The sequence below is a fragment of the Eucalyptus grandis genome, chromosome 6 (genome assembly GCF_016545825.1).
Source record: "Eucalyptus grandis isolate ANBG69807.140 chromosome 6, ASM1654582v1, whole genome shotgun sequence".
NCBI lineage: Eukaryota > Viridiplantae > Streptophyta > Magnoliopsida > Myrtales > Myrtaceae > Eucalyptus > Eucalyptus grandis.
Genome location: NC_052617.1, coordinates 21,776,471 through 21,845,460, shown reverse-complemented (window position 1 = coordinate 21,845,460; position 68,990 = coordinate 21,776,471). Strand labels below are relative to the sequence as shown.

At 40.0% G+C, this 68,990-nt stretch overlaps 5 protein-coding genes, 1 long non-coding RNA gene and 1 pseudogene across 6 annotated transcripts; 6 read left to right on the top strand and 1 right to left on the bottom strand.

Annotated features, from left to right (window-relative positions):
• The first annotated feature begins 4,109 nt into the window (after positions 1–4,109).
• On the top strand, positions 4,110–4,967 carry LOC104451687. The gene has a single exon (XM_010066287.3). The coding sequence runs from the start codon at positions 4,110–4,112 to the stop codon at positions 4,965–4,967; it is 858 nt and encodes a 285-aa protein (XP_010064589.2).
• A 3,587-nt stretch (positions 4,968–8,554) lies between these two features.
• Positions 8,555–9,412, top strand: LOC120294371. The gene has a single exon (XM_039314427.1). The coding sequence runs from the start codon at positions 8,555–8,557 to the stop codon at positions 9,410–9,412; it is 858 nt and encodes a 285-aa protein (XP_039170361.1).
• A 13,282-nt stretch (positions 9,413–22,694) lies between these two features.
• LOC120294370 lies at positions 22,695–24,209 on the top strand. Its single transcript, XM_039314426.1, has 3 exons — positions 22,695–23,085; positions 23,251–23,507; positions 24,078–24,209. Exons 1-3 carry the CDS (start codon positions 22,695–22,697, stop codon positions 24,207–24,209), a joined length of 780 nt encoding a protein of 259 aa, XP_039170360.1.
• Positions 24,210–26,791: 2,582 nt separating this feature from the next.
• LOC104451683 lies at positions 26,792–27,811 on the top strand. The gene is made up of 2 exons (XM_010066284.3): positions 26,792–26,989; positions 27,221–27,811. Exons 1-2 carry the CDS (start codon positions 26,792–26,794, stop codon positions 27,809–27,811), a joined length of 789 nt encoding a protein of 262 aa, XP_010064586.3.
• A 12,704-nt stretch (positions 27,812–40,515) lies between these two features.
• Positions 40,516–41,144, top strand: LOC120294583. The gene is made up of 2 exons (XR_005551785.1): positions 40,516–40,711; positions 40,792–41,144. It is a non-coding gene; the product is annotated as an uncharacterized LOC120294583 (long non-coding RNA).
• Positions 41,145–49,537: 8,393 nt separating this feature from the next.
• LOC104451682 lies at positions 49,538–50,395 on the top strand. The gene has a single exon (XM_010066283.3). It carries the CDS (start codon positions 49,538–49,540, stop codon positions 50,393–50,395), a length of 858 nt encoding a protein of 285 aa, XP_010064585.2.
• An 11,408-nt stretch (positions 50,396–61,803) lies between these two features.
• On the bottom strand, positions 61,804–64,194 carry LOC104419168 (annotated as a pseudogene).
• Between the last annotated feature and the right edge of the window lie 4,796 nt (positions 64,195–68,990).

The window sequence follows — 68,990 nt, the reverse complement described above, 5'->3', positions numbered from 1 at the left end:
ACCACTCACGGTCCTTTCCATTCGATCAATCATTTCATAGCATCAAATCAAAGTAATGATCAATGAACCTAGTCAATTACATGTCAGTCGGACCATTTCTAGGTCATCTCACTCCACACTATATAATCTCCAATAGTATACTTAGTCATAGAGCTACATTAATGCTCTCAGGTGTTGTTTTCGCCAACGTGATGTACAATAAGCACTTTATGTGCATGCTCTTAGGCATTCCAATTACTTTTAGCCACACAGGCACGATATTCGACACATAGAAGTACGGCCACGCAGGCACGATCTACGCCACACAGGCATGATTAATTATCGCCACACAAGCTTGATCAATTATCGCCACACATGCATGATCAATATTCAACAATTTACGTGCATTCTCTAAGGCATCCTACATGCCAAAGCGATGTAATAGTCGCCGAGCCATGTCACACAGCATTTCTTTTTCTCTTTTATCATACTCAATAAAATATCGTGTGTGGGCACACAATTGGCCTTAGCCAAAATATAATAATTTCGTTTCCACAAATCCCACCATTGTTTACGTCCAGCAAAACACTTTTGGTGCTGTCAACCGACACCCGGTTATTTTCCAATTAATTATTCAAATTAATTAATCCAGGAAAATAATCTTATAATCACAATTAATTCATTTCAGCACAAAATAAAGCCCAATTAAATAAATGGACTGCACCACGATGATCATCACAAAATTTCGATCTTCGGCTAACCTAGCCTTAATTTCCGAAAAATAAATAAATAAATAAATAATTTTGAAAATTAATCATTAATTACAATAAATCCAATTTAGCTCAAAATAAAGCCCAATTAAATAAATGGGCTGCACCACAATTATCAGCATAAAATTCCAGTCATCGATCACCTCGGTTGAATTTTCGGAAAATAAATATTTAATTAAATTAATTTCGAAAAATAATATTTAATTACTAAAAATTCCACTTAGGCCCGAATTGCCAAATTGAAGCCCAATAAGGATTGGGAAAAATCCCGAGCTACCTTCAATAAATAGTATACCATGTCTACTTGCTAAATGCACACTCAATTCGTCTAATTCGCATCACAATTGACTAATAAACACTAATTCATACTAATCTAACCACCTAAACCAAATTAATTAAAACTAATCAACCCTTAAGCATCATTAGTCTACTACGTAAGGATTAGTGAGATTACTCACCGGAATTGCGCACAAATCGGATCAATTTGACTGGGACGGCGCGAGGGTTGATACTTCCCAAAGCACAACTCGGGTTCGAGGCCTGGAAACGGCCCAAAGCAGGCCTTGAACAGGGTTGGAATCCCACTTTTCCAGCCACTGTTCTTGGCTGGACGAAGCTCGTCCAGTGGCTGAGCTGGCAAGGCGAGGCCGGTGGAGGGTGAGGGGAGCTTCGGTGAGGCCAGACGGTGGCCGAAGGGGTTCGGGCTGCGGCTTGTGGTGGTCGAACAAGGCTGGGCAGAGGCGGCAGCTCAGCTGGACAGGGCAGACAGCACACGAGCGGGCGAGCTGGAGATGAACGGCGGTAGGCGGCAATGTGCTGGTGGAGCGGACGCCGGCCCGGCGTGGCTGTGACGGCGACAACAGCTCCAGTCTTCAGGTGACGATGGCCGCTTTCGTTTCGTTGTCTTTTGTCTTCGCACAAATAGAGAGGAAGAGAAGGGGTGGCGACGACGGCCCGGGGATGAGGAAGAGACAAAGGCAAGTGGTGAGTGGCGGAGCGTGGGCAGCGCGGCGGCTACTTCGATCTTCAAACGACGGTGGCTGCTGCTTCTATTTTGTTGTCTTCGCTTCAGCTTCTACCTCACATGAACGGAGAGGGAGAGGGGAAGGAGAGAGAAGAGAGAAGAGAGAAGAGAGAGAAGAAGAGATAAGAGTTAAGAAGTTTGAAAAGTCAAAGTGAAAAGCAAAGTGGAAGACAACGGGGGCGAGTTAGTGGAGGGGTTTACACACGAGGGAAAAGGGGAAAAAGAGAGAGAGAGAGAGAGAGAGAGAACGAAAAGAAAGATGGAGAGAGAAAGGGGGAAAAAGAAAGGTGAGAGAGAGAGAGAGAGAGAGAGAGAGATAGAGAGAGAGAAAGAAAGAAAGATGGGAGAGAAAGGGGGAAAAGAAAAGGTGTTTGGCTCAAAAAAGGAAAAGAAATGGGAAATGGGAAGAAAGCTAAGAGAATTTCTTAAAATAGAATATTCTCATCCCAATTTCTTTTCAATAAGCTCTATGATTTCCAAAGAAAATTCAACTTAGAGCACTTGATCCACTTGCGATTCTACATCCAATTTCCTTCTTAATTTCTCTCAAATAACTTTCCCAAAGATCAATTGATGTCTTGAATATCAAATTGATTATTTTCCTCATTCAAGAATCCCTCATGCTTCTCAACTTCACAATCAGAATTAATCCCCGGCTTCAATTGAACGAAAACGCCCTAACCTAACTTTTTCCCAAAAAGTTTCAGTTGACAAAGAAAAATCTTCGAGACTGAGTCGGGGATCCTAGAATTTATTGTGACATGAGAACCTGCAATTTGAAATCGGACTTAAATCAACGGTTAATTTCCATTTGGCACGTTTTTAGCGTAACCTAGGCTACCGGGTTGTTTTCAAAACTTTTTAAGGCAAATGACCCATGGTCGATTTTCTTCGAACCACTATAAACCCATTTGACTCGATGGTGACTCTCGATTGTAGTGAAAATCTCAAGAATTCAATTACGGACACAGGGTACCAAAACGACAATAAAATTAGATTAGTGTTGGTCGACGAGAATTTTCCAATTTAGTGGAGTCATCCATGATCGGCTATACATCTTAGTCGAATAAACCTATCTCTGATCTTAAATCGATTTTTAACTGTGCCACAATGGCCTCTAAAAATGAGCACAGTCGAGAAGTCGATTCTTGATCGAATTCTCAAGTTTATTGCCTTAAAATTTCTTAATTACCTACCCAGACAGTCTAGTTATTTCAAGAATGATCGGCTTTGAGAATAGCGTTATAAACGCATCAACGAAATGCCCGATTAATTCAGTAGAAAACAGGTTGAGAAATTCAGGATATCACACTGCAGGCCCTGCTTTCGTGCTGCAGCCTTCTCGACCAAGTCTCAGAAAATTGCTGGATTAGGCAATATATGCATTCTGGCTAATTTAATTTTAGTGTCCATGAAATATCAGCATATAACCCATTCTTCATTTGTCGATAGTGATCGAATGATATTTGATTTCTAAGATGATTGAGGTCCTGTAACTAGCGGTCCTCAAAAGCCTTCGGAGTGCACATCAACAATTGAGAACCGCAGCTTCTTACTGACTGTCCTTCTCGGAGTCCTCCTAAACTAGTCCTTATTGTCACTCCTGAAGAGATGCCAACAATTAGTCAGCCTCATGAATAGAGATGATGATAAGAGACGACTTCTAGTTTATCAGAAGCTGCGATGCTGTAAAGATTCCGTTTGTCCCCAAGCTCCATTATCACATGAATTGTCGCCATCCACATGCTCAACTTCAACTTTAAAACATGCATGATCTTCCATTGCCATCCTCCTGTCTGAGATCCTGGAAGCAAGCTGCACGTATGTGTGATTGTTGAAAGCATAAAAAATTTCATTTTTTAGAGACCGGGAACCCGGAGGAGACACTGAGGAGGGGTTTTTGGATGAACTGTAACATGTGCAATGCATAGACTCCACGATGTAAAGATTCCACTTGTCTCCAGGCTCTGCCATCAGATGAATATTTTTCGAGCCCACAGCTCAGGTTCAGCATTTAATGATGCACTATAGCATGGTCGCCCCTCTGTCTGAGAATCCTCAAGACACGCTACACTCGTGTACGAGTTTCTTTTAAACCATTACATCTCTACTATTGATTCTCGTTTCGTATAGATTGGAAAGCCAGCGGAGGCATTGTCGGGAGGCTGTCGGAAGATGCATGACATGACAGGTAATGCGAGGCCGCAAGAATGGGATAGTGGACTGCGTCTTGCTCGGTATAAATATACAAGGGTGTGGGAGGCCTGCCTGGAACAACTCTTTCTCATAGAAAAAAATTACATCCAGAGAAGTTAACGAGCCTCCTTCTCTCAAAGATGGCTTCATCAATTGAGACCTTGAAAATTAGTGGCCATTTCCGATCTGTCAGCTTGCCTTCTAGGAGCCACCCTCTCGCGACAACTACAGAGGAGCATTTGTCTAGGCTCAGATCATCAGAAGCCGCGTCCTCATCCTCATTGGCATCCCAAAGCTTGGGAGAACTCAAGGGCTTGTATGACTGCATCGATGACTTGCTTCAGTTGCCTCTCACTCAACAGGTTCTTTCCCACCTGAGAAGTCCCGCCGAAGAGTCGTTGGACCTTTCTCTCATGCACTTAGACGTTTGCGGGAACGTGAGGGAAGCTTTCTCACAGACGAAGGAACGTATCCAGGAGCTCAAATCATCTTTGAGAAGAAGAAAAGGAGGAGATTCCAGCTTCGCCGTAGAGGTAGAAGCATACATCAACTCTAGAAAAAAGTTGAACAAAGTAATCAGCAAGTACTTGAGAAATTTGAAGAAGGAAGGGTCTAAGAAGGCCTCTCACAATGAAGCTACCCTCAGCATACTAACTGAAGCTGGAGAGATCAGCGTTTCCGTATTCGGGTCCCTCTTAGGTTTCCTTGCTCTGACAAGTGCAAGCACCAAGCCTAGAGGCTGGTCCCGAGTGTCGAAACTGCTGGGACCTAAACGCGTATCACGTGACGGAGGAAAGGAAACCAATGAAGTGCAAGGCTTGGATGCCCTCGTGCTCTCCCTCAGATCGAGCAAAGACATCAATAATCAAGTAGGCGATCTGTCAAAGCGATTGGAGGAACTAGAGGCGAGCATTCAAGAAATTGAGGATGAATTGGAATGCATTTTCAGGCGCCTGGTGAAATTGAGGGTTTCCCTTCTCAACATTGTTAACCACTAGAAAACAATAGTCTCTAGGGATGCCACTTTGACAACCGCATCCATAGTACGATTTTTGTAACATGTACAGCACGGCATTGTGTCATTCGAGATCGACAATCAATATATACATCAAAACCTGCAGATTAATGATCTATCCCATGTCTCTCTCCTGGTATTCGCATAATGATTCTGTTTCTATACAGGAGTTTTCGACTTCATATCTAAATTATCCATGTGAATCAGGAAAAGGAAAATGAATTACTATCGTCATCTGTGGAGTTTGGAGGGTAAGAAAAATCCAATTGCCTTGCTACCGTAATGTTGGGATTTCATGAATTAAAATTAACAAAAAGAATGCAGCGGAAACAAAAATGATATATTTTATACATAATTCTCCGAAGGCATTGTTTGTGCGTTTTAATTAAAAGTCTAAATATAAAAGGGAGCTAAACAAATTGCTTCTCGAAGCGCGCTTTAAAACAAATCAGTTCAGATGATCTTCAGTTCGAGCCCCACAAATGTTGGACCTCTAGTGCAGACACTCCAACAATGGACGTCGGACGGAAGAGAAAACTTTCGGATAATCACCACTATAATCGTGCTAGCAATCTCATGGAAACAATCCGTCGTATCTTTGATGTATAATAGTCACGGCCCAAACGAGAGAATACTATTTTTTCTTGCGTCTTGAAAAAACACACACACGGTTTTTCTTTCTTTTCCGGGACAAGCACTTATCCCCTTTCGCAACCTTTTGCGGCAATTCATTTCTATTTTAAAGCTTCTCACAAATCAGCAACGGTTGCTCATTGTGAGATCAGCAACCGTTGCTGATCCTCAATTTTCATGCACGATCGAACACGATCGTGCATGAATGGAACGGTCAACGGTTGCTGACCGTTCATGCACGAATTCATCGTGCATGTGCACTATTTTTATTTTTTATTTTTTATTCAAAATAATCACTTTGCACACGTGCACCTTAATTAATTAATTGATTAAATGAAAAATAATTAATCAAACCCCTTTTATTTATATATAAAAATAAGAATAAAAATGACTTATTCTTTACGTGTGCATTTAGAATACATTAACATATATCCACTTTGGGCATGTATGTGCATCATATGCAAATAGGCTCGTGACTATAATACAAATTAAATTAAATTTTATTTAATTTAATTTCAAATCGACTCAATTCGATTGCAGTTATATTTCTCTCTTGTTCCACGTTATCTTTATTTATGGCGTGCGACATCCTTAGGTTTATCACCAAGCTAGGAGTAAGACTTATACTAATACATTAGTACTCTCAAAAGAATTAATTGTCCTGATTAATCTTTAGGTCTGACAAGCCATGATTGACATCTGATAATATGTCATGGCTACCTAGATAGTGTGAATGCTTTAAGAACATAATGAGCATGTCAGCTTTGGTTACAGTGTAATTCAAACCCTCTGTCTTACTATGTCCCGATCAAACAAAGACCATGGAATATTTGTCAAGTCATTATTCGATCATATGCACAAATCTAATTGACATGCATTTTATTCGAGACATAAACAATTTATTCTCGGTTACAACCCCGGCCAAGGATTTCAATACAGTGTCATAATTAGATCGCATAGGACATCATTATTATACCTTGCATGCAATAAGGAGACAGATTCCATATTGCGCACACGTGCAACCTCGTATATGAACAAAATATGACCATCAAGTACAAAGACGGATCAACTACCCGGCATTACGTGAACTTGTGAAGCATAGTTGTTCGACACACAAGTTAACACTGTACCTTAGGTTTAAGGATTATTTACACAAGACTAAAGCATAAATAATTAGACATTGACCACGCTAAAAGCTTCCATGTCACTAATCGTTCCATATGTGTCACGTTCAGTGAACTTGTCTAATACAAATACTCGTGTTCTTAACTCAAGCATCATGATACCCAATGACTTGTGACTCATCATTCCCTTAAGTATCCAATACTTAATGGTGAAGTTAAGAACACACCGGTCTCAACAGGATTATTAATATCCACTCAATAATCCATCGATTGGGAACGATTTAAAGATTCAGTCTAACTATGAACCCGTTACATATATTCTTGACATCTCACGAATAGGTCTAGTTGCAACTGATCTTATGGCATCATTCATAAATATAAAATAATTGGACAAATGAATGAATATGTCATTGCCATTAATTAAATAATAATAATAAAAGTACAATTGAAATCCCTAATATGTAACAATTATATATTAGCTTTAGGGTATACATCCAACATGTACGAGCTACAGCATGACAGACTGACATGGCAGAACTTTCTTTTACTCTGGAGCTTAAACGTGTCTTGTGGACTAGAATTAGATTCTTCCTTCCAAGCTTGTGCAATCTAAATTTTATATGTAGAGGCGAGACTTACCATCCTTAACAACGAAATGGAAACGGCAACAAAAATTAGACTTTTTGGTTTTTTTAATATTTGGCCCCGGATCTTTTCAAGCAGGTCATGTGCTTTGGAAAATGCTTTAATGGAAGCATAGAATGCGAAAATCTGATTGTGAGCCATGCTCATGCTGCAGGCCCTGCTTTCGTGCAGCAGCCTTCTCGACCAAGTCTCAGAAAATTGCTGGATTAGGCAATATATGCAACTCTGGCTAATTTAATTTTAGTGTCCAGGAAATATAAGCATATAACCCATTCTTTGTCTGTGGATAGTCATCGGATGATATTTGATTTCTAGGATGATTGAGGTCCGGTAACTAGCGGCCCTCAAAAGCGAAAGGAGTGCACATCAACAATTGAGAACCGCAGCTTCTTACTGACTGTCCTTCTCAGAGTCCTAAACTAATCCTTATTATCACCCCTGAAGAGATGCCAACAATTAGTTAGCCTCATGAATAGAGATGATGATAAGAGACGACTTCTAGTTTATCAGAAGCTGCGATGCTGTAAAGATTCCGTTTGTCCCCAAGCTCCATTATCACATGAATTGTCGCCATCCACATGCTCAACTTCAACTTTAAAGCATGCATGATCTTCCATTGCCATCCTCCTGTCAGAGATCCTGGAAGCAAGCTGCACGTATGTGTGATTGTTGAAAGCATAAAAAATTTCATTTTTTAGAGACCGGGAACCCGAAGGAGACACTGAGGAGGGGTTTTTGGATGAACTCTAACATGTGCAATGCATAGACTCCACGATGTAAAGATTCCACTTGTCTCCAGGCTCTGCCATCAGATGAATATTTTTCGAACCCACAGCTCAGGTTCAGCATTTAATGATGCACTATAGCATGGTCGCCCCTCTGTCTGAGAATCCTCAAGACACGCTACACTCGTGTACGAGTTTCTTTTAAACCATTACATCTCTACTATTGATTCTCGTTTCGTATAGATTGGAAAGCCAGCGGAGGCATTGTCGGGAGGCTGTCGGAAGATGCATGACATGACGGGTAATGCGAGGCCGCAAGAATGGGATAGTGGACTGCGTCTTGCTCGGTATAAATATACAAGGGTGTGGGAGGCCTGCCTGGAACAACTCTCTCGTAGAAAAAATTACATCCAGAGAAGTTAACGAAACTCCTTCTCTCAAAGATGGCTTCATCAATTGAGACCTCGAAAATTAGTGGCCATTTCCGATCAATCAGCTTGCCTTCTAGGAGCCACCCTCTCCCAACAACCGCAGAGGAGCATTTGTCTAGGCTCAGATCATCAGAAGCGGCGTCCTCGTCCTCATTGGCATCCCAAAGCTTGGGAGAACTCAAGAGCTTGTATGACTGCATCGATGACTTGCTTCAGTTGCCTCTCACTCAACAGGTTCTTTCCCACCTGAGAAGTCCCGCCGAAGAGTCGTTGGACCTTTCTCTCATGCACTTAGACGTTTGCGGGAACGTGAGGGAAGCTTTCTCACAGACGAAGGAATGTATCCAGGAGCTCAAATCATCTTTGAGAAGAAGGAAAGGAGGAGATTCCAGCTTCGCCGTAGAGGTAGAAGAATACATCAACTCTAGAAAAAAGTTGAACAAAGTAATCGGTAAGTACTTGAGAAATTTGAAGAAGGAAGGGTCTAAGAAGGCCTCTCACAATGAAGCTACCCTCAGCATACTAACTGAAGCTGGAGAGATCAGCGTTTCCGTATTCGGGTCCCTCTTAGGTTTCCTTGCTCTGACAAGTGCAAGCACCAAGCCTAGAGGCTGGTCCCGAGTGTCGAAACTGCTGGGACCTAAACGCGTATCATGTGACGGAGGAAAGGAAACCAATGAAGTGCAAGGCTTGGATGCCCTCGTGCTCTCCCTCAGATCGAGCAAAGACATCAATAATCAAGTAGGCGATCTGTCAAAGCGATTGGAGGAACTAGAGGCGAGCATTCAAGAAATTGAGGATGAGTTGGAATGCATTTTCAGGCGCCTGGTGAAATTGAGGGTTTCCCTTCTCAACATTGTTAACCACTAGAAAACAATAGTCTCTAGGGATGCCACTTTTACAACCGCATCTATAGTACCATTTTTGTAACATGTATGGCACGTTATTGTGTCATTCGAGATCGACAATCAATATATACATCAAAACCTTCAGATTAATGATCTATCCCGTGTCTCTCTCCCCGTATTCATATAATGATTCTGTTTCTATACACGAGTTTTTGGCTTGACAGAGTTGATCTAAATTATCTATTTGACTCTGGAAAAGGAAAATGAATCACTATTGTCATCTGTGGAGTTTGGAGGAAAACAAAAATCTGATTGCCTCGCTACAATTTACGAGCTACAGCATGACAGACTGACGTGGCAGAACTTTCTTTTACTCCGGAGCTTAAATGTGTATTGTGGACTGGAATTAGATTCTTCCTTCCAAGCTTTTGCAATCTAAATGTTATATGTAGAGGCGAGACTTACCATCCTTAACAACGAAATGGAAACGGCAACAAAAATTAAACTTTTGGTTTTTTTAATATTCGGTTCGGATCTTTTTCAAGCAGGTCATGTGCTTTGGAAAATGCTTGAATGGAAGCATAGCATGCGACTATCTGATTGTGAGCCATGCTCATGCTGCAGGTCCTGCTTTCGTGCTGCAGCCTTCTCGACCAAGTCTCAGAAAATTGCTGGATTAGGCAATATATGCATCTCTGGCTAATTTAATTTTAGTGTCCAGGAAATATAAGAATATAACCCATTCTTTGTCTGTGGATAGTCATCGGATGATATTTGATATCTAGGATGATTGACGTCTGATAACTAGCGGTCCTCAAATGCCAAAGGAGTGCACATCTACAATTGAGAACCGCAGCTTCTTACTGAGTGTCCTTGGAGTTGTCGGAGAAAACTCTTTTATTGTTTTGAAATTGACAAAACGTTTTCATCAGTCTTGTCTGAAGATTTCTAGACTCAAGTGTTAAAGTCTAAAGAATTCCAGACTCTGTTGTCAAAGTCTGAAGACCGCAAGACTCAATACTCAAAGTTTACCCTTACTGACAATTTCCAGACCGACGAAGAGAAGACTTATCCTAATGCGAGTTTATCTTCAAGCATTCATTATACGGTTTGTAGAAGATCTTACGGCTGGAGATAGCACCTTGAGATCAATTATTCTTATTGGAATCAATTCGGATAATCAGATTTGTTGAAAGGCGAAGTATACTTGGAAGGTTCTACTTATGGAGACCTAGATCCTGATTGTATGGGCGAGCATGATTGGTGAACTATCATCACATTCCTTAAATGGCTCGAGATCTCCTTGATTGATTCTGTCAAACGGGTAGATTGGAAGAATTCATTTGGAAAGTGCCAACGGTCGTGAAGGCATGAAGAGTATATAAGGAAGACTATCAAATTATTCAAGTGTGTGTGTAAAAAAAGAATTCTAAAGTCTGAAACTCTTAGTTCTTTGCTATTTCAATCGTAGAGCTTTAGTTGTACTCAAAAAAGAGAGCAAACACTTGTGAGACTTTGAGGAATTGTAGTAGTCTCTACACTGTAAAGTCAAGGACGTAAGACTGTAACATCTCTTTTGATCCTTCGTGAAGTCCATCCAGTAGGCTGTCAGCGCGGGAGAGTGGACGTAGGCTTGATTTATGCCAAACCACTGTAAACTGTGTGCTTCTATTATCTTTTCCCTAAACTCCTTATTTCAATTTACGTCTTTATATAATTGTTTTTTACTAATTACGTCACTAGCAAATTATTTTGAAGTTTCATACAAATATCTTTATCACCTATTCACCCCCCCTCTAAGTGTGCATACTAGCACTTTCAATTGGTAACAGAGCTTGTGTGCTCGTTTTATTGAAGTGTTTTTACCTCTGAGCTAAAGATCTATGGCTAGTATTTTGGCTCCAGATTTGGTTGAAGGCCAAAGCAACACCAGACCTTCTTACTTTGATGGAAATGAATACAATGTTTGGAAAAACAAGATGAATGCATTCCTAAGATCGAAAGATCCCTTGAAATTGGATGTGGTAGAAAAGAAAATCATTCCTAAAGCTACATCAGTCTTAGAAAGAGGAAAAAAAACCAAGAGACAAGCTCTCGATGCTAAAGTAATAACCAAGAGACAAGCTCTCGATGCTAAAGTAATCTACTCTTTATATTATGCTTTATCTCCTACTGAATATAACAGAATTCATCTTGTGAAACAGCCAAAGAAGTCTGGGATAGGTTGCATGTTACCTATGAAAGAACTGATCGAGCTAAAGAAACAAAAATCAATATCTTACTTGGACAGTATGAAGCCTTCAAGATGAAACCAACAAAATCCATTACTGACATGTTTAGTCATTTTACAGAAATTGTAAACGGTCTATCATATTAGGGACATCCAATTTCAGGACCAATGAAGGTCAATAAAGTGCTGCATGGACTATCCAAAGATTAGAATCACGTGAAGACTTTAATAAGAGAAACCCAAAGAATCATGCCTCTTACAGTTGATGAACTGGTAGGCACACTTCAGTCATACGAAGTGGAGCAACTCAGTAAGGAAGAAGATCCTAAAGGTAAGAAGTCAATTGCTTTAAAATCTAACGATGATTTTGATAATACAGATTTTGAAGATGACATGGATGATGAAGAGCTAGCACTCATGATAAGGAGATTCAAGGAAACTGAACAGAAATGGAAGAAGATTTAACGAAAGAAGCAATGCTCTAAAAAATTCCAGAACAAATCAGCTGAGGATGACGAGGTTAACAAAGATGTGGTTTGTTTTGAATGTAAGAAAAAAAGGACACATCAGACCCAACTGTCTTCTGTTGAAGAAAAAGAAAGCAAGAACTGAAAAGTTCAAGAAGGCTCTCAAAGCAAATACATGAAGTGATGCAGAATGTGAGGAAAGTGATGAAGAGTATGTCAACATATGTTTAATGGCAAACTCAGAATCAGACTTAGATTTTAGAATAGATTCGGACTCAGACTCAGAAAGTGAAATTGATGTTAGTAATTTAAATATTCCTGCTAAAGTCTCGAAGTACATAGATGAACTTTGTCTTAGTCTCAAAACCTCTCTTAAAGGATCTCTAAACTAAAAAAGGGAGAATTCCAAACTGAAGCAACAAGAAATCTCTTGGAAAGAAAAGTTTGAAAATCTAGACAAAAGTTTTGTTGTTTTAAAAGAAAATGTAGACTTTATTTCAAAGGAAAACACATTCTTGAAAGAGGATATTTCAAATATTACACAAATGTTTTCAATAGGATTCGAGAAGTTGGAAAATATTCTTTCAATATAGAAACCATATTTCAACAAATCCGGTTTGGGTATGACATCAGGAACTATTCATTTAATTGATTTTCCAAAAGTAAAGGAAAGAATCAAACAAAGACCTACAAAAACATTTTACAAAAATCATTTTCAAAAAGTTTTTGTAAAACCTGTTGGCCGAAGTGCTCTCAAAAGTTCAAAATGTAATAGCTCAGAACATTTTGAGAAAGAATGTCATATGGTTTGGAGACCTATTAAGAAGGAATGGGCAAAGATTGTATATTGCAGTAACTACCCTATGTTAGAGAAAACTTCATTATTTATTTTGAAGTTGACAAAACATTTCCATCAATCTAGTCTGAAGACATGCAAACTCTATCTTCAAAGTCTGAAGACCTCCAGACTCAAGATTGAAAGTCTATCCTCACCGATAGCTTCCAAATCGATGAAGAAAAGTTTTATCCAATGAAGAAGACTTATCCAATGTGAATATATCTTTAAGAAATTGGTTCGTACGGCTGAAGAAGATCTCACAGCTGGAGATAGCATCTCGTGATTAATTATTCTTATCAATAAGGATAATTAGATATGTTGATTAGCGAAGTATACTTGGAAGGTTCTACTTATGGAAACCTAGATCCTGATTGTATGGACAAGCATAATTGGTGGGCTATCATCACATTCCTTAAATAACTTGAGATCTCCCTAATTGATTATGTCCAATGGGTAGATTGGGAGAATTCCTTTGGAAGGTGCCAACGATTATGATGGCATGGAGGAGTATATAAGGAAGACGCTTAAGTTATTCGAGTATGTGCGCGAAAGAAAAATTTCAGAGTTTGAAGCTCTTAGTTCTTTGTTGATTCAATCGCTGAGCTTAAGTTGTACTCAAAAGATAGATTAAATACTTGTGAGACCTTGAGGAAGTGAAGTAGAGTCTTTACACTGTGGAATCAAAGACGTGAGACTATATAGATCTCCTTTTTATTCATAGTGAAATCCAGCTAGTGGGCTGTCAGTGCGGAATAGTGGACGTAGGCTTGGTCTAAGCCGAATCACTATAAACCTTGCATTTTAATTCTCTTTCCTTAAACTCTTTACTTTAATTCGTAGTCTTATATAACCGTTTACAATCTTTTACATCTTTAGTTTATTATTCTCAAAAGTCGAATTAAGTTGTTAAGTCTTGCAAAAACTTCTTGAACACCTATTCACCCCCCTCTAGGTGCTCTTACTAGCCCTATCACCCTAGACTCAAGAAAATGTAGGTACCAAAGAAAGCTTGAATTTTTTTTTTTATAATTGCATGTCACTATCAAGAAAAGATAAAGTGATATTTGGATAGTGGCTGCTCGAGACACATGACAGGAGATCCAAGTTGTTTTGTAAAGCTTATGCAAATAAAAGAAGGAAAAGTTTCTTTTGGTGGAAATAGCAAAAGAAGAATTGTTGGATGTGGAACTGTAAAAATTGGAAGTCTCACAATCAACAATATCTCCCTGGTGGAAGGTATGAATTACAATCTACTTAGCATCAATTAATTGTGTGACATTGGATTCGAGATTAACTTCCAAAAAGACATTTGTCCAGGAACTAGTAAGGATTTATCTCAATCTTTAACTGGATGAAGACATGAAAATATCTATCTTCTGGATATAAAAATAGAAAGCTCTCAGTGTCTAATATCCATTCAAGATGAAGCAAACATTTGGCATAGAAAACTTAGCCATGTCAACATGAAGCAAATTGCCAAGATCTCATCCAAGAAGCAAACATTTGGTTGATGAAAGTTGGATTGAAGTTATGTAAGAAGAGCTTAGACAGTTCAGCATTAATGATATTTGGGAACTTATTCCTAAACCTAAAGGTAAGTTTATTACTGGAACTAAATGGGTTTTTAGGAACAAGTTGGACGAGAAATGAAAAGTGGTTAGGAACAAAGAAAAATTCGTAGTCAAAGGATATACACAAGAAGAAATGATAGACTATGATGAGACATATGCACCAATAGCAAGGTTAGAAGCAATTAGATTATTACTTGCTTTTGCTTGCTAAAATGAACGTAAAAAGTGCATTCTTAAATGGATTTATCCAAGAAGAAGTCTATGTGGAACAACTACCTGGTTTTGAAGATCTAAGAAAGCCAGACTCAGTCTTTAGACTGAAAAAGGCTCTTTATGGATTAAAGCAGGCACCTCGGGCTTGGTATGACAAGTTACGTAAATTTATAACTCAAAATTATTTTGATAAAGGTAAAGTAGATACTACCTTGTTCATTAATAGAGAAGGTAAATATTTTCTACTCGCTCAAATCAATGTTGATGATATCATTTTCGGATCACTTAATGAAAATCTGTGCAAGAAGTTTTATGAGTCTATGCAGGATGAATTTGAGATGAGCAAGATGGGTGAATTAACATTCTTTCTCGGATTACAAGTCAAACAATTGAAGAAGAGAATTTTCATTCACCAAGAGAAATATGCGAAAGATCTCATCAAAAAGTTCGGTTTGGAAAATTGCAAAAAGACTAAGATACCTATGTCAAGTTCTTCAAAAATGGATAAAGATGAAGAATGAAAGAGTGTAGACCAGAAGCTATACAGAAGCATAATTGGTTCACTTCTTTACCTTACTGCATTTAGACCTGATATTTTGTTTAGTGTTTGCATTTGTGCTAGGTTCCGATCAAATCCCAAAGAATCTCACTTAACTGCTGCAAAGCGCATCATCAAATACATTGCAACAACTCCAAAGCTAGGACTGTGGTATCCAAAAGAATGAGACCTTACTCTCCTTGGATATTCGGACACAGACTTAGCAGGTTGCAAAATGGACAGAAAGAGTACTTCCGGTACATGTCAATTGCTTGGAAACAAGCTGGTATTATAGTTTTCAAGAAAACAAAGTACTATAACTTTTTCAATAGCTGAAGTATAATATGTAGCTCTTGGAAGTTGCTGCTCTCAATTTTTTTTTGGATTCGACAATAGCTAAGAGACTTTGGAATTGAAGAATAATGCACCGAGATCAAATGTGACAACACCAGCGTTATAAATCTCACAAAGAATCCAATTATGCATTCGAGGGCAAAGCATATAGAGATTCGACATCACTTTATTAGAGATCATGTTCAAAATGGAGAAGTTATGATCAGTTCATTGACTCAAAGAATCAACCAGCGAGACATATTTACAAAGCCATTGGAGAAAAGCCTATTTGAGTCTATTCGCATCAGACTGAACATCATATCTTTTATCGAGTAAAGTTTGGAAGTGTTCAAGACTCAGAGGTAAAGTTTGAAGGTATTCAGACTCAGAATGACTAAGAGTTACGACTATAAGTTATTTCAGTACTAGCAATGTAGTTTTTAGATATAAATTTTAAAATGTACGATTATTTTTTAAATCGCTACTTTCTTATTTTGCTTTTAGCAATTATCTTTTTGTTTCTAAAATTATGGCAGTTTTTCATTTTCAAAAGGCGTTATTCATTTTCAAAAGACAGTTTTAATTTTCCTTTATGACAATTCGTTTACCTCGCTTTATATACAGTTGAGATTCTTCTTCTCCGTTTTCACTCTCAAACCCTATAATACAAAAATTGCACCCGCTCTCACTTTCTCTATAGTTTATTCCAAAAAGTTTTCACATTTTCGAGCAAGTTTGAGAATTTCTCCCTTAAAGGGACAATGTTTTCAAAAAAGTCTTCGAGAATTGCAAGCGGGGACCACGACACATGCACGAGGGTCCTACACATTTTGATTTGACTGAGGAAGAAGGCTCTTCTCAACCGCAGTGACTAAGGGCGTGCATGTTTTCGTTTCTTTTTTCTATTTAAGAACAGATTTTTTGTTTTTTTGTTCTCGGGAACAAAAAAAAAGAACAGAGACGCGATTGTTTGCGTTTCCGTTCAAAACTGTTTTTTTGTTCTCGGAACAAAATTGGAACAAAAAAAGAAACAAAAAAAACTTACTTCTCCATTCCGAAACACTTCTTGAAGGGCTAAAAGAACAAAAATGAAAAGAACAAAAACGAAACACTTCTCTTTAGTTCGTGCCCTTTCTCTTTCGTCCGTGCCCTACCCAAAACAACGCTCTCCCTTTTTTCGGCGTCTCTCACAAGTTCACCACCAGTGACTCTTCGGTGCCTCCCACTCGGCTGACTCTCCGGCGACTCCCCACTCCGCTAACTCTCTGGTGCCTCTCCACTCGGCTGACTCTCCGGCGCCAACAGCTGATGCTCCTTCACTGGCTGAAGCTTCTGAATCGAGGTAAGTTTCTACTGCTCCTCCTTCTCCGCTCGAGTGAGCCCTCGTGCTCGAGCCTGAAGCGAGCGTTGCTCGCCCATATATGCAGCGGATGCGGGCGATGGCTGCTCGGCGGAGCCGCTCTACCGAGCTCTGCTGCCGTGGTCGCGGGCGGCGTCTCTACCAGCTCGAGCGAGCGTAGCAAGCACCAGCGGCGTTAGTCACCGGATCTATGGCAGATCTGGGTGACTAACGCTTCGCTTGGTGCTCACCCAGATCTGCGGCAGATCTGGGTGACGGCTGCTCGCAGGAGCTGCTCTGCCAAGCTCGAGCTGCTCTAGTCGCTCAGTAGAGCAGCGACGCTCGCTCGAGCTGCTCTGCTCGCTTGAGTGAGCGTCGCTGCTCGCTTGCTTGAGTTGCTGCCGAGCTCGAGCAGCTCTCGCTAGTCGCGAGCGGCGACGCTCGCTCGAGCGATTGAGCAATGACGCTCGCTCGAGCTGCTCTGCCGAGCTCAGTGAATATAGAGGGAGTGGGAGACGGCCAAGAACATCAAAATAGTTATTCAACTATAAGCACTCTTCACTAAGAAATGTAATTGAGAGGTCATTTGGGGCATTAAAGAATCGCTTCACCATTTTGAGACATATGCCTCCATTTACAATTTGGAAGCAAGCACTTGTTGTAATTGCATGTTGTGTTCTTCATAATTACATTCGTGATCAAGATAGGATGGACATAAATTTTTCCATATATGGAGATCCAGAGTATCCATTTGGACCTACAGAAGTGGAGGTTGCAGATGATATATCGGATGAGTAGGCATCTGGGATAAACATACTTATGATAAGTATTACAAATAAAATGGCAAGGGATCACAATATGCATGAGATTTATTGACTTTTGTAATATTGTTTTTAAGTATTCACTGTGATGAAGTTGAACAATGAACTATATTGCTTCATTATTATGATGTCATGTATGGAAGGGTTCATGTTGAGATGTATAAGATACTCTTCTTTTGCTAGTTCTTATTGTACGAACTTTACTTATAAAATTTTCTTTTTTTAAGTATGCACATATGACCATGTTGAAAATATTTTCCTCACTCACCATTATCAAAATTAAATTGATGAGCATTTCATGAGAATGAGAATTCAATATCAAGTTTATATGTTATAAAAATAAAAAATAAAAAAGTACTTGAAAAAATTTGATACAAACTTTACTTACAAAATTTTCTACCAAGTATGCCATATGATCATGTTCAAAATGTTTGTCTTCACTCACCATGAACAAAATAAAATTAATGAGCATTTCATGAGAATGAGAATTCAATATCAAGTTTAAACTTTATTAAAAGAAAGCATTTTTTTTGAAACATTTAAAACATAAATTTTGTACAGTTTACTAAACGTGTTTCTGTTTTTTTTTTCTATTCTAGGAACAGAAATTGAGTGCAGTTACCAAACGTGTTTCTATTCTTTTTTTTTCAAGAACAATTTTTTTACACTTACCAAACGCGTTCTTTTGTTCAAAAATTGTTCCCGGAACATAAACACTTTTTTTTTTTTTAATTTCTGTTCCTTGGAACAATTTTTGAACAGAAACATTACCAAACGCGCCCTAAGTCAGCAATAACTTTCTCAACGGTGTCAGTCTCCTCCACCGACTCAACTAGAAGAAGAAATAATTGAAGAAATTGAACTGTAAGAACGCCGACACCTAAAGTTGCTTTCAAGCTTTATTCTAAGTTGAAAGAATGAGGAACTACTATGTCTTTGATCGATGAGTATCTGAGAGAGGGAGGCTATAAGAATAAAATTCTATTCTTTCGCAATATGGAAAAGATAGGCATTGCAGAAAAAGGGTCGGCTGAAAAGGCTTTTGCTAACTTTCCTAGTGACCTGAATTATGGCACGTTTAATCAGCCTGAAGGAAAGGACGATGACAAATGGATGTTTACACATTTCCAGCCTCGGATGGGAGTGGCTGCAAATTGGTGGTAATGGAGCAAATTTATTCCGGTTTAAGGACCACAAGAAGATTTATTCAAAACTGATGAAGAGAGGGGTTATGAACTCTAGAAGTGCTGATTTTGATTTTCTTGATTTTGTGCAAGTAATTCGAGGGAGAAGTTTGCACTTCTTTAATTGAAGCATTTTTGTTCTAAGTTTACAATTGCTTATCCAGAACTCTTAGCCTACTTCTATTCAAATTTATCCTTTTTGGATGCAAATAGATTTTCTTTCACAATTAGGGATAAGGAGTTTTTGGTGGATATGGATACTTTAGCTAACTTGATTTGGTTGGAAATAATGTGTTTTCAACCAATCAGTGTGTCCGTTGCTCACGCTACACTGGCATTGGTAAAAGACAGGTTTGTTGAAGGCAATATATCCTACTCTAGGATGAATACCTCCAACATCTTGCTGCATAAAATCGTGATCAACTGCATCCGTCCAAAATCAACATCCAAGACCGATGTGTCTCATTCGAAGCAAAGTTGATGTATGCCATCAATGCCGACTACAAATTCTCTCTACCTCACACCATCATATTTCACATGTACAGACGGTGGTGAAAGACAAGGGACAACTTTCTTATTCTGCTCTTTTCATGCGCATTTTCATACATTTCAAGATTCACATTTTTGCACCTTTGTGTTTGACAAGCATTACTCCAATAGTGATTGGATTTGAAATGGTCACCAAGATCCGTATGAAAGAGCTTAACAAGGTGTTAGAGCGCATGAAGGCGAAGTCTCCCGTCAAGGAGAAACGGGACTCTACATCAGCCAAAAGGAAAGGCAAGGAGCCCATGGGTGCTCCAGCAAAAAGGAAGAGAACTCTCATCTTGCATGATGAAGAAGATGAGGACGAGATGACTCTTTCAGCCTTAAGGAACTTGAAGAGTTTTGTCAGCTTTCAAGAGAAAGATGAACGAGAGACCAGAGAAGAGACAGAGAAAAGAGATGAAGGAAGAAGAGAAGAAGAGTAAGAGGAAGGAAGAAGAAAAGAAGAGGAAGAGGATGAAAGAAGAGATAAAGAGGAAGAAGAGATTCAAGATGATTCCTTTGAGCCTACCTTAGTTGTATCCTTGTCAAGCAACTCATAATGCATAAGGAGTGGAACTGCTGGAGCAAAAGGAAAAAGAAAAACATCACTCCCTTGCTGAAGCAAAATAGAAAGAAGATTTCACTTCTCCACCAAGGCACACAAACAGGGGAGCTGCTGAAAATCGAGGTATTTCTTCACCTGTTATAACTAATGATGTTAGTCGATCTGCAGTAGATCCAGAGGATGTGTATGCCTCTCTCCATCCGAAACCAGACCTTGAGGCATTCACTCCTAGTCATAGTAGACGAACTACTGAAGATCCCACCAATCTCAAGACTCCATGAACAGATTCAGCTAAACCTAGTGATGCACTAGCACATTCAGCGGACTTTTCTTGAATAATGGATATCCTGTTGGATTTAAAGAAGGGTCAATATGGTTTGGAGTATGAGATCAAAGATCTTAAAAGGCTTTCTTGGCTACTTCAATTTCATTGCAAGAACAGTTACTCGCCCTGAAGAATCAAGTGTAAGATACTATGAATGGTGAATATTTACAGCAACTGAAGGAGACTATTGGAAAGCTTGAGAAGATAGTGAGTTCTATAGGAGAATTCCAGCTTGTTCGCTTGCCAAAACAACCATGATTTTTACACCACTCTTTTCATTCAACTCTTTTGCTTATTCTCCACCTTTTGCTGTTGACAAAAAGGGGGAGAAGCTACGCATATTTGTCTTTACTAATGACTTTTAGACTTTGGTATTTCTGTTTGGTTGTGAACTTTTGACTTTGGATCTTGACGCTTGATTTTCGTTATTGTGATTTGAATCTTTGATGCTTGCAATAACTTAGCCTAAGATACTAATTGTGGATGGATAGTTTTCTTGCAGGATTAACATGTTTTATGTGGTTGCAGAATTGATACTATCCAAGTCTCTTATTTTTATAAGTTATTATGTATTGCTTAAGCTTTGTTTTGCAGGACAAAAGTTTTCAAATCTGTAGGAAAGTTTTGTCACCATTAAAAATGGAGAGATTATTGAAGAAAACTCTCTTATTGTTTTAAATTTAACAAAACATTTCCATCAATCTAGTTTGAAGACTTCCAGACTCAAGTGTTAAAGTCTGAAGAATTCAAGACTCTGTCGTCAAAGTCTAAAGACCGCAAGACTCAAGACTCAAAGTTTACCCTCATTGACAGTTACCAGACCGACGAAGAGAAGACTTATCCAGATGCGAGTTTATCTTCAAGGATTCGTTCGTACGGTTTGTAGAAGATCTTACGGTCGGAGATAACACCTTGAGATCAATTATTCTTATTGGAATCAATTCCGATAATAAGATCTGTTGAAATGCGAAGTATACTTGGAAGGTTCTACTTATGGAAACCTAAATCCTAATTGTATGGGCGAGCAGCATTAGTGGGCTATCATCACATTCCTTAAATGACTCGATATCTTCTTGTTTGATTCTGTCTAATGGGATGATTGGAAGAATTCCTTCGGAAAGTGCCAACGGTCGTGAAGGCATGAAGGAGTATATAAGGAAGACTCTCAAGTTATTCAAGTGTGTGCGTGAAAAAACAATTCCACAATCTAAAGCTCTTAGTTCTTTGCTATTTCAATCGTAGACCTTTACTTGTACTCAAAAGATAGAGCAAACACTTGTGAGAATTTGAAGAAGTATAGTAGAATCTCTACACTTTGTAAAGTCAAGGACATAAGATTGTAACATCTCGTTTGATCCTTAGTGAAATCTAGCCAGTGGGTTCTTAGCGCGGGAAAGTGGAAGTAGGTTTGATCTAAGCCGAACCACTATAAATTTTGTGTTTCTATTCTCTTTTCCCTAAACTCCTTATTTCAATTTACAACTTCATATAATTGTTTATTACTGATTACGTCGCTAGCAAATTATTTTGAAGTTTCGTAAAATTTCTTTATCACCTATTCCTTTAGGTGTTCATACTAGCCCATTCAGGAGTCTCCTAAACTAGTCCTTATTATCACTCCTGAAGAGATGCCAACAATTAGTCAGCCCCATGAATAGAGATGATGATAAGAGACGACTTCTAGCTTGTCAGAAGCTGCGATGCTGTAAAGATTCCTTTTGTTCCCAAGCTTCACTATTACATTAAAAGTCGCCATCCACATGCTCAACTTCAACATTAAAGCATGCATTATCTTCCATTGCCATCCTCCTGTCTGAGATCCTGGAAGCAAGATGCACGTATGTGTGATTATTGAAAGCATATAAAATTTCATTTTTTAGAGACCGAGAACCCGAAGAAGACACTGATGAGGGGTTTATGGATGAACTCTAACATGTGCAATGCATCGACTCCACGATGTAAAGATTCCACTTGTCTCCAGGCTCTGCCGTCAGATGAATATTTTTCGAACCCGCAGCTCAGGTTCAGCATTTAATGATGCACTATAGCATGGTCGCCCCTCTGTCTGAGAATCCTCAAGACACGCTACACTCGTGTACGAGTTTCTTTTAAACCATTACATCGCTACTATTGATTCTCGTTTCGTATAGATTGGAAAGCCAGCGGAGGCATTGTCGGGAGGCTGTCGGAAGATGCATGACATGACAGGTAATGCGAGGCCGCAAGAATGGGATAGTGGACTGCGTCTTGCTCGGTATAAATATACAAGGGTGTGGGAGGCCTGCCTGGAACAACTCTCTCTCGTTGAAAAAATTACATCCAGAGAAGTTAACGAAACTCCTACTCTCAAAGATGGCTTCATCAATTGAGACCTCGAAAATTAGTGGCCATTTCCGATCAATCAGCTTGCCTTCTAGGAGCCACCCTCTCACAACAACCGCAGAGGAGCATTTGTCTAGGCTCAGATCATCAGAAGCGGCGTCCTCGTCCTCATCGGCATCCCAAATTTTGGGAGAACTCAAGAGCTTGTATGACTGCATCGATGACTTGCTTCAGTTGCCTCTCACTCAACAGGTTCTTTCCCACCTGAAGTCCCGCCGAAGAGTCGTTGGACTTTTCTCTCATGCACTTAGACGTTTGCGAGAACGTGAGGGAAGCTTTCTCACAGACGAAGGAATGTATCCAGGAGCTCAAATCAACTTTGAGAAGAAGGAAAGGAGGGGATTCCAGCTTCGCCGTAGAGGTAGAAGCATACATCAACTCTAGAAAAAAGTTGAACAAAGTAATCAGCAAGTACTTGAGAAATTTGAAGAAGGAAGGGTCTAGAAGGCCTCTCACAATGAAGCTACCCGCAGCATACTAACTGAAGCTGGAGAGATCAGCGTTTCCGTATTCGGGTCCCTCTTAGGTTTCCTTGCTCTGACAAGTGCAAGCACCAAGCCTAGAGGCTGGTCCCGAGTGTCGAAACTGCTGGGACCTAAACGCGTATCATGTGACGGAGGAAAGGAAACCAATGAAGTGCAAGGCTTGGATGCCCTCGTGCTCTCCCTCAGATCGAGCAAAGACATCAATAATCAAGTAGGCGATCTGTCAAAGCGATTGGAGGAACTAGAGGCGAGCATTCAAGAAATTGAGGATGAGTTGGAATGCATTTTCAGGCGCCTGGTGAAATTGAGGGTTTCCCTTCTCAACATTGTTAACCACTAGAAAACAATAGTCTCTAGGGATGCCACTTTGACAACCGCATCTATAGTACCATTTTTGTAACATGTATGGCACGTTATTGTGTCATTCGAGATCGACAATCAATATATACATCAAAACCTTCAGATTAATGATCTATCCGTGTCTCTCTCCCCGTATTCATATAATGATTCTGTTTCTATACACGAGTTTTTGGCTTGACAGAGTTGATCTAAATTATCTATTTGACTCAGGAAAAGGAAAATGAATCACTATTGTCATCTGTGGAGTTTGGAGGAAAACAAAAATCTGATTGCCTCGCTACCATTTACGAGCTACAGCATGATAGACTGACGTGGCAGAACTTTCTTTTACTCCGGAGCTTAAATGTGTATTGTGGACTGGAATTAGATTCTTCCTTCCAAGCTTTTGCAATCTAAATGTTATATGTAGAGGCGAGACTTACCATCCTTAACAACGAAATGGAAACGGCAACAAAAATTAAACTTTTTGGTTTTTTTAATATTCGGTTCCGGATCTTTTTTCAAGCAGGTCATGTGCTTTGGAAAATGCTTTAATGGAAGCATAGCATGCGACTATCTGATTGTGAGCCATGCTCATGCTGCAGGTCCTGCTTTGGTGCTGCAGCCTTCTCGACCAAGTCTCAGAAAATTGCTGGATTAGGCAATATATGCATCTCTGGCTAATTTAATTTTAGTGTCCAGGAAATATAAGAATATAACCCATTCTTTGTCTGTGGATAGTCATCGGATGATATTAAATTTCTAGGATGATTGAGGGTTTCCCTTCTCAACATTGTTAACCACTAGAAAAAAATAGTATGTAGGGATGCCACTTTGACAACCGCATCTATAGTACAATTTTTGTAACATGTACAGCACGGCATTGTGTCATTCGAAATTGACAATCAATATATAGATCAAAACCTGCAGATTAATGATCTATCCCATGTCTCTCTCCTGGAGTTTTGCTTTTAGCAATTATCTTTTTGTTTTTAAAATTATGGCAGTTTTTCATTTTCAAAAAGGCAGTTATTCATTTTCAAAAAGACAGTTTTAATTTTCCTTTATCACGATTCATTTACCTCGCTTTATATACAGTTGAGATTCTTCTTCTCCGTTTCACTCTCAAACCCTACAATACAAAAATTGCACCTACTCTCACTTTCTCTATAGCTTATTCCAAAAAGTTTTCACATTTTCGAGCAAGTTTGAGAATTTCTCCCTTAAAGGGACAATGTTTTCAAGAAAGTCTTCGAGAATTGCAAGCAGGGGACCACGGCACATGCCTGAGGGTCCTACGCATTTTGATTTGACTAAGGAAGAAGGCTCTTCTCAACCGCAGCGACTAAGGGCGTGCATGTTTTCGTTTCTTTTTTTCTATTTAAGAACAGATTTTTTTGTTTTTTGTTCCTAGGAACAAAATTGGAACAAAAAAAAAGAAACAAAAAACTTACTTCTCCGTTCGAAACACTTCGGAAGGGCTAAAAAGAACAAAAATGAAAAGAACAAAACGAAACACTTCTCTTTCGTTCGTGCCCTTTCTCTTTCGTTCATGCCCTACCCGAAACACCGCTCTCCCTTTTCTGGCGTCTCTCACAAGTTCACCACCAGCTGACTCTTCGGTGCCTCCCACTCGGCTGACTCTCCGGTGCCTCCCCACTCAGCTAACTCTCTGGCGCCAACAGCTGCTACTCCTTCACCGGCTGAAGCTTTTGAATCGAGGTAAGTTTCTACTGCTCCTCTTTCTCCGCTCGAGCGAGCCCTCGTGCTCGAGCCCAGGCGAGTGTTGCTCGCCCGGATCTGCGGCAGACCCGGGGGTGACGGCTGCTCACGGAGCTACTCTGTCACACTTGAGCTGCGTGGTCGCTCGGCAGCAGCGTCTCTGCCAGCTCGAGCGAGCAGAACGAGCACCAAGCGAGCGTTGGTCGCCCAGACCTACGGCAGATTTGGGTGACGGCTGCTCACTGGAGCTGCTTTGCCGAGCTCGAGCTGCTCTGGTCACTCGGTAGAGCAACGACGCTCACTTGAGCTGCTCGCTCGCTCGAGCGAGCGTCGCCGCTCGCTCGCTCGAGTTGCTCCGCCGAGCTCGAGCTGCTCGCTTTCGCTCGGAGAGCGGTGATGCTCACTCGAGCGGGCCGAGCAACGACGCTCGCCGGAGCTGCTCATGTTGAGCTTGAGCAGCTCTACTTGCTTGGCGAGTAGCGATGCTCACTCGAGTGGCTGAGCAATGACGCTCGCTCGAGCTGCTCCGCCAGCTTGCTCAAGCGGCGGAGCAACGATGCTCGTTCGAGCCGCTCGCGCCTCGAGCGAGCGGCCCTGCTCGCTCGCTCAGCAGAGCGGCGGGAGCGACGCCGAGTGAGCGTCGCCGCTCGTTTGCTCGGTAGAGCAGCGAGCGATGCCGAGTGAGCGTCCCGCTCTACTCATTTGGAGTTGCTCGCCGAGGTCGAGCCGCTCGCTCGCTGCGGAGCGGCGACACTGCTGGAGTTGCTCGCTTGCTTAAGCGAGCATCGCTCCTTTGATCGCTCGAGTGAGCATCACGAGCGGAGCGTGAACACTCGCTCGCTCGAGTGACCCGGCGGTAAATTTCTTTTGTAATATGCTGAGTGACTATGAGCTCATCAAAATCACCATGAGAACTATATTTTTTATAGAGAGGAACTCTAGTTGAGAAACTTATAGAGGAAAGACTGAAGGACAGGAGTCACTCTCACGAACTTCTTTTTGTGTTTGAAGGTAAGAACCAAGGGTAATGTTGCCTTGTGTTGGATGAATTTCATGGTTGCATATTATATCTAGCATTACAATGAAATGCTCAGGCTGATCATTTGAATTTCACAGCTTAAAAACAGGTTGGAGAGAGTAGTTGTTTAGGTTCATTTGGAGCAAGATTGAACTTTTCACATTTCCTTTTATGGGTAGTGTTTGAAAAATGACCTATATTTTGACATGATAGCTCAAAAACAGGTTGGAGAGAGTAGTTGTTTAGGTTTCTCACAATACTCTTTATTTTATTTTGAGCATTCTATTTGATTGATCATTGCTAGTCATAGTACTATGTAGTTCTTGTACCTCAAAATGCAACTTATGATATGTTTTATACAAGTTAGTTCAAGAATTGTCAATTTTGTCATTATAGTCTTCTCCGCTTGCATCTCTTGAGAATGATTTTGTGTATGGCATATATAGTATTATGTTATTGATTTAACTCATAACTCATATGCTGCTCAACCGATCAAAGATTAAATGGCATCTGAGAGACAGACATTCAGTGCAAAGTGGACCAAGTCTGTAACCAACCTATTTATTGGTTTGTTGGTGGATGAGGTCAAAAAGGGGAATCGGACCTCTTCTACTTTCAACAAAGCAGGGTGGAGGAATATACATATTGAATTCATTAGACAAACAGGATGCCAATATAGCATGGTCCAGCTGAGGAACAAGGTAAACAAATTGAGAAAATAGTATAGCAGTTTTCGGAAACTTATGTCTCAGTCTGGATTTGGTTAGGATAATATTAATAAAAAATTTGTTGTCGACGATCCAAGTATATGGGAATCTCACATCAATGTATCTTTTTTTTTTTAACTTTTTGGTCATTTTGATGTCATTATATATGTAAATGTTAAAATGTATGATTATATTGCTAAAATGTCATTCTTGTGAAAATTGTAGGAGAATGTAGAGTGGGCAAAATTCAGGAAGGATGGATTTCCCCAGTATCCCGAGCTATGTATTGTATTTGGTGGTACATATGCTACTGGGGAATATGGCTTTGAAAATGCTCAAGATTTGACAGTGTCGGAGGAAGATCACAATGGTGATGGCAATGTAGGCGGTGACAACAGTGGTTGCAATGCATATGGTGACAACAGTGGTGGCAATGCCTATGGTGATGCTGGTGGTGACCATACAGATGACTTCAGTGATCACCACACTGATGAGAGAGTGTTTACATCAGACAATGCTGCAACTTCAACTCGTGGAAAGCACAAATTGGATAGGACTCCAAATACTAAGAGGAGAAGGAAGAGTACCCAAAACAGTATTTATGACACTTGCAAAGCCATACAAGACTTTTTGACAGTTAGGTCAAGTCAATTTGGTAGTGGCTCTGCGGCCTCTGGGGTTATGCCATCACCTGTGGACCCTTTCTCCGTAGCTGCTGTGATGGATATTCTAATTAGTATTGTAGCACCCCGAACCCTTCGAAGGTCGCCACAAGCACCGATGTTACATCTTATTACCCTTTTGATCTACCCTTAGAAAAGCGTCGTTATTCACAGGCATTTTTTTAAAAGCAGTCCCAGCGTGACTCACTAGCGGAAGCTACATAAAGCATCATCATCTCTCCCTTACCAACCATGATACCAATACACACCACTAATCACCATAATTTTTATAGACGAGCCACGACACTTTATTTACATATATTTCCAAGATGGGACTTCTTTTGGGTCGGTACATCAAAAATGAAAAGCTAGGACTCATCCATGTCCAGCCTAAAACCTCAAAAAGAACCCTCGACCCTCTACATCACATGTGCATAAAGCCCATCATAAGTGTCGGCGAACTATCCAAAAAGAAACAGCCCCTACTCGTCACGCACAAGCCTCACACCCAGTCCGGTGCGTCAGGCGGCGACAGTGGCAACATCCCTCTCATCACCCCATCGCGGCGAACGTGGACGGAGACAAACTCCTGGACAATCGGGCCCCCAGCCAGGCCTATGTCGTACGAGAAAAAACAGCGCACACGTATGTATGTCAGTCCAGGCACAAAAGGACAGCTGTACTCGTCACACTCTACCTCGACGTCGGACGGTAACCCGTAAAATGCACCCCGCGCGACGGTAGGAAGCGGCATACTGCTAATCTGAAATGTTGGTCCCTAAAGGGGTGAGTACAACCACTCAGCAGATAAGGAATCCAACAACCACTCAATGCATCATACAAATCATACATGCATTGCATGCGTTACTTACCTCGAAACCATGTGCATACTATCATGCATCATCATCACAAATTATAACACATACATGTGTATCATCATCATGTCATACATGTCATCATCATTATGACATCACCACACCACACATGTCATCATCATCATCATGGCATCATCATAACATCATTGTCATGCATATCATCATGCCATATCTTATATCATCATCATCATCATTGTTATGCATATCATCATGCCATATCTTATATCATCATCATCATTATGCATATCATCATTGCCATGGGTGATCATCATCATGTCACATCACATATTATCATCATCATCATGCATATCATCATGCCATGGTTTAATTTCCACTTTTAACTTTCAATTTGATCACCACATCACCCATTTCTCAAATCATCAATTTTATCATCCCCTCGAGCAAAGACCTCCGAGGCTTTCGGCATTCAGCCATCCGGGCCACCGGGCATCGCCCCCACATTCCGGCATCTCGCATCCCAACTGGCATCACGAGGCATTCCCTCGGCGAAACCTCCGACGGGGCTTCCGGCATTTACACTCCCTGGCCGGGCATCCCGCACCCCAATCCTGGCATCGCGAGGTATTCCCTTCGAGTAGAAACCTCCGACAGGGCTTCCGGCACCCTCACGTTCCGGGCATCCTGAATCTCCCAGGGCCATCCGGCAATGCATCTCTATACATTACGGGCATCATCCTCCACCACAACCACCTCCTCACTTATCATTATCCACATTTACCAATTTCAATCTTAATTTAGCATGGCATATGGCATGACATCAAACGAGTCATTCTTGGCATAGAATTCACACATGCATCTCAATTCAATGTCATGCACACACCAAGACCTTATCATACATGCAACAATGTATAATTATTTATTAATAAGTTTAATGGAATTTATGGCCAATAAAATAATCCATTTTATTTTATTTATTTATTTTTAAATTCCAACTTTTGCCATTTTCATAAATATTAAATTTAATATCTATAAATTCCCAAAAAAAAAATTAAAGCAATCGTCAAACAAGCCAACAGGATGATAATTACATGCAAAATACATAGCCAAATAGAATTTTACACAATCTCACAATTTTCACAAAACATCATATGATTTTCGGATGCAACCAGAATGCACGGTTTCCGAAGAAATTCGATTAAAACATCCATACAGCCTCCAAAAATTACGAAAGTTTACTGAGTTATAGCCAAGACATTTTCGTACAACTTTCATGAAGACTTCCAAGCCAGATTATTTTTGGATTATTTTATACAGTCTCACGAAGCTTCTGGATCCATTACCGCATCGTCCAGTGCAAACTTCTCCGAAATGTTGAGTTTTAACCTACCTATTCTCTTTCGTTTCCTCTGAAATTTTGATATGTTATACATCAAGATGTCCTCTACAATTTTCATGAAGATATCTAAGTCAAATAACCAGATTATGGTCGTCATTTAGGTCCATGAATTCTCGGGTTTCCCAAAATACATCTCCAGAATTACCGTCTTCAAGATCTAGTCGATTTACTAGGCTATACTTGTTCATTTCACTTCAAATTTGAGTATTTTATAGTTTAAGATGTCCCCTACAACTTTCATGAAGAAATCAAAGAGATATTCGTAACACAAACCAACATGCAACCACAAATCCAACAAAAGGTCAGTAAAATCTTTCCAGATCTGAAGTCTCCGTAGGATGAGACTTTAACCCCTCAAATATCCATCATTTTCCACGAAAGTTTATTATGTTATAGTTCAAGATGTTAGCTACAACTTTCATGAAGAAATCGAAGCCAAAATCGGACTCTAAACATGCATGCAAGCTCACACAACATCCTGACTCACATGGTTCGAGCGAAAACAGCCAAACCATTCAAACACAAACCATCCATACATCGGTTTTTCTCACCTAAACACCCAAAATTCAACATGCAAGTAACATACACACATGCAAGAGCAGCTAGAGGACTCCCACTTGCCTCTAGACCGGACGGACGATGGCACACGGCGGCGAGCACAGCGGACGGCGGTTCCTCCTCCTCTCTCTCTCGGCCACTCTCCCTCTCTCTCGAAACCCTCTCTCTCTCACTCTCTCTCTCGGCCGAATGGGGAAAAACCGGCCACCCCTCTCTCTCTTCCCTTTTATCCCCCCTAATTCCCATCATTAGCAATCATCACATGCCTTTAAACTAGCCAATGCATGGCATTCTCCTTTGTGCCACTTGTCCTATTGCATGCATAATGGGCCTTGAATTTGGGCTTGGGCTTGGGCCTCCTTTGTGGCCGGTTGACCACTCCCTCTTGGGCCTCCATTGGGCCGGCCAACTTGGCCCATTAAAAGCTTAGGCCAATGGGCCTAAGGCCCAATCCAAAAAAAAATTACTTTTCCCTCTTTTTTTTTTTTTAAATTTCTTCTATAAATATTTTTAAATTTTTAATATTAAATATGGCCAAAGTCTTGTGACATTTTGTTTTTTGAAATTTAATTTATAAAGTGCATGGCCAAGCATAGATTATTATCATTAATCTATCAAATTTAAATTCTCACAAACATATGCACACATCATGTATTCTAAAAAAAAACTAATGGCTAAAGCATAAACCTTAGGAAATTTTATCATCTAATTAGAGACTTTAACACACCTTATGATTTGACTTTGAATTTTGGGATGCCACAATTCTCTCCTCCTTAGAGAATTTCGTCCTCGAAATTTAAACACCACTCGTGCCTTCTTGAAACAAATAGGGATACTTTTCCTTCATCTGATCCTCACTTTCCCATGTGGCTTCCTCCATATCATGATGTCGCCATAATACCTTAACCAATGGGATCTTCTTGGTCCTAAGAATTTGCTCCTTTCGGTCCAATATCTGCACAGGCTCTTCAATGTACCTTACTCTCTCATCCATTTTGATGGCTTCATGATCGAGCATGTGACCAGGATCCGGCTGGTACTTCCTCAACATCGATACATGAAACACATCGTGCAGATTTTCTAACTTAGGAGGTAACGCTAAACGATAAGCTACATCCCCTATCCTCTCGAGTATTTCAAAAGGTCCAACAAATCTAGGGCTTAATTTACCCTTCATCCCGAATTGAGATATTCCTTTCACTGGAGATACCTTAAGGAATACATGGTCTCCTACACTAAATTCCAAAGGCCTTCTACGCCTATCTGCATAGCCTTTCTGCTTACTTTGAGCTGTTTTAAGCCTTTCTCTGATAATTTCAACAGCCTCAGTGGTAACTTGTACCAGTTCGGAGTCTGTCAATTTCCTCTCACCTACTTCGCTCCAACGAGACGGGAGTCCTACATCTCCTTCCATATAATGCCTCATAGGGAGCCATGCCTATACTCTTCTGAAAGCTATTATTATAGGCAAACTCTACCAAATGCAATCTTTCATCCCAATTTCCTTTGAAATCAATTACACAAGCCCTTAACATATCCTCCACTATATGGACTACTCTTTCTATTTGTCCATCGGTCTGGGGATGAAAAGTAGTACTAAATTGAAGCTTAGTCCCTAATGCAATTTGAAGACTTCTCCAAAAATTCGAAGTAAACCTCGAATCCCGATCTGAAGTAATGGTCATTGGAACACCATGTAAGCGTACCACTTGACTTACATACATGTCCGCATACTTGTCCATTGAGTAGTCCATGCGAATTGCTAAGAAATGAGCCGATTTAGTCAAACGGTCCACTATAACCCAAATTGAGTCATGATTGCTTAATGTCCTTGGCAATCCTTGCACAAAGTCCATCGTTATATGTTCCCATTTCCATTCTGGAATGTCTAATGGTCTCAAGAGTCCTGCGGGTTTTCGATGTTCCGCTTTCACTTGCTGGCACGTCAAACATTGAGAAACGTACTTAGCCGTATCTGCCTTCATACCATTCCACCAAAATTGCTGACACAAATTTCTATACATCTTTGTACTACCTGGGTGGATACTATAATTACTCTTATGTGCCTCCGACAAAATTTCCTTCTTTAACTCTTCATTGTCGGGAACACAAAGTCGTCCTTGACATCTTCCTATTCAATCATCAGAGACTTGAAATTCCGATCTTTTTCCTAAAGATATAGCATCTTTCATTTTCAAAATCTCTGGGTCAGATTTTTGCAGGATTTTAATTTTCTGGATAATTTCAGGCTCAATCCTTAATGCACTAAGCATGCCAGTAAGACAATTCATTTCCAATTTAAATTCTGAATTTGCTACAGATTCTAACAATTCCCATTCTGCCATCCTCAAACTAGCCATTTCCATAGCCGACTTACGACTAAGAGCATCCGCTACTCTATTCGCTTTCCCTGGATGATATCTTATTTCACAATCATAGTCCTTCAACAGTTCCATCCACCTCCTTTGTCTCATGTTCAACTCCTTTTGTGAGAACAGATACTTCAAACTCTTATGATCCGTATAAATCTCAAACTTTTCCCCATACAAATAGTGTCTCCATATCTTCAAGGCAAACACTATAGCTGCTAGTTCTAAATCATGCGTCGGGTAATTCAGCTCATGGGGTTTCAATTGTCTAGATGCATAGGCGACAACCTTGCCATCTTTGCATCAACACACATCCTAGTCCTTTGTGAGATACATCACTATACACCGTGAAACCATCGTGTCCAAGAGGTATAGTCAGAATTGGAGCTGAAGTCAATTTCCTTTTGAGCTCTTGGAAACTCCTTTCACATTCCCCATTCCATTCAAATTTCACATTCTTTCGGGTCAATTTAGTTAAAGATCCTGCCAGTCGTGAAAATCCTTCAATGAACCTCCTATAATAACCAGCCAGTCCTAAGAAACTTCGTATCTCAATAGGTGTCGTTGGTCTCGGCCAATTTACTACAATTTCAACTTTTTTGGGTCTCGCAATTTCTTTTCCCGACACCACATGTCCTAGAAATATTATCCGGTCCAACCGAACTCACATTTACTAAACTTAGCATACAACTTATGCTCTCTTAGAGTCTGCAAAACTATTCTCAAATATTACTCATGCTCTTTAGGCCCTTTTGAATATACCAGAATATCATCAATAAAAACAATCACAAACTGGTCTAAATAAGGCTGAAATATTCTATTCATCAGATCCATGAATGCAGCCGGCGCGTTAGTCAATCCAAATGGCATAACAAGGAACTCGTAGTGTCCACAACTAGTCCTGAACGCAGTCTTAGGAATGTCCTCCTTCTTAATTCTTAACTGATGGTATCCCGACCTCAAGTCAATCTTAGAGAAGACCGAACTTCCCTGGAGTTGGTTACACAAGTCATCAATTCTAGGCACAAGATACTTATTTATAATGGTCACATGGTTCAACTGCCTATAGTCAATGCACAAGCACATCGATCCAATTTTCTTTTTCACAAACAAGACCGGTGCACCCCAAGGTGAAGCACTTGGTCTAATGAATCCTTTGTCAAGCAACTCCTGCAGTTGCACTTTCAACTCCTTCAATTCAACTAAGGCCATCCTATATGGGGCTTTTGATATTGGTCCATTGCCGTGCATTAATTCAATTTCAAATTCAATCTCCCGCTCCGCGGCAATCCGTGCAATTCCTCAGAAATACATCTTGAAATTCGTTAACTACACGAACTTCCTCAAGTTTAGGCTCCTCCCCGCATAATCTCTAACTATGGCTAGGTACCCTTGACATCCTTTGTCAAGTAACTTACAGGCTTCTACGTCGAAATAAGTGCTACAGAAAATGGGTCGACCTCCTAAAATTCACAACTAGACTAATCAGGTAAAACGAATTGAACCACTCTTCTATAGCAATCCATTCTAGCCCGATACTTACGAAAGCCAGTCCATTCCTATAATAACGTCAAAATCATACATAGCCATTACAACCAAGTCTATTTCCATATCCTTTCCTCCCATTGATATCTTACAATTTCCACACACCAGCGTAGACAATACCATATCCTTTAAAGGCGTGGAAACACAAAGAGGCGTCTCAAGAGGCATAACTTCTATCTTATTCAAACGTCTATATCTTTCAGACACAAACGAATGCGTTGCACCCATATCAAACAATGCATATGCCTTTTCACCATTAATAAGGATCGTACCTGAGATAACATTTTTGGAAGCTTTCGCTCCTCCTGAGTGATCGCATACACCCTTCCTTGTGCAGGTGGTCTCTGAGGATTTCCTTGTGGGTTTGACCTAACGGCACTCTGATATCCCTGTCGCACTGAGCCAACACTCACTTGCGACCTCTCTTGTGGGCAATTTCTCCTAAGATGACCCACTTGTCCACAACCAAAACATTTCAATTGTCCAGTACAAGGTCCTGGGCCATGGCGTCCATTACACTTTTGACAATTACCAGGCTGATAGGGTGCTTTCCCTATATTCGGACCACTCCTTGCCCCTCCAAAATTCCCAAAGTTACTTTTCTTCTTCACATTCCAGGTCTGACCTTGACCAGAATAAGGTCTCTTACCCTTTTTCACATCATTAAAATTCAACGGTTTCTTAAACTTCGACCGCTCTCTCAACAGCTCCTGCTCCACTAACTGTGCCCTTTCGCAAATCTCATTATAATCTCTTATGTTCAAAGGCACCAGTTGCTTTCTAATGTTAGTCATCAATCCTTTCAGGAATCTCTTAGCCTTCTCTTCCTGATCCTCAATCAATCTAGGAGCATATCTAGACAATTCAGAAAATCTAGCCTTATATTGATCTACTGTCAACCCCCTTTGTTCTAGCTGAACAAATTCTGTAATCTTCCTATCCTTAGCACAATCAGAGAAATGCTTCCTATTGAAAGCTCTAACAAACTCCTCCCAGTTAACATCAGTACCTGGTGGAAAGATTATGTCCTTCGAAGCTCTCCACCAAAACTTCGCATTTCCCTCCAACTGGTACTCCGCTAAAACTATTTTCTCAGCATCAGTGCAGTCCAACAGCGGTAGGGAAAATTCGTTCCATCCCATCAATCCATTGCTCCGCCTCCTCGGGACTTCCCATTCCATTGAACTTAGGTGGCTTCAACTTCAAAAATTGCTCCAGTCCGCCCTGAGTACGGCGTTCGCTCCGGCTGTTCTTTGTGCCAGCCTTTCCATCATATTTCCAATATTGGCTAATGCCTGCAGGATGTCTTCCATCCGGGGTTCAGCCCTTGCAGCAGAGGCTTCAGCCTTCGATGGATGAGCACTTCCAGCTCGCACCATGACTTTCCTGCAATTTCCAAGCATTGCCTCAGGAATAATCTGAGACTCAATGCCTCTATTCAAAGCAATTACTATCACTACATAAGTAACATATACATGTTACTGATACCTAAAGGCAACTCAAAATGAACTACTAGGGATCTACAAGTGAATACTCATCACCCGTTATTCAATTATTTCATTTTATATCCTATGGTGTGCATTGTCATCATGTTTCTCAATTTCCAAATGAGGCTCCTTATCACTCCATCTATAACCATTCGCTCTGATACCAAAAAGGGGCGTTGTAGCACCCCGAACCCTTCGAAGGTCACCACAAGCACTGATGTTACATTTTATTACCTTTTGATCTACCCTTAGAAGAAGCGTCGTTATTCACGGGCATTTTTTTTAAAAGCGGTCCCAGCGCGACTCACTAACGGAAGCTACATAAAGCATCATCATCTCTCCCCCTACCAACCATGATACCAATACACACCACTAATCACAATAATTTTTATAGACGAGCCACGACACTTTATTTATATATATATTTCCAAGATGGGACTTCTTTTGGGTCGGTACATCAAAAATGAAAAGCTAGGACTCAGCCATGTTGAGCCTAAAACCTCAAAAAGAACTCTCGACCCTCTACATCACATGTGCACAACCCCCATCATAAGTGTCGGCTAACTATCCAAAAAGAAACAGCCCCTACTCGTCACGCACAAGCCTCACACCCAATCCGGTGCGTCAGGCGGCGGCGGTGGCAGCATCCCTCTCATCACCCCATCGCGGCGAATGTGGACGGAGACAAACTCTTGGACAATCGGGCCCCTAGCCAGGCCTATGTCGTACGAGACAAAACAGCGCACACGTATGTATGTCAGTCCAGGCACAGAAGGACAGCTGTACTCCTCACACTCTACCTCGACATCGAACGGTAACCCGTAAAATGCACCTCGCGCGACGGCAGAAAGCGGCATACTGCTAATCTGAAATGTTGGTCCCCAAAGCGGTGAGTACAACCACTCAGCAGATAAGGAATCCAACAACCACTCAATGCATCATACAAATCATACATGCATTGCAGGCGTTACTTACCTCGAAACCATGCGCATACTATCATGCATCATCATCACAAATTATAACACATACATGTGTATCATCATCATGTCATACATGCCATCATCATTATGACATCACCACACCACACATGTCATCATCATCATGGCATCATCATAACATCATTGTCATGCATATCATCATGCCATATCTTATATCATCATCATCATCATTGTTATGCATATCATCATGCATATCATCATGCCATATCTTATATCATCATCATCATTATGCATATCATCATTGCCATGGGTGATCATCATCATGTCACATCACATATTATCATCATCATCATGCATATCATCATGCCATGGTTTAATTTCCACTTTTAACTTTCAATTTGATCACCACATCACCTATTTCTCAAATCATCAATTTTATAATCTCCTCGGGTAAAGACCTCCGAGGCTTTCGGCATTCAGCCATCCCAGGCCACCAAGCATCCGGCCCCTCACATTCCGGGCATCTCGCATCCCAACTGGCATCACGAGGCATTCCCCTCGGGCAGAAACCTCCGACAGGGCTTCCGGCATTTACACTCCCTGGTCGGGCATCCCGCACCCCAATCCTGGCATCGCGAGGTATTCCCTTCGGGCAAGAACCTCCGACAGGGCTTCCGGCACCCCCACGTTTCGGGCATCCTAAATCTCCAAGGGCCATCTGGCAATGCATCTCTATACATTCTGGGCATCATCCTCCACCACAACCACCTCCTCACTTATCATTATCCACATTTACCAATTTCAATCTTAATTTAGCATGGCATATGGCATGGCATCAAACAAGTCATTCTTGGCATAGAATTCACACATGCATCTCAATTCAATGTCATGCACACACCAAGACCTTATCATACATGCAACAATGTATAATTATTTATTAATAAATTTAATGGAATTTATGGCCAATAAAATAATCCATTTTATTTTATTTATTTATTTTTAAATTCCAACTTTGCCATTTTCATAAATATTAAATTTAATATCTATAAATTCCCAAAATAAAACAAGCCAACAGGATGATAATTACATGCAAAATACATAGCCAAATAGAATTTTACACAATCTCACAATTTTCACAAAACATCATATGATTTTCGGATGCAACCAGAATGCACGGTTTCTGAAGAAATTCGATTAAAATATCCATACAGCCTCCAAAAATTACGAAAGTTTACTGAGTTATAGCCAAGACATTTTCGTACAACTTTCATGAAGACTTCCAAGCCAGATTCTTTTTAGATTATTTTATACAGTCTCACGAAGCTTCTGGATCCATTACCGCATCGTCCAGTGCAAACTTCTCCGAAATATTGAGTTTTAACCTACCTATTCTCTTTTGTTTCCTCTGAAATTTGTATATGTTATACATCAAGATGTCCTCTACAAGTTTCAGGAAGAGATCTAAGTCAAATAACCAGAGTATGGTCGTCATTTAGGTCCATGAATTCTCGGGTGTCCCAAAATACATCTCCAGAATTACCGTCTTCAAGATCTAGTCGATTTACTAGGCTATACTGGTTCATTTCACTTCAAATTTGAGTATGTTATATTTTAAGATGTCCCCTACAACGTTCATGAAGAAATAGAAGTGAGATTCTTAACACAAACCAACATGCAACCACAAATCCAACAAAAGGTCAGTAAAATCTTTCCAGATCTGAGGTCTCCGTAGGATGAGACTTTAACCCCTCAAATCTCCAGAATTTTCCACGAAAGTTTAGTATGTTATATTTCAAGATGTTAGCTACAACTTGCATGAAGAAATCAAAGCCAAAATCGGACTCTAAACATGCATGCAAGCTCACACAATATCCTGACTCACACGGTTCGAGCGAAAACAGCCAAACCATTCAAACACAAATCATCCATACTTCGGTTTTTCTCACCTAAACACCCAAAATTCAACATGCAAGTAACATACACACATGCAAGAGCAGTTAGAGGACTCCCACTTGCCTCTAGATTGGACGGACGACGGCACACGGCGGTGAGCACGGCGGCACACGGCGGACGGACGGCGGTTCCTCCTCCTCTCTCTCTCTCGGCCACTCTCCCTCTCTCGAAACCTCTCTCTCTCTCTCTCTCACTCTCTCTCTCGGCCGAATGGGGAAAAACGGCCACCTCTCTCTCTCTTCCCTTTTATCCCCCTAATTCCCATCATTAGCAATCATCACATGCCTTTAAACTAGCCAATGCATGGCATTCTCCTTTGTGCCACTTGTCCTATTGCATGCATAATGGGCCTTGAATTTGGGCTTGGGCTTGGGCTCCTTTGTGGCCGGTCGACCACTCCCTCTTGGGCCTCCATTGGGCCGGCCAACTTGGCCCATTAAAAGCTTAGGCCAATGGGCCTAAGGCCCAATCCAAAAAAATTTACTTTTCCCTCCTTTTTTTTTTTTTTTTTTGAATTTCTTCTATAAATATTTTTAAATTTTTAATATTAAATATGGCCAAAGTCTTGTGACATTTTGTTTATTGAAATTTAATTTATAAAGTGCATGGCCAAGCATAGATTATTATCATTAATCTATCAAATTTAAATTCTCACAAACATATGCACACATCTATTCTAAAAAAAACTAATGGCTAAAGCATAAACCTTAGGAAATTTTATCATCTAATTAGAGACTTTAACACACCTTATGATTTGACTTTGAATTTTGGGATGCCATAAGTATGCCTGAGATAGACCGAGATGTTTACAATAAAGCAGTGGAACGAGCATGTGATAGTGTTTCATGGAGGGTGGCTTTCATTAAATCCCCACCTGAAAGGAGAAATGGACTTCTTTATCATTTTTAGTAGATGTTTGGAAATATATTATGGATTGAATGGGGTTTCATTAGATTGTATAACTTATGTTATCTATTAATATTTAGTTTTTAAAGATATTAGTGTCGAGACTCTTGGTACTTATATGTAATAGCATCTTCTATTAAGACTATGACTTATGTTATTGATTGTTATTAGATATATTTTCAAAATCTATATTGATGTTTTTATATTTTTGTGATGGTATAGGTACTATAGAAGAGGGATCAGATAGTATATGTAGTGAACAGGTAGAACAAGTTGAACAATTCTTGGATGATGATGAGCTTCGCATATTGCTAGCGTGGTTGTGCACGGTTGCGATTGACGCGTCCGTGCATACAAGAGAACCCATTAGGGATAACAAATTGCAAGGATCCGAGTGGATAATAGAGATTGTTTATGGACATTCATATAGGATATATGAAGCCTTCAGGATGGAGAGACATGTTTTTCTGAATTTATGTGATTTGATGAGAGTAAGAGGTTGGTTAAAAGATAGTTAATATATTCAAATAGATGAACAAATTGGGATATTCTTATATTTGGTTTGTCATGGTAGCTTAAATAGAGATTTATGTGAGAGATTTCAACATTCTAGAGAAACGATCAGCAAGTATTTCAACAAAGTGTTGAAAGCAATTATCAAACTTTCAAAAGAGATAATCAAACCACCATCCTTTGATGTCATCCAAGAAGAAATTCTTATGGATCCTAGTCATAAGCGCTACTTCAAGGTATGATTTCTATATCGACTTTATACCGTCAAATACATGTAGTTCATAATCTTATATAATCTTAGATTGGTAATAAATTGACAGGACTGCGTAGGTGCTATGGATGCCACCCCATATAAATGTTATTATCCCGGTGTTTCAGCAAGTTCGATTTAGAGGCAGGAGAGGGACTACCACCCAGAACGTGTTGTGTGTTTGCTCATTTGATATGAAATTTACTTTCGTGTATGCTGGATGAGAAGGATCTGCCAATGATTGTCGAGTGCTTTCGGCAGCACTCGAAACTCCTCAATTGCAATTTCCCCGACCACAACCTGGTATTTACTTTGTTTATATAGACATTTGTGATTATATTATGGTTGAATATCACAACAAATTTATATGTATCATGTTGTAGGGAAATACTACATGGTAGATTCCGGTTATGCAGCACTTCCGGGATTTTTAACTCAATTTAGAAAGGAACGGTATCATCTCAGCGAATATAAAGGGAGTGAGAGACGGCCAAGAACAGCATAAGAGTTATTCAACTATAAGCACTCTTCACTAAGAAATGTAATTGAGAGGTCATTTGGGGCATTAAAGAATCGCTTCACCATTTTGAGACATATGCCTCCATTTACAATTTGGAAGCAAGCACTTGTTGTAATTGCATGTTGTGCTCTTCATAATTACATTCATGATCAAGATAGGATGGACAGAAATTTTTCCATATATGGAGATCCGGAGTATCCATTTGGACCTACAGAAGTGGATGTTGCAAATGATATATCGGATGAGCAGGCATCTGGGATAAACATGCTTAGGATAAGTATTGCAAATAAAATGGCAAGGGATCACAATATGCATGAGATTTATTGACTTTTGTAATATTGTTTTTAAGTATTCACTGTGATGAAGTTGAACAATGAACTATATTGCTTCATTATTATGATGTCATATGTGGAAGGGTTCATGTTGAGATGTATAAGATACTCTTCTTTTTGCTAGTTCTTATTGTACGAACTTTACTTATAAAATTTTCTTTTAAGTATACACATATGACCATGTTGAAAATATTTTTCTTCACTCACCATTATCAAAATTTAATTGATGAGCATTTCATGAGAATGATAATTCAATATCAAGTTTATATGTTATAAAATAAAAAATAAAAAAAGTACTTGAAAAATTTGATACAAACTTTACTTACAAAATTTTCTACCAAGTATGCCATATGATCATGTTCAAAATGTTTGTCTTCACTCACCATGAACAAAATAAAATTAATGAGCATTTCATGAGAATGAGAATCCAATATCAAGTTTAAACTTTATTAAAAAAAAAAAAAAAGCACTTTTTGAAAAATTTAAAACAGAAATTTTGTACAGTTTGCAAACGTGTTTCTGTTCTTTTTTTATTTCAAGAACAGTTTTTTTTTTTTTTTACATTTACCAAGCGCGTTCTTTTGTTCAAAAATTGTTCGTAACAAAAACATTTTTTTTTATTTATGTTCCCTGGAACAATTTTTGAACAGAAACGTTACCAAACGCGCCCTAAGTCAGCAACAACTTTCTCAACAACGCAGTCTCCGCCATTGACTCAACTAGAAGAAGAAATAATTGAAGAAATTGAACCTGTAAGAACGTTGACACCTAAAGTTGCTTTCAATCTTTATTCTAAGTTGAAAGAATGAGGTATTGCTATGTCTTTGATCGATGAGTATCTGAGAGAGGGAGGCTATAAGAATAAAATTCTATTCTTGCGCAATATGGAGAAGATGGGCATTGCAGAAAAAGGGTCGGCTGAAAAGACTTTTGCTAACTTTCCTAGGGACCCATTTTATGGCACATTTAATCAGCCAAAAGGAAAAGACGATGATGAACGAATGTTCACATATTTCTAGCCTTGGATGGGAGTGGCTGCAAATGTTGGTGGTAATGAAGTGAGTTTATTCTGGTCTAAGGACCACAAGAAGGTTTATTCAAAACTGATGAAGAGAGGGGTTATGAACCCTAGAAGCATTGATTTTCATTTTCTTGATTTTGTGCAAGTAAATCTGAGGGAGAAGTTTGCACTTCTTTAATTGAAGCGTTTTTGTTCTAAGTTTACAATTGCTTATCCATAACTCTCAGCCTACTTCTATTCGAATTTATCATTTTTGGATGCAAATATATTTTCTTTCACAGTTAGGGATAAGGAGTTTTTGGTGGATATGGATACTTTAGCTAACTTGATTGGGGTGGAAATAGCGTGTTTTCAACTAATCAGTGTGTCCGTTGCTCACGCTACACTGGCATTGGTAAAAGACAGGTTTGTTGAAGGCAATATATCCTACTCTAGGATGAATACCTCCAACATCTTGCTGCATAAAATCGTGATCAACTGCATCCGTTCAAAATCAACATCCAAGACTGATGTGTCTCATTATGAAGCAAAGTTGATGTATGCCATCAATGCTGACTACAAATTCTCTCTACCTCACACCATCATGTTTCACATGTACAGGACAGTGGTGAAAGACAAGGGACAACTTTCTTATTCTGCTCTTTTCATGCGCATTTTCATACATTTCAAGATTCACATTTCTGCACCTTTGTGTTTGACAAGCATTACTCCAATAGTGATTGGATTTGAAATGGTCACCAAGATCCGTATGAAAGAGCTTAACAAGATGTTAGAGCGCATGAAGGCGAAGTCTCCCGTCAAGGCGAAACGGGACTCTAAATCAGCCAAAAGGAAAGGCAAGGAGTCCATGGGTGCTCCAACAAAAAGGAAGAGAACTCTCATCTTGCATGATGAAGAAGATGAGAACGAGATGACTCTTTCAGCCTTAAGGAACTTGAAGAGTTTTGTCAGCTTTCAAGAGAAAGATGAATGAGAGACCAGAGAAGAGACAAAGAAAAGAGATGAAGGAAGAAGAGAAGAAGAGTAAGAGGAAGGAAGAAGAAAAGAAGAGGAAGAGGATGAAAGAAGAGATAAAGAGGAAGAAGAGATTCAAGATGATTCCTTTGAGCCTACCTTGGTTGTATCCTTGTCAAGCAATTCATAACAGACAAGGAGTGGAACTGCTAAAGCAAAAGGAAAAGAAAAACATCACTCCCTTACTGAAGCAAAATAGGAAGAAGATTTCACTTCTCCACCTGAAGGCACACAAACAGGGGGAGCTGCTGAAAATCGAGGTATTTCTTCACCTGTTATAACTAATGATGTTAGTCGATTTGCAGTAGATCCAGAGGATATGTATGCCTCTCTCCATCCGAAACCAGACCTTGAGGCATTCACTCCTAGTCATAGTAGACGAATGGCTGAAGATCCCTCCAATCTCAAGACTCCATGAACAGATTCAGCTAAACCTGGTGATGCACTAGCACATTCAGCGGACTTTTCTTGAATAAAGGATATTCTGTTGGATTTAAAGAAGGGTCAATATGATTTGGAGTATGAGATCAAAGATCTTAAAAACGCTTTCTTGGCTACTTCAATTTCATTGTAAGAACAGTTACTCACCCTGAAGAATCAAGTGTAAGATACTGTGAAGGGTGAATATTTACAGCAATTGAAGGAGACTCTCGGAAAGCTTGAGAAGATAGTGAGTTCTATGGGAGAATTCTAGCTTGTTCGCTTGCCAAAACATCCATGATTTTTACACCACTCTTTTCATTCAACTCTTTTGCTTATTCTCCACCTTTTGCTGTTGACAAAAAGGGGGAGAAGCTGGGCATATTTGTCTTTACTAATGACTTTTAGACTTTGGTATTTCTGTTTGGTTGTGAACTTTTGACTTTGGATCTTGACTGCTTGACTGTTATTGTGATTTGAATATTTGATGCTTGCAATAACTTAGCCTAAGATACTAATTGTGGATGGATATTTATTGTCACGCCCCGGACTCCGAGCGCGTGCCCATCCCTATCTGGTCGATAATAATTTGCGACTTCCCAGGATGAGTCGCCGACCCTTTCCATTTTATTGCACATGCAGAAGCGAAAAGAAATCTCTTTACAGTAATAATCTCGGGATAGAAAAGCAGGATAATAGATTCACAAACAAACATGCTGTTATATATATACAATGAGTCATGCACACAAGTCTATGGCCAAAAGACTACAACAGACTAGCCTTCCAAAAAGAAGCGGTCCTAACTAGCCTACGCTTCCGATCACCTCCTCTCAGCTCCAGGTCCTCCACTCGACGACCCTGAAAATGTTGTCCCACAACGGGGTGAGATATCATCTCAGCAAGTCTAAGCTCTAAACCCCAATTAGGAGGGAAATACGCCCAAAAGTGTCCTAATCACACAATCAAGGAGACTTACCTCGTCTCAAGTCCACCCTGTAGGTCAGTAAAATTTATCTCACAAACAACATGAGAGCATGAGCAACAAATAAGCTCCAATAACTTAAACGCCACACTCAATTAATCATGCGTTCCTAGTTTTGATCTCGGCATATACCACGACCTACTCTCAATTCGGCGGTCTTCTGGCATTGCCAGGCATCGCCAGGCATCGTCTCAACCCATTGAGCACGACACGTCTCTTTATCAGACGGCTTTCCCGAAGGAGCATAGGGTCGAGAATCAATTGTGACCGGCTTCCCGTTGTCCAGGGGTATCCCAAATAGGGATAACGTCCAGCTCAACAGCCCGGGACGATTTCTCATAACCATCACACGATCACTCAAATATGGCCCAGGACACCGTGCATTGCACTCAAATGCTTCAATTAAAATGGTGAGCCCTGGCCTTTTCTTCGTATTAGAAATTCACATGAAATTACTCGTGTGGGTATACGGTCAACTTGATCAGAAAAATTGATATTCATCATTTTTGAAATCTCACTATTTCATATAGTACTAAAAACTATTTTCGGTGTCAAAACCCGACACTGGGATTTTCGAATAAATATTGGAAATTCACAATTTTTGGAATTAAATACCAAAAATCCAATCAACACTCAATTTGCATAATTTAACACTCAATTGTAGAAATTAACCACACCATTGCAATCAGCACGAAATTTCGGTCACCGTAGCCTAATTTCCGGAAAAATAATTAATAATTAAATAATTACTGAAATTAATTAAATAAATCAATTTAAATTATAAAAATACTAACCTAGGCCAAAATCATTAAATTAATAACCAATACGGACTCGGAGAAATTCCCGAACCCTTCTAGATAAACAGTACAATTTATTTAGGCCTTAGCTAAACAATGCTAACCACCTAACATGCTCAATTAAATAATTCAATTTCTAATTTACTCTAACTAACCACCTAATTCCTAATAAAATAAATCTAACACCCCTTAAACGTTATTAGCCTACTAAGCAGAGTTTAGAGTATAAACTCACCGGTGTATCGCGAAAACTGGTTCGCGCGACGACGACACGACGGCGGCCGAAATCTTAATTTTCGGCGGTGTCGGTGAACTCTCGGACCGGGCCTAAAACGGGCCAACACAACTCAGCAAGGCTGAGTTTCGATCTTGGGCTTCTGCAGGGATGCTGGTCGCGGGCTTGGGCTTTCTTCACGGGCCCAAAATGGCTGAACTTCAACTGGGCTAGAACTAACTGAACTTGGGCCTAAGCTTGGGCTTCAATTAACTAAGGATGGGCTGAAAACTGCTGAAGAAGACAACTTGTTGGGCTTCAAAGTTGGACTGGACTGCTAAATTGGGCCTGCTGTGGCTGGGCTTCAAGAGCTGAGTTTCACGAATTGGGCTGGGCTTCGCTGGAGATGCTGGACCGAATTGCTGTTGAAAGGGAGAAGCCGTGGACTGGCGCCCGTTGAATGAGACGAACGGGCTGAAGAATTCGCGGGCCGCGGCTTCAATCGGAGGGGACTAGCGTATGAGAAGTAGCTGCGGTGTCGGACTCGTGGCAGCAACTTCGGTGGACTTTCACGCTGCAAGATGGATGAAGCAGTCGCGAGCTGGCACGGGAGAGAACGGGCAACTGGCATCCCATCGTTGTTGCAGGAGATGATTCTATGATGGGCCTTCGGTTGAAAGCTTTGACCTCGTGCCGTCCAAGTAAGGACACGAAGAAGGTGGGGGCAGGCTTGCGGAGTCAACCAGGTGGCGTCGCTTGAAGACTTCGGTTGAAGATTGACCGAAGAACAAGAGGTGAAGGTCTTCGCTGGCATGAAATTGGAGAAGAACTGATGAAGGTGGGATGGTGGAGTTGACTTCGGCAAGTGGCCGAGAGAAATCAATGGGGAAATGGGCGTGTGGCAGGGGCTGAACAGAATTTGTTTCGATGGAGGGGATGAACGACTTCGGAAGAAACAAAAATAGAAGAAAAGAAGGGCAACAGTTGAGAGAGATAAATGAGAGTGAAGCGGCACCGTGAAGGAGGAGTCGTGCGGGAGAAGCCAAGGAGGAGAGGGTCCCAGTCAAGCATCCTTATCCCCTCCATTAAAAGCATGTTCCCCTTTAATACTTTCTTGTAATGCATATATCACTAATTAATCCAATTTAAAGTCCCAATTTTCAGCTTTATGCTTAATTTCCTCTCCGGTTGTCCAAATCGAGGCCCGATTTTGTTGAAGAAAAATCCCGAACAATTTTCTATAAGTCCCCAATACCCAAAGGCTAGGCATGGTAGTCCAAATTTCTCTTAATTTGTCCCATCTAAATTTTCGTTAATTTTTCACAACGTCCGTAACAATTTTCCGCAAAATCCCGAATCTCTGAAAATTTCTCAGAGGGTGAGTCGACGTTCCTAAAATAGCTCATGACACCACAGAATTCTCAAATTTTGAAATCGGATTCAAATTCACAGTTATTTTCAATCCGGCGCACTTTTAGCATGACCTAGTCTATCGGATAGCTTTCAGGAATTTTTAGTGCAATTGACCCGTGATCGATTTATCTCGAGTCACAATGTACATCTTCGACACATTAGCAACTCTCGATTGTCATGAAAATCTCAAGGTTTCAAATACGAACACGGGGTACCCAAACGATAGAAAATCAATTTAGTGTCGATTGATGATAATTTTGCAATCAAGTGGAATCACCCACATTTTGATCACTCATCTCAATCGAATTGACCTATCATTGATCTCTGATCGATTTTTAATTGTGTCATAATGACCCTTGCAAATTAGCACGGTCGAGCAATCGATTCCTGGTCGAATTCTCAAGTCTTTGCGTTAAAATCCCTTAATAATTTTCCCAGATAGTCTAGTTATCTTTTGAGTAATTGGCTCAGAGAATAGCACTATAGACGGGTCGACGAAATGCCTAATTTATTTAATTGAAATCAGATTTGAAAAATTAGGATGTCACAGTTATCTTGCAGGATTAACATGTTTTATGTGGTTACAGAATTGATACTATCCAAGTCCTAATCATCTTATTTTTATAAGTTATTATGTATTGCTTAAGTTTTGTTTTGCAGAACAAAAGTTTTCAAATCTGTAGGAAAATTTTGTCACCATAAAAAAGGGAGAGATTGTTGGAGAAAACTCTCTTATTATTTTGAAGTTAACAAAACGTTTCCATCAATCTAGTTTGAAGACTTCCAGACTCAAGTGTTAAAGTTTGAAGAATTCAAGACTCGTAAATCAAAGTCTAAAGACCGCAAGACTCAAGACTCAAAGTTTACCCTCATTGACAGTTTCCAGACCGACGAAGAGAAGACTTATCCAGATGCGAGTTTATCTTCAAGGATTCGTTCGTACGATTTGTAGAAGATCTTACGACCGGAGATAACACCTTGAGATCAATTATTCTTATTGGAATCAATTCGGATAATAAGATCTGTTGAAATGTGAAGTATACTTGGAAGGTTCTACTTATGGAAACCTAAATCTTAATTGTATGGACGAGCAGCATTAGTGGGCTATCATCACATTCCTTAAATGACTCGATATCTTCTTGTTTGATTCTGTCTAATGGGATGATTAGAAGAATTCCTTCGGAAAGTGCCAACGGTCGTGAAGGCATGAAGGAGTATATAAGGAAGACTCTCAAGTTATTCAAGTGTGTGCGTGAAAAAACAATTCCACAATCTGAAGCTCTTAGTTCTTTGCTATTTCAATCGTAGACCTTTACTTGTACTCAAAAGATAGAGCAAACACTTGTGAGAATTGAAGAAGTATAGTAGAATCTCTACACTGTAAAGTTAAGGACATAAGACTGTAACATCTCGTTTGATCTTTAGTGAAATCTAGCCAATGGGTTCTTAGCGCGGGAAAGTGGAAATAGGCTTGATTTAAGCCGAACCACTATAAATTTTGTGTTTCTATTCTCTTTTCCCTAAACTCCTTATTTCAATTTACAACTTCATATAATTGTTTATTACTGATTACGTCGCTAGCAAATTATTTTGAAGTTTCGTAAAAATTTCTTTATCACCTATTCCTCTAGGTGTTCATACTAGCCCATTCAGCAGTCTCCTAAACTAGTCCTTATTATCACTCCTGAAGAGAGGCCAACAATTAGTCAGCCCCATGAATAGAGATGATGATAAGAGACGACTTCTAGCTTGTCAGAAGCTGCGATGCTGTAAAGATTCCTTTTGTTCCCAAGCTTCACTATTACATTAAAAGTCGCCATCCACATGCTCAACTTCAACATTAAAGCATGCATTATCTTCCATTGCCATCCTCCTGTCTGAGATCCTGGAAGCAAGATGCACGTATGTGTGATTATTGAAAGCATATAAAATTTCATTTTTTAGAGACCGAGAACCCGAAGGAGACACTGATGAGGGGTTTATGGATGAACTCTAACATGTGCAATGCATCGACTCCACGATGTAAAGTTTCCACTTGTCTCCAGGCTTTGCCATGAGATGAATATTTTTCGAACCCACAGCTCCAGTTCAGCATTTAATGATGCACTATAGCATGGTCGCTCCTCTGTCTGAGAATCCTCAAGACACGCTACACGCGTGTACAAGTTTCTTTTAAACCTTTAGATCGCTACTATTGATTTTCGTTCCGTATAGATTGGAAAACCAGCGGAGGCATTGTCGGGAGGCTGTCGGAAGATCCATGACATGACAGGTAATGCAAGGCCGCAAGAATGGGATTGTGGACCGCGTCTTGCTCGGTATAAATATACAAGGGTGTGGGAGGCCTGCCTGGAACAACTCTCTCTCATAGAAAAAATTACAACCAGAGAAGTTAAAGAGCCTCCTTCTCTCAAAGATGGCTTCATCAATTGAGACCTCGAAAATTAGTGGCCATTTCCGATCAATCAGCTTGCCTTCTAGGAGCCACCCTCTCACGACAACTGCAGAGGAGCATTTGTCTAGGCTCAGATCATCAGAAGTGGCGTCCTCGTCCTCATCGGCATCCCAAAGTTTGGGAGAACTCAAGAGCTTGTATGACTGCGTCGATGACTTGCTTCAGTTGCCTCTCACTCAACAGGTTCTTTCCCACTTGAGAAGTCCCGCCGAAGAGTCGTTGGACCTTTCTCTCATGCACCTAGACGTTTGCAGGAACGTGAGGGAAGCTTTCTCACAGACGAAGGAATGTATCCAGGAGCTCAAATCATCTTTGAGAAGAAGGAAAGAAGGAGATTCCAGCTTTGCCGTAGAGGTAGAAGCATACATCAACTCTAGAAAAAAGTTGAACAAAGTAATCGGCAAGTACATGAGAAATTTGAAGAAGGAAGGCTCCAAGAAGGCCTCTCACAATGAAGCTACCCTCAGCATACTAACTGAAGCTGGAGAGATCAGCGTTTCCATATTCGGGTCCCTTTTAGCTTTCCTTGATCTGACAAGTGCAAGCACCAAGCCGAGAGGCTGGTCCCGAGTGTCGAAACTGCTGGGACCTAAACGCATCCCATGTGACGGAGGAAAGGAAACCAATGAAGTGCAAGGCTTGGATGCCCTCGTGCTCTCCCTCAGATCAAGCAAAGACATCAATAATCAAGTAGGCGATCTGTCAAAGCGATTGAAGGAACTAGAGGCGAGCATTCAAGAAATTGAGGATGAGTTGGAATGCATTTTCAGGCGCCTGGTGAAATTGAGGGTTTCCCTTCTCAACATTGTTAACCACTAGAAAACAATAGTCTCTAGGGATGTCACTTTGACAACCGCATCTATAGTACCATTTTTGTAACATGTACAGCACGGCATTGTGTCATTCGAAATTGACAATCAATATATACATCAAAACCTGCAGATTAATGATCTATCCCATGTCTCTCTCCTGGTATTCGCATAATGATTCTGTTTCGCTACACGAGTTTTCGACTTCATAGAGTTGATCTAAATTATCCATGTGACTCAGGAAAAGGCAAATAAATTACTATCGTCATCTGTGGAGTTTGGAGGATCACAAAAATCCGATTGCCTCGCTACCATGTACGAGCTACAGCATGACAGACTGACGTGGCAGAACTTTCTTTTACTCTGGAGCTTAAACGTGTATTGTGGACTGGAATTAGATTCTTCCTTCCAAGCTTTTGCAATCTAAATGTTATATGTACAGGCGAGACTTACCATCCTTAACAACGAAATGGAAACAGCAACAAAAATTAGACTTTTTGGTTTTTTAATATTTGGCCCCGGATCGTTTCAAGCAGGTCATGTGCTTTGGAAAATGCTTTAATGGAAGCATAGAATGCGACTATCTGATTGTGAGCCATGCTTATGCTGCTGGCCCTGCTTTCGTGCTGCAGCCTTCTCGACCAAGTCTCAGAAAATTGCTGGATAGGCAATATATGCATCTCTGGCTAATTTAATTTTAGTGTCCATGAAATATAAGCATATAACCCATTCTTCATTTGTCGATAGTGATCAAATGATATTTGATTTCTAAGATGATTGAGGTCCTGTAACTAGCGGTCCTCAAAAGCCTTCGGAGTGCACATCAACAATTGAGAACCGCAGCTTCTTACTGACTGTCCTTCTCGGAGTCCTCCTAAACTAGTCCTTATTGTCACTCCTGAAGAGATGCCAATAATTAGTCAGCCTCATGAATAGAGATGATGATAAGAGACGACTTCTAGTTTATCAGAAGCTGCGATGCTGTAAAGATTCCGTTTGTCCCCAAGCTCCATTATCACATGAATTGTCGCCATCCACATGCTCAACTTCAACTTTAAAGCATGCATGATCTTCCATTGCCATCCTCCTGTCAGAGATCCTGGAAGCAAGCTGCACGTATGTGTGATTATTGAAAGCATATAAAATTTCATTTTTTTAGAGACCGGGAACCCGAAGGAAACACTGACGAGAGGTTTTTGGATGAACTCTAACATGTGCAATGCATAGACTCCACGATGTAAAGATTCCACTTGTCTCCGAGCTCTGCCATTAGATGAATATTTTTCGAACCCACAGCTCAAGTTCAGCATTTAATGCACTACAGTATGGTCGCCCCTCTGTCTGAGAATCCTCAAGACACGCTACACGTGTGTACGAGTTTCTTTTAAACCTTTAGATCGCAACTATTGATTCTCGATTCGTATGGATTGGAAAACCAGCGGAGGCATTGTCCGGAGGCTGTTGGAAGATCCATGACATGACAGGTAATGTGAGGCCGCAAGAACGGGATTCTGGACTGTGTCTTGCTCGGTATAAAAAAACGAGTTTCATTAGCCTGCCTTGAACGGCTGTCTCTCACAGAAAAAATTACTTCCAGAGAAGTTAACAGAATACCTTCTCTCAAACATGACTTCAACAATTGAGACCTCAAAAATCAGTGGCCATTTCCGATCAATCAGCTTGCCTTCTAGGAGCCAACCTCTCGTGACAACCGCAGAGAAGGATTTGTCTAGGCTCAGATAATCAGAATGGTTAAATTATTGATCCAATTTCTAGAAACTTCAAGATAGACATGAGTTAGAGAAGCCAAGAAAAATCCTAGAAGAGTCCATAAAATTATCTCTAAAGATGGCAAAGACTTTTTCCTAGAAGAGTCGGTTGTTCAAGAAAAAAAATTGCAAAAATCTACTAGAAGTCAAAGATGGTGGGTCATAAGTCGGTGGAGCTCCTTTACAAATAGGAAGGGGGGAGCGCAGCAGACCAACAAAGTAAGCAAACTCGTTCCCCTTCCCTTTGTACTAAAACTAACTAATAAAATACTTCTTTTTGTTCCCTTGTGCTTCTTTGCTGCCACTCTCTTTTACAAATTCTTATTATTACTTTGCCCCCATCATTCTTGCCCACATTATTTTTAGTTCTTTTGCTCTCTTGATAGTTCACACACAAAACACTCTCTTGCACACACATCAAACACTCGTTTCCGCAAATACCAACAATGGTATCAGAGACACGTCTTTGATTGGTATTGGGCATTTGTCCTACCTACCCATTCCTAAAACTACCCTTTCCGAATAACTAATTGTCACGCCCTGAATCTCGAGCACGCGAACATCCCTCGGCGGTCGATAAAATTACAATGTTCTCAGAACGCATCGCCGACCCATTCATTTTATTGCACATGCAAAAGCAAATTAAACAACCTCCAGACAACAAACAAACACATGAGATAGAAGAAACAGGACGGCCAATTAACACAAAACATATTTTATAAACAAACCAGATTAGTCATACAAAGTTATATACATAAGGTTAAGACCCAAAAAGGACTACCAAACTAACCCTACCCCGGACCCTCCTACTTGGGATCTGGGTCCACTACAACACCATCAAGGATGTCGAGGTCTAGAGGATCAGCTACCTCCTCTACTTCATTAGCCTCGAGCAATTGGTTCACATCGATATTAGCCAAAATATTGGCATGCACGACAGGGTTGAGTTCATCCACGTACTCATCATCGACGGCAAGCTCGTCAAAACCATCCAAGGGGCCCTCCCGTATCCCATTAGGCCCATGACGGAACCACGCTTTGAATCGATGAGGTACCAGCTAGAGTAGGCCCCTCATCGGCCCAAATGGTAGTAACGATGAGCTCACAGGTCCAAGTAGACCCGTGGATAAGGAGAATAGTATGCTGAGTATCGGCCTCTCGCGGCCAAACAAAACGAACTGATCGAACCTCCATCTAAGGACTTGTAAAAATTTAAACCACAATAAGGTAAGATAAATCTCAGCGAGTCTACATCCTAAACTCCGATTAGGATGAGAATTTACCTTGAGGTAGCCTAAACACACATCATATTAGATTTACATCACCTCAGCACCTCCCTGCACATTAGTACAGCTCATATAACATATGCATACAGTAAATGCACTCAATAATTGGAACACTTCACTTTCATATATCAATCAATTATAAGGGTCCCGATTATAAGACCAAATTATTATGACACGTCACATTCCATGCCACATGATTTTGTCCCATAATCAGGTGTAGCTATATTAATCACTCACGCGTGTCCAAAATAATTACAACCCAACAGCCATGGCCAACTCATTAGTCGGCGGTCATCCGGCATAACCGAGTGTTGTCCCGCTTTATCAGGCACAGCAACATCTATATCTAGACGGCATTCCCGAAGGAGCATCGGCCCAGCCTCCACTACGACCAGCATCCATTGACGTGGGGCATCTGAACTTAATTAGGTATCTCCCTCAACTTTCATCGAGTGACAGGTTCCAATAGCGATCACACACACATCCAATCTCGATCAAGGATATTGCACTTTGCACTTAAATGCCTCAATTTCAAATAATGTATTTGGCCTGTTTTCTTCATATAAAACACTTAGTAAAATAATCATGTCTGGACACACAGTCAAGTTGGACCACAAAATGTGATATACTCTCTTTTAGAAATTTCACGATTTTATATAGTACTTAAAATGTTTTTAGTGTCAAAACGACATCCAGTATTTTTCTAATTAAATACCAAAATTTTATATTTTTGAAATAATAATTCAAAATCATCACCGAGCATCCAATTGCACAATTTTGCACTCGATTTCACAAATCAACGCCACTATGACGATTAGCGTAAAATTCTAACAATCGGCTATTCCGATATAATTTATGCTAATTAATAATTAATTAAATAAATTGAAAATTATTTAAATTTAAACACTAATTAATCTACATAAGCTAATCTAGCCGAACTACTTAGACTAATTAATTTAATCCAGCTTAGGCTAACTAAGCTAATCTAATTAAATTAACTACACAATCTAATTAACCCATAACTAAACTAATCTAATCACCTAATTAATCTAACTGACTAACCACATAACTAATTACACTAACTAATCACCCTAAACCTAATTAACCTTAACTAATCCCCCTTAAGTGCAATTAACCCTATAATTAGAGATTAGGGTGTCAACTCACCGGTTTAGCGCAAAAACGGGTTCACGGTGACGGCGGCACGACGGCGGTGGATTCCCGTGTCAACAGCAGGTCCAAGGAGGCCAAACCAAGGTTGAAAAAAGCCTTGGAAGGCTCACAGCCCAACTGAAATTTGGTTCTGAGTTGAGATGGACCGAGGGCTGTAGGGGCTGGACATGGCTAGCTAGTGGTGGCCACGGACGATGGAGGGCTAACGAGGATGCGGTGGTGATGGTGTGAAGCTGCGGTGGACGGCTAGATTGGTGGGGTTGTGGTGGCGGCTGTTCGTGAGGTTGACACTAGTGAAGTGGACGGTGAATGGGAGTTGCAGCATGGTGTGGGGCGGTAGTGGCAGGCGTGAGTGAAGATGATGAATGTGGGGTTGAGACGGCGTGAAGGGTTGCTGGACACGAAGGGGATGGTGCTGGCGTTGTGGGTGGAAGGCTGCTGGGCAGTGATGGCAGAGGGAGAGTGGGCTGATGAAAGTTCCGGGAGGAGAAGTAGCGAAGAGGGGGAGTCGGCTAGGGAGGATGCGCACAACCAAGTGGGGGAGGAGAGAGAGGGGGAGCAAGAACCTTGAAAGTCAAGGAAAAATATCCCAAAATCATCATTTATTGGTCTCCAAAGTCTTCATGCCAATCTTCTTGGTCCCCAATCACTTTCTTGCATATAATTTCCCGCAATTAACTAATTTTGGACAGCAAAATAGCCAAATTCCTCTCCCATCCGATTTTTTTCTTTTCCAAATTGTCCAAAATTGATTTTAAAGTAAAAATTCCGGGCTCACCGAAAATTTCTCAAAAGATGAGACGAGATCCTAAAAATAAATCATGACACGCTCGAACTTTCGATTCCCGAAACCGAGTTCAATTTCGTGGTTAATTTCAATCAGACGCGATTTTAGCGCAACCTAACATACCCGGTAGCTTTTAGGGATTTTATCGCATTTAACCCGTGGTCAATAATTCTCGATCCACGTTCATGCATCTTCAACTCATCGACGACTCTCAATTGTCGTAAAAAATTCAAAGTTTCAATTATGAGTATCGGGTATAGAATCGACAAAAAAATCGATTTAGTGCCATTCGACACGAATTTTGCAATCAAGTGAAATCACCCACAATTTAATTACGTGCTTCTGTCAAATCAACCTATCGCCAGTCTCTAATCGATTTTAATGGTGCCGTATTAACCCTTGCCGATTAGCACGGTCGAGCAATCGATTTCTGATCGAATTCTCAAGTTTATATCCCTTAACAGCTTCACCTGGTAGATCAGTTATCTCGTGAGTAATCAGCTAAGAGAAAAAGAACCATAGGCGCGTCGATGAAAAGCCCAGTTCATTTAGTCGAAACATGGTCGAATTATCAGGATGTCACACTAACAACTAAACTATATCCAACTCTACCTCATCCTCATTTCCCATTCCCATTTTTTATGTGAACAACTATGACTTTTGGAGCATAAAAATGACTACATTCTCGATGGCCCAAGTGTTATGGGATATCGTGGAAAAAGGTTGCGAGACTTCACAAGAAGGTGCAAGTGTTCCGAAGAATCAACTACAAAAGGATGCAATGGCACTATACTTTATCCAACAAGCACTCTCAGAAATGGTATTTCCAAGAATAATTGGAGCAAGGACTGCAAAAGGGGCTTGGGAAAGACTACGAGAAGAATTTCAAGAATCAGGAAAGGTACGTACTATTCGCCTTCAAACTCTGAGAAAAGATTTTGAGAATTCTAAAATGAAAAATTATGTGACCGTGCAAGAATATTGTGGAAAATTAAAGGAACTAGTTAATCAAATGAGAGCCTATGGAGATGGGATAACTAATCAAAGGGTTGTTGAGAAAATATTTGTGTCACTTACTAAAAAATACAACCCCATTGTCACAACTATAGAATGAACTAAAGACTTGACGACCCTATTAGTGAGTGAATTAATTGGCTCTCTAGAAGCACATGAGAAAAGACTAATGGCACAAGATGAAGATTTAGTTGAAAGTGCCTTTTAATCTAAAATAAGCATACGGTCTCATCAATCTAAAAATGGTGGAAGGAGTTCATGGAAATATAAAAGAGGAGGAGAAACTGCACAAAAGATAAATTATCCACCTTGTGGTATTTGCAAGAAAACAAATCATTTGGAGAATGATTGCTGGTTTAAAAATAAAAAACAATGCCGCTTTTGTAAAAGATATGGCCACGCAAAAAAAGATTATTGCTCGAAAACAAATAATCAAGCAAACTATGTGGAAAAAAAAGTGAGGGGAATACATTCTACACAGGCCAAGCGGCAATAAAAATGAAACAAGGTACATTGATAGTGGGTGTAGAAATCATATGACGGGGAATGAATCTATATTCACTGATATTGATAAGTCGGTGAAATCCCAAGTAAAATTGGGCAATGGTGCATTAGTAGGTTTCAAAGGAAAAGACACCATCACCGTGGAAAAAAAATAAAGGCCCAAGATATATACACAATGTATATCTAGTCCCTAGTCTCGCACAAACTCTCTTGAGTATGGATCAAATGATACAAAGTGGGTATTCTCTATACTTTAGAGGAGATGCCTACATTATCTATGATAAATATAAAAATGTCATTGCCTCTGTTAAGATGAAAAATAAGAATTTTCCTATTCAAGGAAATATGTCAAAGATGTAGTCGTGAAAGCTCAACTTGATGATTCATGGCTATGGCATTGAAGATTTGGTCACTTCAACTTTGTTGGGCTAAAAGCTCTCCATCAAAAAAAATATAATGAGAGACTTTCCAGCTATTTCAGAAATTTCAGATATTTGTGAAGGTTGCCTCCTTAGAAAACAATAGAGACAGTACTTCCCATTTGGAAGTGCATGGAGAGCTAAGAAGCCATTGGAGCTAGTTATACGGACGTATGTAGTCCAATGAGAACACCCACGCTCAATCAAAATAAATATTCCATCCTATTCATTGATGATTACACAAGAATGATGTGGGTATACTTTCTTCGAGAAAGATAAGAGGTTTTCTCTATCTTTATAAAATTCAAGAGCCACATTGAGAATCAAAGTGGTCGAGAAATCAAAGTTCGATAGAGGCACAGAATACAATTCAAAAGAGTTTAATAAATTTTGTGAAGATGACGGAATCCATCATCAACTAACTGTTGGCTATGCCCCAGAGCAAAATGGAGTAGCTGAAAGAAAAAATAGAACCATCATGGAGATGGCAAAGTCTATGCTAACGGAAAAAGGAATTCCTAACTCGTTTTGGGCAGAAGCAATCTACATGGCCATATACATCTTCAACAGGTGTCCAACTAAAGCAATCCAAAATAAAATTCCAGTCGAAGCATAGAGTGGACGGAAGCCTTCAGCAAAGCACCTCAAGGTGTTTGGCTGCATATGCTACATTCACATCCCTGCCCAGAAAAGGAGTAAGCTTGATGAAAAGATAGAAAAGGGAATATTCCTTGGCTATAGTGACCAATCAAAAGGCTATCGGGTCTACAACCTAAGAACTAAGAAGCTCATGATCAGTCGAGACATTGAGTTCGACGAGAATGCTGCTTGGAACTGGGAGGACCAGAAAATCGAGAAGAAGTACGTCATCTTACCAGACATACCACCTACTCAAGAGGAGTGAACGTCACAAGAAGAATGAGTGCCGGATTCCACCACTTACAACGTAACTCCACCAACCTCTTCAAGAATGACACGAGAAGAACCTATTCTAGAATCACCAGTACTAAGAGTAAAAACCCTTAGAAGAATTTACAACACATGCAACTTTGCTACTTTAGAACCAGAAAACTACAAACAAGCGTCCAAAGAAGAAGTTTGGATAAAAGCCATGGAGGAAGAGATCAAGATGATTGAGAAAAATGAAACTTGGGAGCTTTCGATAAACTCAAAGACAAAAAGATCATTGGCGTCAAGTAGGTCTACAAGACGAAACTCAACTCAGATGGATCAATCTAGAAGTACAAAGCAAGGCTTGTGGCGAAAGGATACTTGCAACAACCAGGTATCGATTATACCGAAACTTTCGCTCCTATTGCTCGCCTTGATACTATTCAGGCACTCATAACCTTAGTAGCACAAAAAGAATGGAAAATTCATCAATTAGATGTAAAGTCAGCATTCTTATATGAATATCTTCAAGAAGAAATATACATAAAACAACCACAAGGCTTTATCCTCAAAGGCCAAGAAGAAAAAGTTCTCAAACTCATGAAAGCCTTGTATGGGTTAAAGCAAGCACCACGAGCGTGGTATAGTAGAATCAATGAATACTTCATCAAGCAAGGATTCAGGAGGAGTATGAGCAAGCCAACGCTCTACATCAAAACCAAGGTAAGTCTGACACTCTTATTGTCTCTTTGTATGTGGATGATCTCATCTATACAGGAAACAATGAAACAATGATCCAAGAATTCAAAGAAGAAATGATGAAGACATTTGAGATGATGTACTTGGGTTTGATGCATTATTTCCTTGGCATTGAGATCGACCAAAATGAGAAATTTAATTCGATTTCGGATATTGAACTTTCGAGGGTTTTGAGATTTAATTATTGGACGTCGTCTCATCGTTCGTCAAATTATTGGCGAGTCCGAAATTTTCGGAAGAAGAATTATCAGACGAAAAATAAAATTATTCTCATTGTTCACCCTTGCTATTAGCCGGCCATCCATGTGCCACCTGCCCACCATCGTCCATTGTTGCTTGGTGTGCTCTCACCACCACCCACCACTATCCTTTATCGCCCACCATTATCCTTCACTCACGGCTGCTCGCCAACCGCTTAGGAGGAAGAAATTTTATATCGTTATCTAAAAATTTTATGTTCCGATAATAGAAATTTTTATTGTTATTAAATGCATATTTTTGCTTAAAAACTCATATAGATAATAAAGTCAAAAATTGTGTTCAAAAATAAAATAATTATCATTCGCACCCTTAGCAAACCGTTCTTCACTATTTAGCTCAAAAGGGTCATAAAATAAGCCTATTATATCGATAATCTAGCCATGTTCCAACCATGATGTCCACCAATCATTATCAATTTGTCAATTTGAACTTCTTGATGTTAAACCCTAATCCCGCTCATAATGATATTGTCCGTTTGGGTCAAAACCTACACAATTTTATTCTTTTGAGTTTGCCCTATAAATGTCTCGTTACAAATTAGAGCAAGTGTCATCACATAGATGGCACTTTACCTTATCACATCTGGACGATATGGGATTCAATTCATTCCTACCCCCACGTCATCTTAGAGTTGGAGTTGCATCTTGTCCAGGCCCTCTCTATCCCTGACGATCACTCCCATCCTTGTCGGACTGGGTCGTTACAAACTCACCAGCTTCCGCATGGTTTGTCCCCAAATTTCATACTTTCGATTGGGCTACTAGCTCTAATACCATATTATTAGACTCAAAGTCCCGCTTTTAACGACATTGTCTATTTTGGGCTAGAACTCGCATAGTTTCATTCTTCTGGATTTCACCTAGAAAAGGTCTCATTACAAGTTAGGACAAATGCTATCACATATGTAGCACTTTACCTCACCACAAATAGGTGATGTAGGATTCGATTCATTCCTAGTCTCATGCCATCCTAAAGTCTAAGCCCCATCTTGTCCAGATCCTCTTTGCCCTTGTTGATCACTCCCGCCCTCATCAAAACCATGGCCTCTAACGACCCAATTTGATGAAGGCAAGGACTAGTTGGTAAGGCCTAAGATAGCTTGGACAAGGAGCGGCTCCTTGCAAATTTCTACGATGGTGAAAAAGTTCTTTTAAGAATAAACCAAACTGTGCTTCGATCAGAGGAAGAGTGATCTTGAAATATATATGCAAAAACCAGAATTAACTTATGAAGGTACCTTTTGATGTAATTGCAAGCGTTGCTTTTGAATTCCAAAGTCAAGCAAATCTAGACTAAAACACCATCAGGATAAGTGACCTCCTAAAAAAATGTCTGTCTATACGTGAAAAGGATAAAATCATGAAGCTCACTGTAAGATGAGTCAAAATAGACAATGTCTCAAATGAGTTAATCAAAGAATGCCACAATTTATCAATAACCATCCTCATTTTTCATTTAACGTCAATCCAAGCCTTACGTGCGACGACAGCAAAGAACAGCCATAACATATCGTACTTCTTTTGGCAGCTAAATGCCGGATTGATGCTTTGTTGATGTGACTTATTATGGCTTTCGAGTGAGGTGAAAAGAAGGGAAGCGATACAAACGATACTGGAAAACGTATGTCCACGGAAGGACGAACCTTCCATGACATATACGAAACAGCAACCCCACGCTCGAAATCGCTTAATGAAGAGGGAAAGAAGTCATTAGCGAAAGAGATTTCAGATTTTAGTGAACAGATCTTTGATGCGTCTGGTTTGCTGTGACTCTGTTTCTTCTTGGTTGTACTGTTTTCTCATTAGGAGCCTTCTTACGTATGTCCTAGAATTGCCCAAAAAGAGACCCAATATTTAGAATAAACTTATGTATCACATGCTCGATCACAAAAATCAGATCTGTGCAACAAAAATTCCCCAAAAGTTTCTTTGATGCAAGGGAACTGGGGAATTGGTCCAAAAAGACGGGATAAGCCACTCGTCCAAATCCAATACTCCGTCAAAGGATTGCTTCCTAGAATAATCTGACTAGTTAATTGTCATCAATAAAAAGACTCTCAACCAATGGTCAACCTGATTTAGCAAATGAGGCAAAGAGATAACTTCAAGGAAGCATAGGCTCAGTAGTCTCATAGCTGGGGGCCATTTGGAGAATGGTGACAATAGGAATAGAAGTTCGCTTCTTCAAGCCGAAATCATATTCCACTACAGGGTGGGACTTACAGTACAAAAACTATAGAATGTGGGGACCAGCCGACCCTCGGTGTTTGATCAAGGACAGCAAAAGTAGCAATGAACAGGTAATCTCCTACGCTATACGCCAGTGCCTTCAGAAGTCTACACAAAACACGTCTGACTAAACCATTGTCCACGAGAATTACTCTTTAGTAACCACGACAAGGGATGATTACGTGTGGGAGCTGCAATGCAGCAGCAGAGTAGGCAATAGATAAGACGGTCATTAAAAGAGGAACAAAGGTACTGTATGCTGTTGTGTAACTTGTGTTCAACATTGTACAAAATCTAAATGGTACTTTAAACCACAACTCTTGCACAAAACCAAGAACGCCTAACCAGTCAAGTAACATCAGTTTCACTTGTGAACGGAATATTCGGCCATATTTAACTTTTGTATGCTTCTAAAGGTAGATAAAGCAAACACTGACCATTTTACAGAAGAAAATAAAAGGCAAACACAGACCATGGAAAAATCAATATATCATTAACATCTTTGCTTAGTAGCTCCTTCAAGTTTTGAGTGCCGACACAGGGACCATCTCATGTCAACTCCTAAAGCAAACCCATACAGGTATAATTTGATGGGGCTGCCCGTAGGTAGCCAACAAGGAGCATGAGCAGAACTATTCCTAAAACCAATTCACCTAACTCAACCCAAAAAACCAGCATTTCTCCCGTAAGTGACAGGAGCACTTCACTTACAACCTGTTTGCTCCAGCGTATACATCTTGTATGATCCTTGCCAACATATTTGACTAGCCAAGAAGATAATGGATGAGGGCACAGCCCAGGATTTTCATCTTTATACAACTAAGTGAGTATGCATATTTTTCCTTTACCTGTCTACATGGACAAAGGAAGAAGCATCCTTCGCTTCTTTTTCCTAGCTGATTTTATTTTCTTTGCAATTTTCATGCATAAGAGCAGTAGCACTGTGAAGCATACCAAGATAAAGGCAAATCGGATATGTCTGAAGTATAAAGAAACTGCTGAAAAAACTAAAAAGCTAAAATGACGAGCTCCCATATGACAAAGACCACAACATCCACCCTGCATCCATAGAGGAAGTAAGAGAGGGCATTAGTAAAGTCTTCCTAACAGTTACCATAAAAAGTGCAAAAGCAAAAACAAAAAACCGAGAAGTGCACAAATGTTAACTAAACTATATAAGAATGCTTGCAAAAGAAAAGCTATAAATTAGGGCATAGACAACAGAACTACCAACACTCAAGGTGCAATCAATCAGTCTTTTCAAGGATTAATAAAAACACCTATGTTCCTTTGTAAGCAATTGAATCATCTTATGGTTGCATTCTCCATACAGCAACTCCAAACAGCTCAATCCAAACTACTATACAAGGCAAAACTCAGCCAAACAGCAGCATTACGGTGTACATAAAAGGATATGCATAATGATAGAGACCAGAAAACCCTCCTCTCCCAGTCCTACATATTTAAATGTCAGCATTGTCAACATACGTTTGGTTCTGTCCAAGATTTGATTGCTCTATCAATCTGGTGACATACGGTAGAACAGCTTGCATAATACTCGAATGTTTTGGAGAGTTCTAATGTGATGAGCTCACCGTAAGGCTTACAAGAGCAACATATCATTTCCATAATTTTTCTAGTGGGTATAACACGGGAGCATCTATCATTTATGACATGCGTCATCTTACCACCTGTTCTGTTTTCCTCCTTATAGACTACCCTACAGCATCACCTTATCACGTGGCAGTGACCAATACAGTCCCTCACCATAATAAACAACTCACATTATTCATTCAACCAATAATGATTCTGAGCAGTCGACCAAGAACCACTAACAGCGCATAATTGGCTGCAATGGCCCTTCTTTCACACAAGTTGCATCAGTATTCATCACCTGCTATCACAATCCAAGCCTCCCCAGCACGCTCGTACTACCTGCCCTCCACTCCTCATCCTTATCCCAGGTACTTTCCCTCAACAATACTAACCCTCCCCTTGAAGCAATCCCCGCAACTCCTCTACACGAATTAGCAAATATCACGAATCAAATACATCACCCGGCACGCACTCTCAGCCACATACAAGCACAATGAAACATGATTCATCTCGGACTTTCGCCAGCGACACAAGATCTTCCCACTTCTTGCCGAGAACAAGGACCGATCGGAGCATCCAAAGACTAACCGATTACGGTGTAACTTCAAACGGGAAAAACAGGAACTACCCTAAAAATCCACACCACCGCCACAACAACCGGTGGACTCCGCAAATCAGACGCTACGAATTCGGAATGCGAGCGCTAAAAAAAAAAAAAAAAAAAAAAAGCCTGGGGGAATTCGCGAATCGAGGCGGCTACCGCGCGCCATTACCTGGACGAGGAGGCGGCGGAAGTGGAGGAGAAGAAGGAGACGGTTGCCCAATTGTGCTTCGATCGAATCTGGTACTCCCTCAGCTGCTCCGCCAGATTCGATCGCGTGATCATGGCGGCCCTCTTGCCCTGGTTCATGCGATCGGGACGGCGGGGAGCGGCGAGGGGGGGAGGGGGATCGTCGCCGGCGGTCTCTTCAACCTTCTCGAGCTCGGGGACTCGGCAATGGCGGGACTTCGCGGTTTGCATAGCGGAGCGAAGGAGCCGAGCGCCGAAGCGGAGGGCTGGGATCGGAGAGGGCATCGCCGATCGCGACAGGTTCGCGTGGGTTCTTCCGCGTGGACGGTCGACTCTCCCTCATTCTATTTCGCTCTCTTCTTTTTATTTTAGGGCAAAAGCCATAAAATAAAATATTACCCTAGACTTTTATTTTACATGATACCAAAAATCCCAAATTCGAACTTAAATGAAACATTTAGACCAAAAAAATAAAAATAAAAACTTGAATGACACATTTGTCTTCCCTCAAAATTCTGTTAAAATCTATCTACATGGACAATAGAAAATAAGTAGTGTTGTGCACGATTTGTTTTGGCTGAAAAATCATTTAACAAAACATTAATGGAGTTAATGTGTCACATAATTACAAATTTAAAAATTTTTATGTTACAATAAAAAATATAGGGTAAATACGTCATGATTGGCATAATTGAAGATTTTTATGTTATGAAAAATAATTCAAAATAAATGTGTGACATAATTTGAGTTTTTTGTGATTTTTTTCTTTTTATTTTATTCCGTACTTTTCTCTTAAGAAAATTTTTAATGAAAATTTGAAGTGGAACCAATTTTGATAAAATGCTAGGAAGATAAAGACTAACCATTTTCATCTCAAACAAGAACCCCATCCCTCTGGCTGGTCAAATCTGCACCCTAGCTTTGTCCTTTTTCCCAATTGTTAAAGTAAGGGCAATTTTATCCTTTTTTTTAAAACCCAAATTAAAGCTATGGTAGGGCTAACCAATAGGAAAAAAATGGCCCAATCCCTAAATATAAAAATAGAAAGTCTCAAATCGAGTTCACTTATTCGTTTTTTCTCTTTCTCTAACAATCACAATACACATAATTTCGGACGATAGACCAATTGAGTCTTTCTTTTTGTTGGAGAATATCAAGGGGAAAAAAACAAAATTAAAGTGGACTAAAACCAGTTGAGAGCATCGATTCCATCTAGAAAGTTTGCTTGGGCCTATCAACCAAGGGTATAATGTAAGCAGCCGATTGATAGGCCTGACCGAGGCTCTACTCACCTTACAATGGTTTTGAAGTCATCCTATCTCACCTTAGGTGTGGAGAGTTATTATACTCTCCTACTCGGTTGTAACCATTATCAATGTACCAATGTGATGTCTATCTTCATCATCGATAGGCTCCTCGATTCCCACCCAATCCTTTCTTCTTGAGTAAGTGGGAATACGGAAGGTGACATTATGGGTCCTCCCATCCTAAGGCGGATCTCCCAACTGTTTTTTCTCCCTTAAGCCTTTTTAAGGACCTACTGAGGTCCACTTTGTCGGAGAATATCAAGGGGAAAATATAACAAAATTAAAGTGAACAAAGCCAATTGAGAGTGTCCATTCCATCTAAAAAGTTTAAGGAGGCTGAGCTCTTCAATTCTATCTCAAGTCGGTCACCCATCCGCAAGTGACTCCTCACCCATTCAAGTTCCTTGTCACAAATTCCATCCTCGACTGATGGAGTGTTTGCTCTATCTAAATTTCAGCATCCTCTAATTTCCTCCATTTCGACTAAGGTCAATCTAGTGAATTCGTGCAGTTGATCATTCTTTCATTCTTGAGAAGGCAATTGAACTTGTTGGAGTAACATGTTAATAAGGTGTGCACATATTGTGGAGTGCCCCACCGTTGGCATCGATGATAGCGATAGTAAGAGGAATGTTCTCTTTTCAGTGTTGCTTCGGTTTGTTTGGGACATTTATGGTGCGTTGTGTTTCTTTTTGTGCGAATCGATTGCCTTTTTTAGTGGCTTGTGTCATTCACTATGCATTTTCTAATTAAATTCACTGTGTTCGTAATCCCTAAGTGCTGGCCACGGTCCAAATTTTTACTTTTTTTTTTTTTTTTGTGCAGATCAATGCAATTTCTTTTACTATTTTCGTTTTGTTTTACCTGATATATGTGTTATCATTAACGACCAATCCACTGATTCATGTTTTGTCGTATATTGCATGAACCCTTGCAATTACTGGAAGGAGCTTTTCTTAATTTTTCGGAAGTAGACTACATTTTCATCATCATATAATTTACGTACATAGCAATTCCCAAGAGCCAACACGAGCACCGCGATTTCACCTCGGTTCAAAAGAGTTCACCGTGTCTCAGGCTTGGAAGATAAATTGCATCAAGCATTACAGTTCAAGAGCCACAATTGACAGCGAAAGAAAGTCATATAACTCAGCCGGTTCATCGCAAGCAAAACAATCGAAATCTGATGAATGGACTAACACTTTGGCTAATTGGCGAATTGATTGTTGTCGCGGATTTTGAACATACGACCAAGACACGAGAATAGTAAGGTCGAAACCAGGTGGCTCTCTTAGCAACAATTCATTCTGCACTGAGCATGTCTCCGGTGCACAAGCCGACCTTGTGATGAGTTTGATCGACTACGTTATGTGCACCTTTCTCTTAGGAACAGATCAATTTAATGAAAAGAACACACGCGCACACAAATTTTAAAGAAAGAGGGAGAGGGATGGCGCGACCGCTGTGGCGACGGCGGTGATGCGCTGCCAAAGGACCGGCGAGGTTTAACGTTTCACGGCCAACACCTCTACAATGGCCAACAATATCCGCAGGGCTTCCACTTGTCCCCCATCTACATTACCCTGCAGATGTTTTCACAACCCGCATCCTAAATTTCGACCATCGAATGATGCATGGAGCCACTGTCATCCTTTTTCCTAGAATCACAGTAGCGTCCTACACCGGCATGACTATTTAAAAGTCAAAACCTGTTAAAAATGATTTCGTATTGGTTACAGTTTTACGGATCAAAGCCCTGATGGAAGCTCAGGAGCACAGTTTGTTGAGCTTGTCCCACATTGATTTTGGAATGGCTAGTGGTCAATTTGTAAGTGTGAGGGAAGACCTCGCCTCTTGAGCTAGATTTTGGAGTAAGAGAGGTCCATGATCACCTAGCAAAGTGGTATCAAAGTTTTGGTTATTGCTTGATTTTTCTACCTTATGTTAAACAATGGAAACAAATACAAATAGAATGGTTATATTAAATGGTTCAAATTATCATATTTAGAAATGAAAGATGAAAGACCTTTTTATATGTGAGACATTATTATCTGCTTGTATTTGCTGAAGAGAAACCAGAGAATAAAATTGATGCTAATGGTCTATATTTTCATCATCAGGTGTGTGGTTATATTAGATAGTGGGTGAATGATAATATTTTCAACCATATCATTAAGGAAACACATGCACGCAATTTGTGGAATAAGCTCGAATAGTTATATACTCAAAATTGGGAATAGAAAATTAATTATGATAAAACAGATGATGAATCTGAGATATCAAGATGGTACTCGCTTGACTTATCATTTAAATTCCTTTCAAGGAATTATAAATCAGTTAGCTACGATAAGATACAAATGTTATGATTGCTTGGTACTTTGTCGGACTCATGGGAAACGTTTCGAGTGTCTTTGTCTAATTCTTCCCCAGATGGTATGATCATTATGGATTTGGCCAAGAGTGGTGTTTTGAATAAAGAGATGAGAAAAAGACATAGGGTCATCCTCTTTACATTTCAATGTCTTGGATGTTGAGAAAATAGGAAGAAGTGAGTCTCAAGATCCGAGAAATAGAGATAAAGATATAAACAAAAGCAAAGGCAAATATAATAAATTTGCAATGTTGAGTGTCATTATTGTCATCAGAAGAGACATATTCAGAGATTTTCCCTGTTAGTTCAAAAATGAGAAATAGAAAGAGAAAGCTAAAAAGAAGAAAAATGATTATGATGGCGATAACAATCGTGTTGCTACACTTGCAAAAGGCTTTCTTATTGTCTATGATGATGATGTGGTGAATCTTATATGTCATGAAACCAGCTGGGTGATTGATAATAGCGCATCTATTCATATTACATTTCGTAGGGATTTCTTTACATCATATAGATCGAGTAACTTTGGATTTGTGAAGATGGACAATGATAGGCTAGCTGAAGTGGTAGGGGTTGATGATGTGTGCCTAGAGACCAAAAATGGTGTGATGTTAATATTAAATAATGTTAAGGATATACCTAATATCTATTTGATTTGATTTCCACAAGCAAACTAGATTATGAGAGGTATTGCAGCACCTTTAGTGATGATCGATGAAAACTCACCAAACGTTCTCTAGTTGTGGCTAAAAGTGAAAAAATATTATTCATTGTATATTATATAGGTAAAGTTGTCCACTTGGAAGGGGGAGGTTGGAGGCAAAATTAGGGGGATTGGGGTGGGGAGATTTCATTTCATGAGTGAGCAAAAAGACAGCTGAGTTATGGCACAAGAGGTTCAATCACATCAATGATAAGGGTTTGTCAATATTAACCAAGAAGAAGCTTCTTTCAAATATAAAAGTTCAACGCTAAAAAGTGTCTATGATTCTAATATGATTGTTTAGCAAGAAAACAAAATAGAATTGAATTCAAAAGCTTCCTTCCTTCAAGAAAGTCAGGTATCCTTGATTTAGTGCGTTTTAATATATGTGATCCTATGAAGACAAAATCACTTGGTGGCTCTCTTTATTTTGTTACATTCAAAAATGATTATTCGAGGAAAATATTGGTTTGTACCTTAAAAACTAAAGATCAAGTATTAAATGCTTTTAAGCAGTTTTGGGTTTCAATTGAGAGACAGATTGGAAATAAGATGAAATGTATTAGAACTGATAATAGGAGAGAAAATTGGACTTTTTTATGAATATTGCAAACAACAAGATATTCAACATTATGGGAAAAAAAAAACTTTTCAAGATGCCTCAATTAAATGGCTTAGCTAAAAAAATGAACAAGATACTAGTTGAAAGGGTAAGATGTTTATTTTCATAGTCAAAGCTACTAGGAT

Bases quoted from the DNA above. Each gene is read 5' to 3' on its own strand.
- LOC104451687 (XM_010066287.3), top strand. From the start codon at position 4,110: ATGGCTTCATCAATTGAGACCTTGAAAATTAGTGGCCATTTCCGATCT.
- LOC120294371 (XM_039314427.1), top strand. From the start codon at position 8,555: ATGGCTTCATCAATTGAGACCTCGAAAATTAGTGGCCATTTCCGATCA.
- LOC120294370 (XM_039314426.1), top strand. From the start codon at position 22,695: ATGGCTTCATCAATTGAGACCTCGAAAATTAGTGGCCATTTCCGATCA. The intron at 23,086-23,250 runs GTAGAAGCATAC...GGTCCCTCTTAG, and splicing joins ATTCCAGCTTCGCCGTAGAG to GTTTCCTTGCTCTGACAAGT. The intron at 23,508-24,077 runs GTGAAATTGAGG...TTTTTCAAGCAG, and splicing joins AATGCATTTTCAGGCGCCTG to GTCATGTGCTTTGGAAAATG.
- LOC104451683 (XM_010066284.3), top strand. From the start codon at position 26,792: ATGGCATCTGAGAGACAGACATTCAGTGCAAAGTGGACCAAGTCTGTA. The intron at 26,990-27,220 runs GTAAACAAATTG...TGAAAATTGTAG, and splicing joins TGGTCCAGCTGAGGAACAAG to GAGAATGTAGAGTGGGCAAA.
- LOC104451682 (XM_010066283.3), top strand. From the start codon at position 49,538: ATGGCTTCATCAATTGAGACCTCGAAAATTAGTGGCCATTTCCGATCA.